At 45.4% G+C, this 72,089-nt stretch overlaps 1 protein-coding gene across 1 annotated transcript; it reads left to right on the top strand.

Moving 5' to 3' along the window:
- The first annotated feature begins 30,457 nt into the window (after nucleotides 1–30,457).
- On the top strand, nucleotides 30,458–41,081 carry GDAP1 (ganglioside induced differentiation associated protein 1). The gene is made up of 6 exons (XM_069959959.1): nucleotides 30,458–30,589; nucleotides 34,317–34,509; nucleotides 35,431–35,604; nucleotides 37,090–37,184; nucleotides 38,512–38,626; nucleotides 40,541–41,081. The coding sequence occupies exons 1-6, from the start codon at nucleotides 30,503–30,505 to the stop codon at nucleotides 40,924–40,926; spliced, it is 1,050 nt and encodes a 349-aa protein (XP_069816060.1). The 5' UTR covers nucleotides 30,458–30,502; the 3' UTR covers nucleotides 40,927–41,081.
- Nucleotides 41,082–72,089: the final 31,008 nt, after the last annotated feature.

Below are 72,089 nucleotides of genomic sequence, written 5' to 3'. Positions count from 1 at the left end.
CCAGGCAGGAGCAGCAGTAGTCAACATGGAGGTAAGGGCAGGAACACCAGTAGTCAACCTGGATGCCAGTTAAGGCCCAGCAGTAGCCAACAAGGAGGCAAGGGCAGGCACAGCAGTAGTCAACATGGATGCCAGTTAAGGCCCAGCAGTAGCCAACATGGAGCCAAGGGCAGGAGCAACAGTAGTCAACATGGAGGCAAGGCAGGAGTACAGTAGCCAAACTGGAGGCCAGGCAGGAGCAGCAGTAGCCAACATGGAGGACAGGCAGAAGCCGCAGTAGCCAACACGGAGGCCAGTACAGGAGCAGCAGTAGTCAACATGGAGGCAAGGGCAGGCACACCTTAGTCAACCTGGATGCCAGTTAGACTTTTATGCTATACACCTGCACCAGGTATTTTTGTCTGTCAGGATAAGACAAATGTAATATACACAAGGGTCCAAGTATAGAAATTGTCTATATGTATAGCACTTTTTAAAGGGAACCAATCCCACTAAAATTGGGCATAAAGGTAAGGAAACGTGCTGGTACATCAGCCAGCACGCTTTTCAACCATCCCCCTGTCCCCCGTCCCATGAACATTCAGCCCGCAAAGTTAGTTTAATTGTGTCCCGCACTCTATGCAAATTACCATACAAGTAGTCGCGGTGGGCGGGACGGCTGTTCGAGTAGTCACGGTGGGCATGGTCTTAATCAAGTAGTCACTGGGTCCTGGGCCAGCTCCTGCGCTGTAATCACGCCCCTCCGGGCGCCTGGTGACGTCACTCGGGGGGGGGGGGGGCGGCATTGCACCGCGCATGCGCAGTGCAGCCTGAGAAGACGCTGCTGTACTGCGCTTGCGCAGTGTAGTAAGGCAGCGGCTTCACCCACTGTACTGCCGAGTGACGTCACCAGGCGCCGCTTTACAACACGCCTGGAGGGGCGTGATTACAGCGCAGGAGCCGGCCCAGGACCCAGTGACTACTTGACGAAGACCCCGCCCACCGTGACTACTCGAACAGCCGTCCCGCCCACCGTGACTACTTGTATGGTAATTTGCATAGAGCACGGGACACGATTAAACTAACTTTGCGGGCTAATTGTTCATGGGACGGGGGGGGGGGGGGGGGGCAGGGGGATGGTTAGGAAGCGTGCTGGCTGATGTACCAGCACGTTTCCTTACCCAATTTTAGTGTGATTGGTTCCCTTTAAAAGACTTTTATGCTATATACCTGCACCAGGTATTTTTGTCTCTCAAGATAAGACGGATGTGATATACACACTATCAGAAGTATAGGACTTGTATATCTGTACAGCACGTTTTTGTTCCATGCACCCTTTGCTGTCCTATGCCTAGTCTATCTATCTATCTTTCGCCCTCTCTATATTTCTCTCTCAATCACTAGATGTTTCTCCTCTCCGCTTTCCTAATCTTTCCTTTCCTTTGCTACAATATCTTCTCAGTAGTCTGTAGTACACAACAGCAGCAGCACCAGCAGCAGCGTTTTGATAATCACGAGCTGTGTGCACTGCAGCCAGTAACAACCTCCTTCCTCTCTCTGTACAGACTGCGTGGTGCGGTCATGTGACTGCTCCTCTTAAATCAATCAGCTAGATCCCTGCTGATTGAATGTGTTCTGGGCATCATGGAAAAGCGCTTTTCCCGCCCGGAACACTTCCTGCTTTCTAGAATGGCGGCTGCCATTTTAGAAAGCAAGAAAAAAAATAAAAATCGGAGCTGATTTCCAAAAATCCGAATCCGATCGGACTCGTTTTTTTGGAAAAATCCAAACCATATCCCATACCGGCCGAACCGGTTCGCTCATCTCTAGTGAACGCACTCTTAAGATAGAAGTCAGGCAAAATTTTATAAAGGGAGGAAGGGGGGGGGGGGGGGCGTGAAAATAATAAACAAAGTGATCTCACCCGTCCTCGTATCCTGTAGTGCTACTCCCAGGTCCTGTTGACGGCCATTGATGCCATTTTTGCATGGAATCCTCTTCCAGCTGCAATGTCACGGCCCCCTCACTCAGCAAGTCAGTAATTGGGTGGTAACCCGTCCTAGCCACTGATTGGCTGAGCAGGCAATCACTCAGCCTGGTACATGATGTTGGAGCTAGAAGAGCTGTAAGACACCGGCAACTGGCAGCAGGACCCGGGAACAGCACTACTGGGCATGAGGAAGAGTGCTTTTAAGTTTTTCTTAATTGGTTTCACAGGCCCCAATCTAAGGCTAAGTTCACACTCTGTCAGAGGCTCCACCTTTTGGTACATTTATACTCCTGTAAAATGATGGACACAAGCAGAAAACTCAAAATAATCAACTGTGTACGTTACCTCTCCCCACTCCCATTGGTTCACTGCACAGTTAGATTGAAAGGTAAGTGGGTAGGGATAGTGGGTTGAGTGTAGGGCAGGGGTTGTTATTAGGTACGTAGGTCCTCCATAATAGGTATGTAGATGCTCCTAGCAGGATCGTAGGTCCTACAAAAGAAAGGTAAGTCCTCGCTATAGAAATGTAGTCCCCCAGTTTAAGGATTGGTCCACACAGTAGGTATATAGGTTTTGACAGTTGATTGATAGGTCCCTCCAGTAGGTAGACAAGTCCCCATTAGGTGGGTAATTTGCCCCACTAGGTAGGTCTCTTTAGTAAGTAGGTGCCTGCAAATGATACTATGTCTAAAAAATCATTGTTCACTAGTATACGATTCCCTCCACATCCTCCACTATGGCAGCAGACAGAGCAGCGGCTACTGGGCCCAACAGCTATGGAAGCCCAACTCCCAAGAGGTAAAGTTAGTGATGTCTATTCCTCTGTGTGCACGATCCCTGAACTGCAACATTATCAAATTATTTATTATTTCTATGTGGTGACATCATAGTGCAATATCCCTGTTAGGCTGGGTTCACACTACGTATATTTCAGTCAGTATTGTGGTCCTCATATTGCAATCAAAACCAGGAGTGGATTAAAAACACAGAAATGATCTGTTCACACAATGTTGAAATTGAGTGGATGGCCGCCATATAACAGTAAATAACTGACATTATTTTAATATAACAGCCGTTGTTTTAAAATACCAGCAAATATTTGCCATTAAATGGCGGCCATCCACTCAATTTCAACATTGTGTGAACAGATCCTTTCTGTGTTTTTAATCCACTCCTGGTTTTGGTTGCAATATGAGGACCACAATACTGACTGAAATATACGTAGTGTGAACCCAGCCTAAGTTATAGTGACATCACTTTGCACATTATTACCCTATTGTCAAACTACTGTGCATTGTTGAGTGGGGCCCCAGTCCCGATTTTGCTATGGGGCCTGATGGTTACGTGTCACCACCCCCTGTGTAAAAAAAAAAAAAATTGCATTTGGCATCTGTGCGTATACTTAAAACCTTCTTGCTACTATGAGATACAACATAATTTACTTGTGTATGTTGCCTGTAAAACTAGCTGGGCATTTCATGGATTCCAGTATTTCAAGGAAAGCACTGAGATCCCTGGCATACGCTGATTTTCTGCCTTCAACACCCTGGTCTCTGGGTGACTGCCGCTCAGTCCTGCCAGCGACTCATTCACTGGGTATTTGGTAATCAGATATAAATAAAGGTGAATGACAGAGGAAAGGGGGTGTAAAAGGAAGGCGAGGCTGGATGTGTCTGCCATGACTCACAAAGTCACTTCTCATTACTCTAGACAACAATTTATCAAGACTAATAGCATAATAAAAACCATTAAATTATAGACTACATCAAGATCATTCATTGGAAGCACCGCCTTTGTTTCACATTGGGTTGTTCTGTGGGACGATATAATTAGGGAGAGACCAAAAATATGTTGTTTTTTTATGCTTTTGTACAATAACATTGTGGTGGGCTGCCGTGTGGTGTTGCAGCTGCGACCGGTCACTTGTTAGATGGTACTGTGTGACTCCACTTCTGTGGTGGTTGGTCAGTCGAGTATAGCTCAACCAGGTGGGAGGTTCTCGTGACGCCAGTGCTAACTTAGCACACAGGTATGAAGGCACATCTGTTTTTAGTTTTTTTGTGGCTGGCTATACTTTTCCCCAATGGTCGTGACCTGCCGGGTTGTGATGGATCCCTTAGGCTATTATCACGGTGGTCCGGACTGGAGTTGTGACCCACCCGGACTGTCGGTACCGTCACCCAGGTGCTGGTGCAATAATTAGAATAAATGGTGATACAGGCTAATAAATGACTGTTGAGATACAGACTTGCGTTCACCCCATCTGTACTGAGAGATACTGAGGTAGAGAGTAAGATAGCAGTCCCGGGAAAATGAAAAACTCTTTCTTTACTGGTAGATCTTCCGTGATACAAGTGAATAGTATAATACAATCTTGACTTTACTAGATCTGCACCGAGAACTGTTGAGGTAGAAAGTAGAATAGCAGTGCTGGCTTGGTAGCGTGCTAAGAGTAGAGAGAGTTCAGAGTAGTGGAGAGAAGTAGGTTGTGAGAGTCCCAATCCAATGTAGTACTGTGCTCTGCCGGAACTTTAGAAGAAGAATACTTGAGAATACTTGAAAGAAGAAGAATACTTGTGCCCATGTTTTGACCTTTGTCGCTATAACCACCTTTTGCTCTGCAGTGTTGAGTTACCTGTCCTTTCAGGGTGACACAAGCCCCAGTCCTAGTTACCTGAGTTGAGCGAAGTGTCCGAGCGTTTCCCCGTGTCATCTGCGTTGGAAGATAAAGTATGTATGCTCTTAGCTGCTTTGCCCTATCTGGATCAGTTTGTCTACTTATAGGATACTGTCCTGCACTGTGTTAAAGATGTTCACAGTGTGGGTTTGGGTGATCTCAGACTTGTCCTCTCTTTAGTTGTTTAGCATTGCATTATAGGTAGAAGTGTTGCTTTAAGAAATAAAGTCTCTGTGTTTTCCATAAGGATAAACTACAGCTGGTCTGTCTAGCCCTGTTGCTGCAGAGGTACTGTGGCAGTTTTTGGGCTGCACCATTTCTCTCCTCCTGCACTTGCTTATCCAAGAGGTTGTTTTATGCTCATTTGGTCCTGCCCAGCCTTCTTGCTACTTGTTTGTGACACCACGGGAACCCCAATGGTGAACCTCATAGGAGCTAATATACAGCCCGCTATAGAGTTGCTTGCACAACCACAAAAAAAGGTGAGCGTGTGTGCACCTGTTGGTTTTTGAGGGTACTGATCCCAAGATACTGCACCAGAAGGCGCCCTTTATTGTTCTCTTACCAGATCCACAGAGTATTGGATATCCATAGGATATCTCGAAAGTAAAGTGGTGATAAAGTCATGTATAAGTTTTGCCACTAGATTGTCAGTATTATGTATATTTATGTATATATGTTGAACATCTGTAGTCATGTAAGGGGTATTGTGTTGTATCTTGTGATTCTGTACACCAATGAGAGAGACTCTTTCCTTCTACCTATCTGTACTCCTTTTTCTTTTCATACTCTCTTCTCCACCACTCACAGGAGCTGTTACATACATCCTGTAGAAAGTAGTCACATAGGGAAAGGAAGTGTAGTGTAGTTTCTCTTTGTTTCTCAGTGGAGCAAGACACACCAATCAGGCATCCCTGCTGAGTTTATCCAGGAACCGGGACAGACCAACTGTAGTGTACAGACACGCATGGAGAACACAGAGACTTTTTTTTTCTAAAGCAACTTTCCCACTAACAATGCAGTGCTTAACACCTAAATAGAGGACAAGTTGGAGAAAACCCCAACCCATGTTGTGAACATCTTAACACAGTGCAGGACAGTATCCTAGACAGAGGAACTGATCCGGATAGAGCAAAGCAGCCAAGAGCCTACGTACTCTAATCTTGCAACACACTTGGACACTTTACTCAACTCAGGTAACCAAGACTGGGGCTTGTGTCACTTTGGCAGAAGGGGTAACTCGAAACTACAGGGCAAAAAGTGGTTATTAGAGATGAGCGAACTGGGTTCGGGTTCGAGTCCATCCGAACCCGAACATTCGGCATTTGATTAGCTGGGGCTGCTGAACTTGGATAAAGCTCTAAGGTTGTGTCAGCAATGACAAACACAACCAGACAGTGGGCCCTGATCTAATCCCACCCACTGTCCCTGCCTAATTGCCTCAGGCGACCCTAGGCGGTCGCGGACAACCACGAAGACGTTCCCTGTACTGAATACGTGGAACACAAAACACGACAGACGGACAAAACACAATAAAGAGTAGTCAACAAGCCAGGTCAAACCACACGGGCAACGCAGTACAGAATCGGCAAGCAAAGAATAGTCACAGGTCAGGCGGAGGGTCAAGAACACGAGAAGACAAGCAGAATGGGATATAGGGCAGGGAACGCTGGGACGGAGCAGGGGAGCTGGGACTAGAAGAACTAATAGCCAGCGATAACCTGCTGGCAATACTGACACTTTATACTGGACCAGGAGCCCGGACCAAAGGCTGATTGGTCCGGCCTCCTGAGTCCAGTTTCACTGCAGCTGGTGCACTGCAGGCTGAGCGGCCGGGCGACCTGTCACTCAGCCTGAGTGCAAGACACCCCAGCTGCGTACCGGCCGGCCGGCTGACGATCACGTGACACCACGGCTTCCCCGGTTGCTAGGGACGCCGTCGGGTCTCCGTGACGTCACTCGGCTCCGGCGGGCGGAGCAGCGGCGCGCTCCTGAGCCGTCAGCCGGAGCCGAGCTGGAAGAAGACGCCGCTGGAGCCGGACAAGGTAAGTTCCTGACACTACCCCCCCTCTTATGAGGGGCCTCAGGACCCTTATCCATTGGACCGGGCTTAGACGGGTTTTGCGTATGGCATCGTCGGATCAGTCGAGGAGCGTGCACGTTCCTAAGTGCCACCCATGTACGCTCCTCTGGTCCATAGCCCCTCCAGTGGACCAAATACTGTAATGATCCCTGTACCCAACGGGAATCTAGAATTTTCTCCACCTCATACTCCAATTCACCCTGAACGACCACGGGGGCAGGAGGAGGTGATGGAAACACCGGCGGCACATATTTTTTTAACAGAGCTTTGTGAAACACAGAATGAATTCTAAGAGATGCAGGTAATTTAAGTCTGAAAGTAACTGGATTAATGATTTCCACTATAGTATACGGCCCAATGTATTTGGGCGCCAGTTTTCCCGATTGTACCATTAATTTAAGATTCCGAGTAGAGAGCCAGACCTTATCACCCACTGCATATAGATGGCCAGATATGCGTCTTTTGTTAGCGAATTTTTGGTAGGACTCTTGGGCTTTAACCAAGCTCTGATGAGCTTGGGCCCAAACTGTGCACAGTTTAGAAAAGATTGTCTCAGCTGAGGGATTGACAGACTCTGCAGAGTGAACGGACGAATACCTGGGATTGAAACCATAATTACAAAAAAAAGGTGACATATTAGTAGAACGTTGTTCATGGTTGTTGATAGCAAATTCAGCTAGAGGAATGAAATCTCACCATTTATCCTGCGTATCAGCTATGAAACATCTCAGGAATTGTTCCAAAGACTGGTTGGTTCTCTCAGTTTGTCCATTCGTCTGAGGATGGAAAGCCGACGAGAAGGACAAAGAGATTCCCAGCTTCCCACAGAACTCCCTCCAGAATTTGGCCACAAACTGGACACCTCTGTCGGAAACAATATTCTCCGGGACACCATGTAACCGCAGAATATGACCGATAAACAACGTGGCCAATAAACGAGCACTAGGGAGTTTACGCAGTGGAACAAGGTGACACATTTTGGAAAATCGATCCACCACTACCCAAATGACAGTCTTACCCCTAGATACTGGTAAGTCGGTAATAAAGTCCATTGATATATGTGTCCAAGGTCTCGTAGGAACCGGCAAGGGATGTAACAATCCCTCCGGTGGCCTACGGGGAACCTTGGACCTAGCACAGACCTCACATGCTTCAACAAATGATTTGACATCTCGGGCCCAAGTTGGCCACCAGAAATGGCGCGAGAGCAAGTATTTAGTGCCTGCTATCCCTGGATGTCCTGCCAAAACGGAACTATGGATTTCCTCCAGGACCCGGAGGCGAAGGTTCGGTGGCACAAATAGGAGGGAGTCAGGAGTGTTATGGGGGGCTAAATCCTGAGATTCAGCAACAAGAGTAACCAAGTCCGGTTGTAGGACAGACACCACAACCCCTGGTTTCAAGATCGTATCGACCTGTTTCTCAGGAATGTTCCCGGAATCAAAACTGCGAGAGAGGGCATCAGCTTTAATATTACGAGAGCCAGGTCGATATGTGATCTCAAAGTCAAACCTAGTAAAGAACAGGGCCCATCGGGCCTGACGTGGAGAGAGTCGTTTGGCGGTATCCAGATAAATGAGATTCTTATGATCCGTCAACACTGTGACTCTATGTTTGGCCCCTTCCAAGAAATGCCTCCACTCATCAAATGCCATCTTAATAGCCAATAATTCTCTATTCCCAATATCGTAGTTGCGTTCCGCTTGGGAGAACTTCCTCGAGAAGTACGCAACTGGCCGAAGATGAGTAAGAGTGTCAGTTCCCTGGGATAAAACTGCTCCCACACCCACCTCGGATGCGTCCACCTCAACAATAAAAGGGCGCTCGAAGTCGGGCTGGGCTAGTACTGGAGCTTCTGAAAAACATTGCCGAAGGGTGTCAAATGCCTGGATTGCCTCTGTGGACCAGTGTACCAGATCCGCCCCTTTCTTAGTAAGATCTGTGAGGGGTTTAGCTATAACTGAGAACCCCTTAATAAATTTCCGGTAATAATTAGCGAAACCTAAAAACCTTTGTAAGGCCTTCAGGTTACTAGGTCGTTCCCATTTTACAATAGCCGCTACTTTAAGGGGGTCCATACCAAAAGAATTGGGGGTGATGCTATAACCCAAAAACGAGACCTCCTGGATACCGAATTGGCACTTTGACACCTTGGCGTAAAGATTATTTTGTCTCAGAAGCTCCATTACCGTGCGGACCTGCTTTACGTGGGAAGACCAATCTGAGGAGAAGATCAAAATGTCATCAAGGTAGACAACAAGAAAACGTCCAAGGTGCTCACGGAAGATATCATTAACAAAGTGTTGGAAGACCGCCGGGGCATTGCATAACCCAAAGGGCATAACGAGATATTCGAAATGGCCCTCTGGGGTATTGAATGCGGTCTTCCACTCGTCACCTTCCCTGATTCTGATTAAATTATAAGCCCCCCCCGTAAATCAACCTTGGAAAACCATTTAGCGCCCACAATTTGATTAAACAAGTCTGGAATCAATGGTAGGGGGTGTTGGTTTTTAACAGTGATCTTGTTTAGTTCCCGGTAATCGATACAAGGCCGGAGACCCCCATCCTTTTTGCCTACAAAAAAGAAGCCAGCACCCATGGGAGAAGAAGAAGGACGTATGTGGCCTTTGCGTAAACTGTCCTTTATGTATTCTCGCATGGCTTCTCTTTCAGGGCAGGACAAATTGAATATTCGACCTCGGGGGTATCTGGAACCGGGAACTAAATCAATGGCGCAATCATACCGTCTATGGGGTGGCAACCCGTCCACTGCTTTTTCATCAAATACATCGGAATAATCCAACAAGAATTCGGGAAACCGCGATACAATGTGATGCACACCCAGGCCCCCACCGCACAAGTTCCCTATTGGACCAATCGAAGACCGGGTTATGAGCATCCAGCCAGGGTAACCCCAGGATAACATCAGACGACAGATTATGCATAACAAGAAAATCCAGATTTTCAACATGGACAGACCCTACTTTAACCTCCATGGAAGGGGTCCTATACCGTACATCCCCCTGGGAAAAGGGAGCAGAGTCTGCTCCAGTGACACCAACTGGACGCTGGAGCAGCAAGGGACATACCTCTAAGCCTGAAAAAAACATGGGGTTAATGAAATTTGCAGAGGATCCAGAATCGATCTGGGCATACCCACTAATACATTTACCTCCCAACACCAAGGAAATGGGCAACAACAGCTTATTTTTGAAGGATACCTGAGCGCCTGAGAGACCCCCTCGATAATCTCTCAGGCGTTGAAGTTTTCCGTCGAAGATCTCGGCTTGTTGGGACACTGCCGAACCTGGTGTCCTGTCTTTCCACAGTAAAAGCACAGCTTATTCTGCAGGCGATGGGCTCGTCGGGCCTTGGCATCGGTGGAGTCTACCTGCATCGGCTCCTCGAAAGGGGGTGAGACAGGAAGGGGAGGTTTGGAGAACGGAACAGGAGAGATAGGGGTTTTGTGATGGTCAGGAGTACCCTTCTCCCTTTGTCGATCCCTTAATCTACGGTCAACTCTGATCGCTAGTGTCATGCTCTCTTCGAGCGAGTCGGGAGTGGGGTATGCTACTAGCATGTCCTTCAGTCGGTCACTAAGACCCTCCCGAAACTGAAACCGGAGGGCTGGGTCGTTCCACGTGGAGAGACAGCTCCACTGCCTGAACTCAGAGCAGTACTCTCCCACTGGACGGCGACCCTGTCTTAATCCAGTTAGCTGACGTTCGGCATTGGCTGCACAGTCCGGGTCATCATACAGCAATCCCAGTGAACAAAAGAACTGGTCGGTGGTCCTTAGGTTAGGAGAGTCAGGGGATAGAGAAAAAGCCCATTCTTGCGGGGGTCCTTGGAGGAGGGACATGATAATACCCACTCTCTGGGTCTCATCTCCTGAGGAGCGTGGCGGTAACCTAAAAAACAATTTGCACCCCTCCCGAAAAGTACGGAATTTACTACGGTCCCCTGAAAACTTGTCAGGGAGCTGGACGGGTGGTTCGGGAGGTAATGGGGAGGTTACAGTGAGCTGTCGTGATGTCGTCTCCTGATCCTGGACTCTCATAGCAAGTTCTTGGACCATGGTGTTAAGTTGCTGCATTTGGTCCACGATATTGGACATGGCGGTCCTGTCGTCCATGGGGCAATGGGCAGTATGGGGCTGGCTATTCTGTCAGCAATGACAAACACAACCAGACAGTGGGCCCTGATCTAATCCCACCCACTGTCCCTGCCTAATTGCCTCAGTCGACCCTAGGCGGTCGCGGACAACCACGAAGACGTTCCCTGTACTGAATACGTGGAACACAAAACACGACAGACGGACAAAACACAATAAAGAGTAGTCAACAAGCCAGGTCAAACCACACGGGCAACGCAGTACAGAATCGGCAAGCAAAGAATAGTCACAGGTCAGGCGGAGGGTCAAGAACACGAGAAGACAAGCAGAATGGGATATAGGGTAGGGAACGCTGGGACGGAGCAGGGGAGCTGGGACTAGAAGAACTAATAGCCAGCGATAACCTGCTGGCAATACTGACACTTTATACTGGACCAGGAGCCCGGACCAAAGGCTGATTGGTCCGGCCTCCTGAGTCCAGTTTCACTGCAGCTGGTGCACTGCAGGCTGAGCGGCCGGGCGACCTGTCACTCAGCCTGAGTGCAAGACACCCCAGCTGCGTACCGGCCGGCCGGCTGACGATCACGTGACACCACGGCGTCCCCGGTTGCTAGGGACGCCGTCGGGTCTCCGTGACGTCACTCGGCTCCGGCGGGCGGAGCAGCGGCGCGCTCCTGAGCCGTCAGCCGGAGCCGAGCTGGAAGAAGACGCCGCTGGAGCCGGACAAGGTAAGTTCCTGACAGGTTGTCTGAAAAACATGGATACAGCCAATGACTATATCCATGTTTTCCACATAGCCTTAGGGCTTTATCCAACTTCAGCAGCCACCACTAATCAAATGCCGAACGTTCGGGTTCGGATGGACTTGAGCATGCTTGAGGTTCGCTCATCTCTAGTGGTTATAGCCACAAAGGTCGAAACACAGGCACAAGTATTCTTCTTCTTCTTTCAAGTATTATTCTCAAGTATTCTTCTTCTTCTAAAGTTCCGACAGAGCACAGTACTACATTGGGTTAGGACTCTCAAGACAAACTCCTCTCCACTCCTCTGAACTCTTTACTCTTCTCAGCACGCAACCAAGTCAGCATTGCTATCTTACTCTCTACCTCAGTATCTCTCAGTACAGATCGGGTGAACACAAATCTGTATCTCGACAGTCATTTATTAGCCTGTATCACCACAGACTTGCTAGTGAAGAAAGTTTCATTTATTCTACTGGGCCTCATTGATCATTGCACCAGCACCTACACACAGGCTACCCCGTCCTTGGGTCCTTTTCCCTTTCTGCGGGTGGTGGTACTGTGGATAAGTGCCCAAGGGACCCATCACAACCCGGCAGGTCACAGACCATTGGGAAGCAATATAGCCAGCCACACACAACAAGCAGGTATACCATCACACCTGTGTGCTGAGTTAGCACTGGCGTCACAACAACATCATAACCGGCTGAGTTATATTCCACCGACCATCCACTATATAGGGGTGTCGCAAAGTACAATTTAGCAAGTGACCGGTTGAGCAACCGCCACAGTTGTTGTGTGTATCCTTATATGTCCCAGTAATAAGGCCTCCAGCTTCTGGGCTGACTAGGTGCCCTTGAAGTGCCAAACCCACAGGAACAGGCTCGCTCAGTCAATCAGTGACAGCATTATCCTGCCTCCATCACTGATTTACTGACTATGTCGGCTGCCATGGTGTTAGGATGTCACTGGAACCGGAAAGCCAACCGGAATACCAAGCTTATAAAAGATTGAAACTTTATTCACCTTGAGAGTATACAACAAGACAAAGCTCCCATCACTATCTCTCTCTCTCTCTCTCTCTTTCTCTCTCTCTCTCTCTCTCTCTCTCTCTCTCTCTCTATATATATATATATATTTCATATAGATAGCATCAAGAAAGATGAATATTTATCAGCACATTCAGTTTTCTCCTAAATATATGGTTATGATCATGATAACTTACAAGTTTTATGACAAGACATCTGCATTCTTACATCATATACAGATGTTGCAAACTTCCAAGGGGTATTCCGGAGATAGATTTGAAGCCAAACCCAGGAACAGACTATAATCAGAGAACAGGTCATAAAGGAAAAACTGGATTTCTCCTCTTTTCAAATCCATTCCTGGGTTTGGCTTCAAATCTTTGACAGATAATCTGTCGTCAGATCTGTTGGTGGAATAGGGCCTTAAGGGTCCTATTCCACAGGCCGATGGGGGCCCAATCAATAATTTAAACGAACGCCGATCTGCTAGATCGGGGCTCGCTTACTGGGCCTATTACACAGCCCGATAATCGTTTAGCGAGTGCTGCAGGGACATCGTTACCGATGTCCTTGCAGCCCTTGCTTAAACACTATACTTTAACTAACCATGTTGCATGGCTTCTCCTGTGCTCCTTCTTCCTCCCGGTCCTGTGGGCAGCAGCAGCTTCGGTGCGGCCTGTCTGAGCTGTTTAGCCAATCACTGGCCACGGCGGTCCTGACCAGTGATTGGCTGAGTGGTCTGTCTGTTAAGACAGGCCGCACCAAAGCTGCTGCTGCGTGCAGGACTGGGAGGAAGAAGGAGCACAGGAGAAGCCTTGCAACATGCTAAGGTAAAGCATGGTGCTTGTGAAATCGTCGGTCGCCCATCGCGCATGACTGCGGTGCCCAATGATTTTAGGTTTGAACCTAAATAAACGATCAGCCGATGACACGATCATCGGCTGATCGTTGTCTCTATTCTACGGAGCGATAATTGCTGAATCAGGCCAATTCGTCCGATTATCGCTCCGTAAAATAGGCCCCTAAGAGGACATTCACACGTCTGCGGCATGGCTGTGTCAATACCAATAGTGTAAACTTTTCAACAGTTTCGGAGCTCCTGACATATGAATTAATTATGATGCTGGGAGCTCCGAGGTCCTGTCCACAGAACACCATCTGGGACAAATTTCTGTGGACGTGTGAATGCCCCCTAAGTGTAAAGAAATAGTGTTGGTTGCATGACTATAGTAGATAGTATAGTAGAGAGCCTATCCTAGTGTAATGCATTAGAATATATAGAATAGCATAGGTGCACTGCATGCACAGTAATGTCAGTGATGTGCCAGGTCCAGGTCATAAGTAGTCCTGCAGTTGCCAACACAGACATTGGTGGCAGAAGCAAGCCCTGTATCGGCTCCTACTGCAGCCACTCAATGTATAAAAGTATGTTACACAAAAAAACAGTACATTACATTACAAGATTATATAACTTTATTAATGAATTATACTTAAACAGGGAATTACAGGGAATTTCTTTTTAAGTCAACTGGTGTAGAAAAATTATACTCCTATTTCTATTTAAAAATCTCCAGCCTTTCAGTACTTATCAGCTGATGTATGTCCTGCAGAAAGTGGTGTATTCTTTCCAGTCTGACACAGTGCTCCTTGCTACCACCTCTGTCCATGACAGGAACTATCCAGAGCAGTAGCAAATCCCCATAGAAAACCTCTCCTGCTCTGGACAGTTCCTGTCATGGACAGAGGTGGCAGCAGAGAGCACTGTGTTAGACTGGAAAGAATACACCAGTTCCTTCACGACATGCAGCAGCTGATATGTACTGGAAGACTGGAGATTTTTTAAATAGAAATAATATATAAATCAGTCATCAGCACAGCAAATGTTGATGACATTGCCTAAGGGTCCTATTACACGGAGCGATTTTTAACGATAAAAGACTAACGATAAACAATCGTAAACAAGAGTGTTTATCGTTAACCTCGTTAAAATCATTCACCATATTACACAGAACGATGGTCGTTAGATACGATCGTTATTACGATCGTTATTGTCATCGTTATTGCGATTGTTTATTGCTTCTGATCTCAGGAAAACAATGGACAATGTGCTATTCCACTGAACGATTATTGAAAAAATGCGGAACTTGAGCAAACGAACGTGGAATTACAGCGAATGATTTACGATAATTTTAGGTTCAGATCTAAATCAACAACATACGAACGATTTTTCGATCGTTGCCTGCAATTACACAGAACGATTATCGTTTAAATTCGAACGATATAACGATTTTTCGCACGATAATCGTCCCGTGTATTAGGGCCCTAAAACGCAGTTGTGGTACAAATAAAACCAATTTACATGATAACCAATGTACATGGTATTTTTCAATGTAAAGTATATGGTATATTTTATTGGTATCGATTGTCAGTTCATACTCAATATGGGAAGCATTGGTACAGAGCTTGTGTGTTCTGCCTGGGCTTCCTGGGTTTTATTCCCGCTTCTCCAATTTCTTGTCATAGCTCCAAACCCTAAGATAGGGGATAATGGATAATGAGCACCATTGGGGATAGAACTGACACAGCACTGTGGAAACAATAATAGTAGGATATAAATAATGGGACAATAATGAATATCCATGTTATACGGCTGTAAGTGATATGATGACATCACCACTGTCAGAGTATAAGTTATGCTCTCATTGTAAGGCTATACATTCCATGATAATGTAATATAATAATGGATAGGATTGATGGCAGTAGTAAGCCAGCAGTAACATTAGCACAATCCGATCCAGTGCAGGGAGACAGCTAAGAAGTGAGGAATCTGAGCAGAGGAGGGGGGCGCGTATATTGTGCTGCAGCGGGAATGCTCTGCGCTGGGCATATCCCAAGAATAGATACTAGTGGATATGGCCATGTCCCTACAGCACAGATCACATTCACTCTGCTCACACACCAGCGCTCACCCACAGACACCCAGAGCTTTCTATTAAATATTTAGACAATCGGTAATCCTGAGTTATTCTGGAGAATATCTGGCAGCGTGGATTACGTGTTTGTTACGCAAAGAGATGCCACACACATACAGGCATACCATGGATGTGCATAGCTATAAATATGTACTGAGAGTAGGATCGCTCTGCTGTACAGGGTGCAAGGAGGATCCAGGAAATATCCAGCACACCTGCAGGCTCCTTCTACTGTCCAAGGTATCTACAGGCCCATTGTAATATCCAGGGAATATGCAGGTTCATTCTTATATCCAGGATACTTACTGTAGGCTCATTCTAACATTCAGGATACTTACAGGTACATTGTAATATCTAGGCTACATGCAGACTTTTTGTTATATCCAAGGTACCTGCATTCCAATAGTTACTGAAATTGAAGGTACATTCCAGTTTTCAGTATACCTATGGGCAGGGCCGGACTGGGACTGAAAATCGGCCCTGGCATTTCCGAGCACACAGGCCCACTCGCTGTGCGGTGATAAGTTATGAGACGATGTTGTGAGCGCAGCATGTCTACATGTTGTATCATCACGGCCATGACTGGAATTACAGATAATAACACAGTAAATGGGGTCAGAAGCTTCTGTCACTGTACTGTGTAGCTGAGCTGTAGTTACAGATCGTCACCACCACACAGTGTACAGAGACAGAAGCTTCCGGCTCCGGTCACCGAGCTGAGTTTAACACAACCACCACATACTGACTAATACCACCGCATGCTGACTAATACAACCGCATACTGACTAATACCACCACATACTGACTAATACTACCACATACTGACTAATACCACCGCTTACTGACTAATCAGTATGTGGTGACATTAGTCAGTATGTGGTAGTATAAGTCAGTATGTGGTGACATTAGTCAGTATACGGTGGTATTAGTCAGTATGTGGTGACATTAGTCAGTATGAGGTGGTATTAGTCAGTATGTGGTGACATTAGTCAGTATGCGGTGGTATTAGTCAGTATGTGGTGACATTAGTCAGTATGCGGTGATACTGACTAATACCACCACATACTGGCTAATGTCACCACATACTGACTAATACCACCGCTGCTACTAAATAACATCCACTGTACAAAGATTACTAGCACCTCATACAGTCATATAGAGGTGGACGCAGCTCTACACAGGTTCTGTACACCATATACATTACACTGCAGTTACATCAGGTGACTCACAGGGGACGTCTTCTCTGATAGGAGTTCTTTTCTTTTCATCTTCATCTTCTTCTGCCCTGGGCCATTAGAACTTCTTCGAGCCACAAATCCACAGAATCTGCCAGAGAAACATATTAGGCTCCTCACTCTGACACCATCCTCATCTCTATACTAACTGCACATCTGTATTGGCCCCTTTACACATGTTTAGTAGGTAGGCTGGCTCTATGTGACCTCCTTATAGTATATGCATCCCTCTATGTAGCCCCCCTCTCTCCCCCCCTCTGTTATAGATGGCCCCCTCTACCCCTATGTTGTCCCCCCCTTATAGATGGTCCCCTCTCTCCCTATCTTGTCCCCCCTTATAGATGGCCCCTTCTCTCCCCCCTTATAGATGGCCCCCTCTCTCCCACCCTCCCTTATAGATGGCCTCCTCTCTCTCCCCCCCTTATACATGGCCCCCTCTCTCTCCACCCCCACTTATAGATGGCCCCCTCTCTCTCCCACCCTTCCTTATAGATGGCCCCCTCTCTCCCACCCTTCCTTATAGATGGCCCCCTCTCTCTCCCACCCTTATACATGGCCCCCTCTCTCCCCACCCTCCCTTATAGGTGGCCCCCTCTCTCCCCCCTCCGTTATAGATGGTCCCCTCTCTCTTCTCTCCACGTGCAAAGCAGATAAAAAAAAACACCTCACCTAACAACCCGCTCCCCCGCCGGTCCGCTCTTCTTCTCCAACCTCCGTCTGTCCCCATCTAATGCACGGCTGCCGAGGGTGTCCCGTCCTATCCCCGGCAGCACGCGCATCATAGAGCTCCCTGCGTGCCGGGGCTGGGCCTTCCGGTACAGAGAGTGTCTCTCTGTACCGAAAGTCACGGTCACAAGGAGCTCTATGATGCGCGCGCTGATAGGGATAGCATGGGACACCCCCGGCAGACGCGCATCAGCCGGGGGTGACTGGAGTGGTGTGGGCCGGCCGATCTCGTCTTCCTCCTGGCCCAGTGACTCCTTTTCCCACGGTAGGGGAAAGGAGTTGCCGGGTCATGAGGAGCACAGGACCAGCCGCCGGAGGCCACCGGCCCTTCTGGCATTTGCCAGAAGTGCACTATGGCCAGTCCGGCCCTGCCTATGGGAATATTTTAATATCCAGGGTACAGATGTAGCCAGTGCCAACTTTTTTGATTGTCTTGCTTTATCTTTTAAAAAGGACACTCCACTCCATACAAGCAAATCTTTAGAAGTTATCTGCCAATGCATAAAGAAACATTAGCTTAGGTCTGAGCAGCAGCACAGGTTCCCTTGGTCGCATGTCCAGGCCAGCTAGTCTACTATCAGTAAGCAGGTGGTGCATAAAGCATTGCCGACTTACTTTCACAGGAGTCTATTCTACAATTATGAAATTTGCATGATGGTTTACATTATTTGTGTATGGCACCAGAGAAACTACAGTTGTACCTTGGTTTAAGAGTAACTTGTATTGAGAGAGGTTTGCAAGAAGAGTCCACAGTTTTTCTAAATTGTAAGTAGGTTTAAGAGCATTGCTTTGGTTTAAGAGCTCCCTGTACTGGGTGGGAGGAAAAGTGGGGGAGGAACATGGTCTGCATAGTGTGGTCTACAGCCCTGTACTCTGACCCAGGAAGTCTCCATCGCCTTCCAAATCATGTCAGATCCACTTCAGGCTGGGGCTTACATGAGGGGACTGTGGAGGTAATCTCTCCATAGCTGTAACCCCTCTATGTGCCCACATATGTCCTGCTCATTCCTTCCTGCTCCCTGCAGTCTTTGTCAGCCCTTGTGTTTCCCATCATCTCCATTGCTGCTATATTGTGCCTGCACTAACACTCAGCCATTAACACTGCTGTATAGAAAAGTTTCTGTTACTGTCCTCCTGCACAGCTCTGTGATTCTTACTTCCTCATTGGTCCACGCTGAACACACACCCCTTCCCTATTGCTGTCATGTGACTACACAGACCTCTGACAGCAGCCCTGCTTCTCTATTCTAGCCTGTTGTACTACACTACTGCATTATGGGGATCTGCTGTTCAATCCTGTATCTACAAATTGCTGCTGTTTTTCAGGTTTACTATACAGTACATTATACACCACATGCTGATTGCTATACTGTACAGTGACTTATAATATGACATATTTAGCTGTTTCTAAATGCTTGTTTAATTAGTTTTACATGTTATTCAGAATAATAAATCATTATTTTTGGGGTGTGGAACCAATTGTCTGCATTTCAGTGATTTCTTATGGGAAAATTTGCTTTGATTTAACAGCGATTTGGTTTACAAGAACAGTCCGGGAACGAATTATGCTCATAATCCAAGGCACCACTGTATTGTGTAAGTGACCAGCAAAGTGTATGTATTGCTGGTCATGTACACAGCTCTATGCAAAGTGCATAGAGGAGTGCGAGGGCTGCAGCACAATGGCATGCTGCATCTCTAAGATATTACTTTTGGTGCTGGTTATATCTGTACCTGCCGCTCAGTCTAATAGCCAGGATACTATACCTACAGGCTATTTCCTTACCCCGGGGTACGTATAGGCTCATTCTAATATCCAGGGCACCTTAAAACCTCTTCTACTTATAGGAGCATCCTGAAGAACAGACATTGTGGCACTCTATTTATAGCAAAACTAATATCTCTCCCGAAGATCTAAAAAAAAAAAAAAAAAAAAAAAAATATATATATATATATATATATATATATATACTGTATATATATATATATATATATATATATATATATACAGTATATATATATATATATATATATATATATATATATATATATATATATATAAATAATAATTATATATATTGGAACTTGGGTTACATTTTCAGAAAAGGTGCTGGTAGTTTCATGGTCTCCATAAAACAAATACAATTCAGCAGAAATACCACATGGTGCACCTGTTTTCCATACAGACTTACTATTTCATACACCACTTGTGCCCAGTCAGTTTATTCTCATAAACATTAGTTCGGCCCATATATTGTCTGTCTTCACTCCACATTTCTAACAGGTGCAGTGTAATACATCCATGAAAAAGACTTCATAAAGCAGAAAAGAATAGAAAACTGTAGAGTACTATGATAATACTAAGATAATAGCACATTTGCTAACTGTACACACATGGACTTCTCAGTATGAGAAATAGGATAGCTATTCATGCTGTTACATTAAGCATTGGATATGTGGTTATCAATCATACTTTTGTGATTGCCATGATATGGTATGGAAACCTTAGATCATGTTGGAATTATTGTTCGGTATAGACATACCCGGTTTAGGGGGCTGGTGATCACTGGATAAAGCTGCCAGCATCTGGACAATTTCTCCGGCAGATGTAGTATTACATGGCGCTCAGTAAAATTCATGTGTGACCATGTAACCATACCATGTGACCCGGTATTACCTCCCAGGCCAAGCTGCCGAAGCACAAGGTTGTTGTGTGGTAGAGGAGTTCTCTTTTCAGCTGTCTTTCTAACAGTATATACTGTAGTATTAGGAAGTGCATGGATTAAAGGGGTACTCTGGAGACAACAATTTTTTTTTTTTTGCTAATACATTTCTTTATATGACTTTGTAATGTAACGTCATTTATATAAATGTTTCTTTTTTTAATCCACCATTCAACTTTCGTTAAATGGCAGCAGTAAAGGCGACACAGGCCTCTCTCCTGCCACCAACGTATGTTTCGGGAACTGTAGGGCTGTCTAAGTGTCCTATTCCCTGCTCTGATCAAGAGGGCTTAGAGAGGGCTTAGTCAGCCCTACAGTTTTCGACATAAATGTTGGTGGCAGCAAAGGAGCCCAGGGCACCCCTTACTGCTGTCACTCAATGGAAGTTGAATTGGAAAAAAAGATACATTTATTTTAAAGTTATATTGCAAACTGGTGGTTTGTGTCTGTAAGGAAGAACGGGACATTGATCACATGACTCTTTTTGGTCATAGATTGTTTTCTATGTATCACACGAAAATCCAAAGCACTCCAGCATAAGGTGAAAAAAGGTAGTGGTTTATTACAAAAATGTGCAGAAATACAGGATGCAACGTTTCAGTTCTCTCACAGAACCATTATCAAGCTTGTTTTCTATGTAGATATGCAAAGATACTGCAGAGATACCATCATGTTTCTCAACCTCAGTGAGCTAACCATACCTTCTACAGAGAAGGAACAACCAAGCCAAGCGAACGAAGCCGAAACAGCTGTCTGTAGATGGATACCTTGCTTGGGTATTAGCAAAGTGGGAACATAGCCTCAGCCATAGCCTAAAGCCATCCATGACAACATTCCAGACAGTACCTGAGGAACTACTACCCTCAGTTGCCCTAGACTACTTTACCCATCTTCTTCATGGAGAAGCTGTGGTAATTGATTAAACATTTATTTCCCTTACATCCTAAGCAGCAGCACGGACTAGATCCCCATTCGTGCTGCTGCTTCAGACTAAAGGAAAGAGAATTTACGGTAAGTAAAAATTACACTTTTCCTTAGGTCAATTAACTGTGTGTTCTGTGCTGTACCATGCCGGAACATTCTCCTGGAACACTTTCCCTTTGAAGTGACACCAGTGTACAGTAATGGCTGAATATTACAGCTTACACTGTGTGTACATGGAGGCAATTCTGGGCAGGAGTAAAACAAGCTGTAATATAAAGATCTGACAGCAGGCGAGCCTGTTCTAGACAGGGGTAAAGTCCAAAAAGCTCTTTACCAGCTGTTTCCCTTTGAAAGCACGGCCACTGATGTGTATTTTTAAGTCCTTCCTTTCGATGAAATAATTTATTAGATCTCTTTTGAATTATGGTAAAAGGACACAAAGTTCAATGCATTACATTTTTTTCTTGTTCTAGAGAGACATGCATGTCATATGGCAATCCTGAGTCATGGTGAGTAGGGACGGGGATTTAGGCCATTAAAGGAATTCAATGGCATTAATATTTAATGTTCAATTTACTGAAAACGAAATGCTCTACACGCCATTCAATGCCTGAGCTGAGATGTATAGTATGGGCAGCTTACTGTAATAATAGATCTTTCCTGTATGTACATGAGCTGTATGTAGCAAGCTGTATAGACCTGAGTATAGAGTACTACATACACAGGCCATACCTGATGCACACTTAGTATTTATTAAAGGGGTTTTCCAAATTAAAAATACTTATCCACAGGTGCTGTAATCTGCTCTCTCTGGCAGCTCCATAGAGAATGAATAAAGCCTCAGGTCATGTGTGACCTACGGCTCAATTCATAACAAAGGAGCCAGGTCACAGAGAGATCCCTTGGGGGCATGGCGGTTGGACCCCCGCAATCTCATACTTTTTTTCTAATCCTTGGATAGGGGACAAGTATTTTCAAATCAGAAAAACCCTTTAAATAAGGTCCATAACATAGCTAGTATAGCAGAGTATAAGAAAAATTATTAATGAATGGTCACCATAGAGGCATGGGAATACGTTAGACCACCCTTACCATACAGACATTTAAAGTGTGAAATACTGCTTGCCAGAGTTGGAGCATCCAGCCAGGAAAAGAAAGAGGTAGGAAGAAAAGTTAGAGAGAGACAGAAGCATTAAATAGATAGCAGAGAGATAACACTGCAGTATTATATCTCTTCCCAGGGCCTATTTCATTGCTTACACTGCACAGTACTACTCTATAATATCCTCCATGCTGTTACTGCTCTGAGTGTGCTGCAGAAATATAGGTGTGCAGTATCACCTCCTAGTGCTAGCAGTATAAGGAAGACTAACGTGGGTGTGTATGGGCGAGTTAGAAGGAACAGTTTGGATAACAGCTGTCAGCACGAGCACCTTAAAACTTTAAAGTAGTGTAAAGATCTTTGAGCCAATACACTTTAGTCTATAACTGGTCATGTAGCTAAACATATTTCATGCTTAAAAACATCCTCTTGTAAACACAACAAAAGAAACATTGTTAGTTATCTTCCTTCTATTCATTGTGGGTTAATCATTCACTGACAAGGTCACTATGCTATTTTACTGATGCTTTATGATTCTAATGGCTGTGGGAATGAAGCAGTTCAATAAAATATAATAGTAGCTTTCTTCCTGTAAGCTGGTTTCCCTTGGAAAGAAAACAATATGGGAAACAGATCACTGATCTCAGGGAGACCAGCCAAGGAAAACACTGCCGGCTGCTGGTTAAAGCGCTCAATGCAGTGAAATCCTAAGTGCATTGCTCCCTGTGTAATACGAATATGCAAAAAAAGTCAGTGGAGCTTCAGTTGCGAGTCTCAAAACACAGGAGTAGCCAGATATCCCTCCAGGGAAGGACTTAGCAAAAGGATGGCTCCTGTACAGAGACCACCAAAATCACCATATTAAAGCCCCTATTACAAGGGACGACAGAGAGGAGCAAGTGATCGATGTCAGCGCTCGCTCACTTGCTCCACTTTCCCCTCTCGCTGCCGATGCTATTACACGCTTTGGCAGCGAGGGGGTGAATACAGGGGGGGGGGAGGCATTTGGGAGTGGGGGTGTGGTCTTGGGGGAGCTGCCCGGGTGATCGCTTGATCTTCTGGGCAGCAAATGGCAGATAGCAGCAGTCTGCTGCTGACGCTCCTATTCCACGGAGCGACCGCAGCAGATTGCTGCTATCTAGGTTGTTTGTCTTTCAACATGTTGGAAGACAATCGACAGCAATGATCAGCCGAATGCCGCCGATAATGATTTTGGGTCAGTCAATATCCAACTCAATTAGGAGTCCAGGAAAATAACAAAGCCAGGTATCCATCCACAGACAGTGGTTTGGGAGGTTTTGCCCTTCATCAGTGTAGAGTAGGATTCTGGCTAGGTGGGAGCAATGCCAGTAGGCTGATGGTTAAAGTGCTCAATACAGTGAAATCCTAGGTGCACTGTCCCCTGAGAAACATCAAGATGCAAAAAAAGTCACAAGCACAGAATAATGTAATTGAGGCGATCATGTTTCCTGCCCTTTTTTAACTGTTAGGAAATCGGTATATCTGGATTTTACTCTGGGGGATCCCACTTTACCTCCTCAGCCTAACCCTTATAGGACTGTCACAAGTGATCCTACTAGTTAGACACCATGACCTAGGTTCCTACCTTCTCAGGCTACTGTACAACTTTATAGGCAATGTAGCTGTCCACTGGTCCAGTAAGACTAGGAACATCCCCCCCCAGCTACCAAAGCCAACCCAGTTACAGCTTTCCCAGGTATGTATCCCCAAGACAATAGAAGCAGTCACTTTATAAGCTAACAGTCTATTCTTCTATACAGAAACACACCAGTTGTCTTCTGCCTAAGCCCAGGCCTACCATGCACACAGGCCAACCGCATCATCACTGCCTCTGTCATAGCTGTCTTCTTTCCCTTTGGTGCAAGGAACTCTGCCTTTGCATCACCTAAATGGGTCCCCCCACTTAGCATGGTGGGGTTAGTTACTAGCACTAACAGGTATGTCAGTACTAGGCCCCCTTTCTGGGACAATTCCACAAATAGGATGCAAAGGTGGGTGCTTTGTTGATGTTCCAAGCAGTGGAATAGCTGAATAGCTATAGGAGGTGCAGGGGACGCATTTGCAGCTGGGCCCAGGAGCCTGATGGGCCCATAAAGTCTCTCGTCCCTATATGAGAAGGCCAATACTATAAACGAAGCCTTATAGTTCAGGGGCCCTGTAACAGAATTTGCACTGGGGCCTATTGGCTTTAAGTTACGCCTCTGGTTCCCATGTGGGCTCAGGTTTGGGTTTAAATGTCCCAATTTTGAAAATGTTAGCAACTGTGTATATTACATTGTCTCAAAGAATATAGGAGTTGTTCATTTACACTCCTTAGAGACATTATTATGTCCTTGTATGAAGGCTCTTTAAACCTACCGGAGGGAAAGGTTTTGGGGCTCCACTCATCACTTGCACAGAACATGTGCACATCCAATTTTTATTGTATTGTGTTCATTGTTATTACTGTACATTCAGGACATAGAATCAAACATTCTATATGTTATTTGTGAATCATAGTTGGATGCAGTCACAAGGCTGCCTGAAAAACATGCTTGCATTCACACAATGTATGACAGTGGCTGCTTTGTGACACGGCCGTGTCACAGAACAGCCACTGTCTGTGAAGTCCAACACGGCTGGTACTGCAGTACCAGGTGGATGAACTTCATTTCTTTTTAATTGGGATGCAGGGACATTCGGGTGTGCCCGCCTTCCAATTAGCCATTGCAGACAATGTAAAGTGTGGCCGGAGCTGCACTTTACATTGACTTGACTATCAGTCTTGTGCTGCCGCTATTCAGTGTCAGTTTTTGGTGCGGTCACAAGGAATCCCGGGCCGGAGTGTATACAAAGGTATACACTCCAGCCAGAATTCCATAGAAAACAGTGCAATGTATTTTTTCAATAAATAGCGGCTGGTGTTGCAATCTGCAACAACGGCCGTTAGTAATTAAAAAACTATGTTGTGTGAACCCGGCCATAGGCTGTATATGTGTTTTCAAGGGCTCCCTAGGGCCGCATCCAACTTCTTCAGCTACCGGTAATCAAATGCAGAGCGTTCAGGTTTGGATGAACACAATTGCGATGAAGGTTCGCTTATCTCTACCTAACAAAATGCAAGATATGGGTGGGTGCAAATCTGCTGTGACCACAATATGAAAGCAAATAAATATAAAGAGTTCTCATTGTCTTGGCAGGTGGGCTTACGTAGTTTTATCAAAATTTGCACAAAGAACCTATTAGTATAGTAAATATAGCAGTAAAGCCATATAGAATTATAAAGGTATTACAGAATTGCACACGGCTTAGTGCTTGCTGAGTGCTGCCGCATCTTTGTGTTTGCGTCTGATATATATTGTCATGTTAACAGATAGCCTTGAAGCTATATATTGATGTCATCATTATCTTGGGAAACAAAGTTTATTGTGAAATACATTATCTATTTTTATCTGCAGCAAAGAAATATAAGGCAGCGTGTTTGGCTTAGTAGCTGAATGTAGGCAGAGAGAGACATCTAGTGGTAAAAGATATAATACTGGATGATTTATACAATGGGGGAATAGTACAGAAGAGTATACAGAATATACCAATCTCACCAACTCAGCCAGAATAAACATAGGCTTCAGAAATGCGGAGGGCCGAGAGGAAGCGTGCACGTCAGCACGCGAAACAGGCTGTAGCCCATTCACTAAGCCGACCGCGTCCGAATCACCTGTTGTATCACGAGATGAAATAAATTATCAAGTATTTATGAAATGGTGAGTGCCTCATCCTTCTATCTTTTGGAAGTACTGTATATTCAGAAACGTGTAATGTGAGCAGGATGATTACTGATCTCATTCACATATATTCTGCATGCTTACGGCTATGTTCACACCTAGTATTTCCATCAGTCTTACGGTGAGAAACTGTACAAATCTTTCCAGTAAAATTTTGCTCTGTCAGTTCCACTCCTGGTTTTAGTGTAAAAAAGACTGATGGAAATACTATGTGAACTTAGCTTAGCGCTGCAAAAACTGTGATATTCCCATTATGTACTAGGCCTAACATCAAGTGTGAACTGAACCTTGATGTGTACATTCTTCATTCAGCTTTATTGACACAGGTGTATAAACCCCAACCCATTAAAGCATTAAAATCAGTACCAAAACTGTGCCCCACCGGGAGTTTCATGGCCAGGGTTTCCTTGGCTGAGCAGCTGCATACAGGCTTTACATCGCCAAGTATTTTCACTCTAACAACAGTGTTATCAGGCAATGGTACATGATGAAACTCCTAGTGGAGTGAAACTAGTGGGGTGATGCTTTAGGCTGGGTTCACACTTAGCTTTTGTAGTCCATTTAACATACCCGTTTTATGGCAAAAAAACAGATGCAAAAACAGATGCAATTGTGTGCATCCGTTTGGACCCAGTGGCAGGGTTGACGTCAGCACCTGGAAAGCAGACAAGTGCCAAGGCCCCTGCTCCTGGGAGGTCTACCGGGTGCTGTGCCTAGCTCTTTATGTAAGTGTTTGTAATGAACACTTACAGATAAATGGGGTGCGTTTGTCTCTCTGCCATGTCAGACTATGGCTGCAGGCAGTATTATGTCTGTGATCTCGAGAGGATGCTCTCGCCCATTTAGCTCTGGTGCTCGAGTGATGCCGCTTGCAGAGTAGGGAAGTAGAGGAGGCACTGGTGGACTGCATGCGAGCCAGGTGAGTATGGATGTTTTTTGTTTTTTTTATAATACAGAGGGGGTATTCCTAATTGGGGGGTATTACCAACATAGAGGGTGCAATTTAATAGTGGGGGGCTTACCTCTATGGCCAAGGGGGTCTATCTACCCAGTGAGACTACCTACATAGGGTTTACCTACATGGGGGATACCTTTCCTAGAGGACCACCTAGAAGGGAATGCCTACAAGGGGAACACAGTAGTAAATAAATCCCGGCACTCACAATTAGGTAATGCTTCTTTTATTAAAGTGGTTCAAGCAGGTACATGAGAGAGGATGCGTTTCGGCCTATAGCGTTTCAGCCTATAGGCTTTAGGCCGAAACGCGTCCTCTCTCATGTACCTGCTTGAATCACTTTAATAAAAGAAACATTATCTAATTGTGAGTGCCGGAATTTATCTACTACATTGCCTGGGTTTTCCTCCTACCACGAGCACCACTCACTGGACAGAGTGCCGTCTTCTACCTAACTATACAAGGGGGATACTACCTACTTGGTGTTAGCAACCGGGCTGTTTTAAAGGATCCTAAGGCTCCGTCACCCCTAGGGCCCGCTGAAAGAATGTAACTTAGCAAACTAGTTCGGTAGTAGTCAATTAGGGCACCATGAAGCCCTAGGCTATACCTAAGTGTACGGATATGTAACAAAAACCTCAGGTGTTAAAAAGTAAGGAACATTTTTTAAATTAACTTGGAAGGGCTTAATAACTATGGATTTAGAATGGGATGGGGTCTATAGATAGGACCCTCATTCCTCTGCTGAATTCTATTATCCTGTAATGTGTCTACCTCTCATCACGTATGGCTCTGTATATATAGAAGTATGTATGTATATAAGTATATATGTATGTATGTATGCATATAAGTATGTATGTATATAAGTATAAACAGTGGGGGAAAAAAGTATTTAGTCAGTCACCAATAGTGCAAGTTCCACCACTTAAAAATATGAGAGAGGTGTCTGTAATTGACACCATATGTAGACCTCAACTATGGGAGACAAAATGAAAAAACAAATCCAGAAAATCATTGTCTGATTTTGTAAGAATTTATTTGCAAATTATGGTGGAAAATAAGTATTTGGTCGGTAACAAAATTTCATCTCAATACTTTGTTATATATCCTTTGTTGGCAATGACAGAGGTCAAACGTTTTCTGTAAGTTTTCACAAGGTTGGCACACACTGTTGTTGGTATGTTGGCCCATTCCTCCATGCAGATCTCCTCTAGAGCAGTGATGTTTTGGGGCTGTCGCTTGGCAACACAGACTTTCAACTCCCTCCAAAGGTTTCCTATAGGGTTGAGATCTGGAGACTGGCTAGGCCACTCCAGGACCTTGAAATGCTTCTTACGAAGCCACTCCTTCGTTGCCCTGGCGGTGTGCTTTGGATCATTGTCATGTTGAAAGACCCAGCCATGTTTCATCTTCAATGCCCTTGCTGATGGAAGGAGGTTTGCACTCAAAATCTCACGATACATGGCCCCATTCATTCTTTCATGTACCCGGATCAGTCGTCCTGGCCCCTTTGCAGAGAAACAGCCCCAAAGCATGATGTTTCCACCCCCATGTTTTACAGTAGGTATGGTGTTTGATGGATGCAACTCAGTATTCTTTTTCCTCCAAACACGACAAGTTGTGTTTCTACCAAACAGTTCCACTTTGGTTTCATCAGACCATAGGACATTCTCCCAATACTCTTCTGGATCATCCAAATGCTCTCTAGCAAACTTCAGATGGACCCCGACATGTACTGGCTTAAGCAGTGGGACACGTCTGGCACTGCAGGATCTGAGCCCCTGGTGGCGTAGTGTGTTACTGATGGTAGGCTTTGTTACATTGGTCCCAGCTCTCTGCAGTTCATTCACTAGGTCCCCCCGCGTGGTTCTGGGATTTTTGCTCACCGTTCTTGTGATCATTTTGACCCCACGGGGTGAGATTTTACGTGGAGCCCCAGATCGAGGGAGATTATCAGTGGTCTTGTATGTCTTCCATTTTCTAATTATTGCTCCCACAGTTGATTTCTTCACTCCAAGCTGGTTGCCTATTGCAGATTCAGTCTTCCCAGCCTAGTGCAGGGCTACAATTTTGTTTCTGGTGTCCTTTGACAGCTCTTTGGTCTTCACCATAGTGGAGTTTGGAGTCTGACTGTTTGAGGGTGTGCACAGAAGTCTTTTTATACTGATAACAAGTTTAAACAGGTGCCATTACTACAGGTAATGAATGGAGGAAAGAGGAGACTCTAAAAGAAGAAGTTACAGGTCTGTGAGAGCCAGAAATCTTGATTGTTTGTAGGTGACCAAATACTTATTTTCCACCATAATTTGCAAATAAATTCTTACAAAATCAGACAATGTGATTTTCAGGCTTTGTTTTCTCATTTTGTCTCCCATAGTTGAGGTCTACCTATGATGTAAATTACAGACGCCTCTCATCTTTTTAAGTGGGAGAACTTGCACTATTGGTGACTGACTAAATACTTTTTTTTCCCCACTGTATGTATGCTCTGTATGTATATAAGTATGTATGCTCTGTATGTATATAAGTATGTATGGCTCTGTATGTATATAAGTATGTATGCTCTGCAGGGCCGGATTAAGGTTGGTGGAGGCCCCGGGGCGACAATCCCCCACCCCCCCAAAAAAAAAAATTAACTATACCGCGATCTGTACAGATGGCTGCTTACTGTAGGTGAATTAGCACAGGTCCCTTCTCGCTCCTGGCTGTATGGGTCAGCATCCTCCTCTGTTATGCACGTGGTCACTAGAGGCTGCAGTACAGGGGAAGATGCCAGGCCCTAGAGACAGGAGCAGAGGGGGGTGGGGGGTGTTCTAAGTATCAGAGTGTATTCCCACATTGTGTTTGTGTTAATAACGCAATGTGAGAACACAGCACTTTCTGCGCGCTATTACATGGCCTGATATCCTGGGTAAGCAGTACCGTTCTGCTAGGGTTCAAGCTGGTGGGGGCCCCTAAGTGGTGGAGGCCCCGGGGCACGTGCCCCTGGTGCCCTCCCTTTAATCCGGCCCTGATGCTCTGTATGTATATAAGTATGTATGGCTCTGTATGTATAAAAGTATGTATGCTCTGTATGTATATATGTATGTATGGCTCTGTATGTATATAAGTATGTATGGCTCTGTATGTATATAAGTATGTATGCTCTGTATGTATATATGTATGTATGCTCTGTATTATGTATATAATTATGTATGGCTCTGTATGTATATATGTATGTATGCTCTGTATGTATATAAGTATGTATGGCTCTGTATGTATATAATTATGTATGGCTCTGTATGTATATATGTATGTATGTATGTATCATATGTATGTATAGATGTATGTTTATAAGTATATATGGCGCTCTCCTCGCTGCCCTGACGTAGTATACAGCACATACAGTACCGAGGTTTTCCCATGATGCTTTGCTCTGCGGCCGCTGCTGATCCATCTCCAGCGCAGGAGGCAGCGTCCCCCGGCAGAGATGAGCGCAGCCCCGGGCCCGCTCCCCGCCGCCCGGCCGGACCAGCTCATCCTCTACCACTGGACTCACTCCTTCACATCGCAGAAGGTGAGGGCGGCCCGGGCTTCAGGACTGGACAGCGCCGGGAGGAGGCCGCATCCTGCGGGTGGGGGAGCGGGCGTGGTGCGGCCCCGGGAGCGGCTGTCGTGTCCTCTATCCTGTCCTATAGCTGCTGTATATACTGTGTCCTATAGCTGCTGTATATACTGTGCTATAGCTGCTATATACACAGTGTCCTATAGCTGCTGTATATACTGTGCTATAGCTGCTATATACACAGTGTCCTATAGCTGCTGTATATACTGTTCTATAGCTGCTATATACACAGTGTCCTATAGCTGCTATATACACAGTGTCCTATAGCTGCTGTATATACTGTTCTATAGCTGCTATATACACAGTGTCCTATAGCTGCTATATACACAGTGTCCTATAGCTGCTATATACACAGTGTCCTATAGCTGCTGTATATACTGTGCTATAGCTGCTATATACACAGTGTCCTATAGCTGCTATATATACTGTGCTATAGCTGCTATATACACAGTGTCCTATAGCTGCTGTATATACTGTGCTATAGCTGCTATATACACAGTGTCCTATAGCTGCTGTATACACAGTGTCCTATAGCTGCTATATACACAGTGTCCTATAGCTGCTGTATATACTGTGCTATAGCTGCTGTATACACAGTGTCCTATAGCTGCTATATACACAGTGTCCTATAGCTGCTATATACACAGTGTCCTATAGCTGCTATATATACTGTGCTATAGATGCTATATACACAGTGTCCTATAGCTGCTGTATATACTGTGCTATAGCTGCTATATACACAGTGTCCTATAGCTGCTGTATATACTGTCCTATAGCTGCTATATACACAGTGTCCTATAGCTGCTGTATATACTGTGCTATAGCTGCTATATACACAGTGTCCTATAGCTGCTGTATATACTGTGCTATAGCTGCTGTATACACAGTGTCCTATAGCTGCTGTATATACTGTGCTATAGCTGCTATATACACAGTGTCCTATAGCTGCTGTATATACTGTGCTATAGCTGCTATATACACAGTGTCCTATACATGCCATACACAGTGTCCTATAGATGCTATATATACTGTGTCCTATAGCTGCTGTATATACTGTGCTATAGCTGCTATATACACAGTGTCCTATACATGCCATACACAGTGTCCTATAGATGCTATATATACTGTGTCCTATAGCTGCTGTATATACTGTGCTATAGCTGCTATATACACAGTGTCCTATACATGCTATACACAGTGTCCTATAGATGCTATATATACTGTGTTCTATAGATGCTATATATACTGTGTTCTATAGATGCTATATATACTGTGTTCTATAGATGCTATATATACTTTGTTCTATAGATGCTATATATACTGTATTCTATAGATGCTATATATACTGTGTTCTATAGATGCTATATATACCGTGTTTTATAGATGCTATATACACAGTGTCCTATAGCTGCTGTATATACTGTCCTATAGCTGCTATATACACAGTGTCCTATAGCTGCTGTATATACTGTGCTATAGCTGCTATATACACAGTGTCCTATAGCTGCTGTATATACTGTGCTATAGCTGCTGTATACACAGTGTCCTATAGCTGCTGTATATACTGTGCTATAGCTGCTATATACACAGTGTCCTATAGCTGCTGTATATACTGTGCTATAGCTGCTATATACACAGTGTCCTATACATGCCATACACAGTGTCCTATAGATGCTATATATACTGTGTCCTATAGCTGCTGTATATACTGTGCTATAGCTGCTATATACACAGTGTCCTATACATGCCATACACAGTGTCCTATAGATGCTATATATACTGTGTCCTATAGCTGCTGTATATACTGTGCTATAGCTGCTATATACACAGTGTCCTATACATGCTATACACAGTGTCCTATAGATGCTATATATACTGTGTTCTATAGATGCTATATATACTGTGTTCTATAGATGCTATATATACTGTGTTCTATAGATGCTATATATACTTTGTTCTATAGATGCTATATATACTGTATTCTATAGATGCTATATATACTGTGTTCTATAGATGCTATATATACCGTGTTTTATAGATGCTATATACACAGTGTTCTATAGATGCTGTATATACTGTGTTCTATAGATGCTATAAATTATGTGTCCTATAGATGCTATATACACTGTGTTCTATAGATGCTATATATACTGTGTTCTATAGATGCTATATATACTGTGTTCTATAGATGCTATACATTATGTGTCCTATAGATGCTATATACAGTGTCCTACAGGTGCTATATACACAGTGTCCTATAGCAGCTATATATTATGTATCCTATAGCTGCTATATATTATGTATCCTATAGATGCTATATACAGTATTCTACAGGCGCTATATATTCAGTGTCCTATAGGTGTTATGCATACTGTCATATAGGTGCTATATACAGTATATATACTGTTCTATAGGCATTATTCTATAGGTGCTCTGTACACTGACCTATGGGTGCTATGCATACTGCTCTATAGGTGCTATATATACTGTTCTATAGATGTGATATATATATATATATATATATATATATATATATATATATATACACACACACACATATATTCATACACTGTCATATAGGTGCTATATATATACTGTCCCATAGGTGCTATATATACTGCCCTATATGTGCTATATATGCTGTCCCATAGATGCCCTATATACTGTGCTATGCATACTGCCCTATGGGTGCTGTATATACTATCATATAGATGCTATGCATGCTGTCCTATAGGTGCTCTGTACACTGTCCCATAGGTGCTCCATACTTTCCTGTGCTCTGTATACTGTCATATAGGTGCTGTATATACTTTCCCATATGTGCTCTGCATTACCTCTGCCTATTATCTGCCCCAGTGACCTGCAAGGACCAGGGGGCTGTGCACATTACATAGGAATAAGGGGGCTCCATCTATGATCAGACCCCACTGATTCCAGGACTGGGGGGCTGTGGCTTTATATGTATTTATGCCCCAGATACCCCTCATTCTGTGGCTAGCAGGACCCTGGCAGATCGCATTGTATTATATGCCCATGTAATCATGGAGACACCTAGCAATACATCAGCAAGGCTTAAAAATTCAGCTTAAAAATACCTTCCATTAGATAAGATCCCATTATTGAGGGTTTATGAACTGGGGAGGAGAGGATACAGGGTGCGCAGTACTCTCCCCATCCTCTAGGTGGTGGTGTGGGACATAGCTGGAGAGTCACTGGCTGGAGAACACTGCAGCAGGTGTATTGGTCTGGATGCAGTGAAGTCCAGCAATGCGGCGGCACAATTGTGTGATAAGACAGTCGGGGGGCTGTGACTTTATTCCTACAGCTCAGTATAACACATTACAAGGAATCCTCGTATATAGCTAATCCCGGATGGGTGCTGACTGGACCTTCATGTCCTTATGGATTCCTATAAAGAAATACAGGATCCAACAGAGAAAGACATAGCGTGCCCTGTGTGTACAGGGGTATAAGAGACATTGCATTACTATTGCCATACATATAATGGAGTCTGATCATCTACACTTGTATGCTTGCTGCCCCGTACTTCTGTATACACATGGACCCCGGCTACTGAGTAGTTGTAAGGTGGAGCGTGGGGTAAGATCAGTAATACAGCCTCCCTACAGTATACTCTACATGTATTACACCTAATGTATCTCTCTGTTGTCCTTACTAGGTAAGGCTTGTCATAGCGGAGAAGTCTCTGAAGTGTGAAGAGCACGATGTCAGCCTGCCGCTGAGCGAGCACAATGAACCCTGGTTTATGCGGCTCAACCCCTCCGGAGAAGTGCCGGTGCTGGTGCACGGAGAGAACATCATCTGTGATGCCACGCAGATTACTGACTACCTGGAGCAGACATTTACAGATGGTAACAAGATTCTTATGGATCATGGTTGTGTACAGACTTATACTAAAGGGCAAAGCAAGCCATAACAAAGTCTTCTGGGCTGTCATAGATCTGTCATAGATACATATACACAAATTCAGTCGACTCCTTCGGCTTCAGTTTTGAGGAGAGAATTAATAAATCATTCCCTCCTGTCCTCCTCTTATATATGAACAGGAACAACATTCCTGTGATTTCTGCCTGAAAGCTCTGGTGGCAGATTATTTTTCCGAGAACAAAGGGGTCGGGCAGTGAAATTCCATTACACCCGACCCTATCTCCACCAACATCTTCTGTCGGTTAAGAAGCAGGAGAACCACATATACTTTTTACTGATGGCTGGAGCTGCCACCAGCAGTATAAAGTGTAAGAGGACCTAAAGGGGTCAGAGAAAAAAAGTTTTTACTTTAGCTGCCTAAAACTCTACAGAAAGTGGTTTAAATCCCCATAGAAAACCTCACTGCTCTGGACAATTCCTGACATGGACAGAGGTGGCAGCAGAGAGCACTGTGAGAGCAGAGCACCATAGAAAATCTCTTCTACTCTGTGTCAGACTGGAAAGAATACTCCACCTCCTGTAGGGCATACAGCAGCTGATAAATGCTGAAAGACTTGAATTTTTTAAAATGTAATTTATAAATCTGTGTAACTTTCTGACACCAGTTGATTTAAACATTTCTTGAGATTTTTTCTTCTTCATCATTAGAAGTGAGTTTTAGTTACTTTTCTATGAGCGTATGATGATCGTGACAATTTTTTAAATTGCGGCCAACTAGACTCCATTTTATTCTGCCAGTACGACTGATAGACTCGGCCCCTGTGTGTGTGATATGTTCTTTTTAAAGTCTCATGGCATTACCAATGTCTCTATATAATCCTAATAATATCCAAATACATTTGCAGAGAAAACACCAAAACTAGTTCCAGATGAAGGAAGCGTCTACTACATCAGGGTGCAGCACTACCGGGAACTGCTGGACTCATTGCCTATGGACGCATATACACACGGCTGTATCCTGCACCCGGAGCTGACGGTGGATTCCATGATACCAGCGTATGCTACATCGAGAATTCGCAGTATGTATAGTATATATAGTCACCTGAGCCTGCTGAGCATTTCACAATGATGATGTCACTACTACTGTGATGGTGGATTACAACCCCTGGCATGTCTTTCCTGAAGAAAAGCCTATGGCTGTATTCATGTTTTCTCAAACTCCCTAGTGCTGCATCCAACTTCTTCAGCCTCTGGTATTCTAATGCCGAACGATCTCTAATGCTGCGCTCATCTCTAATACTGACGTCTAGTAAAGATTCAATGTTAATGATTTAAACAAAGAGCCAGCTCGTCCTGATGGATAATAACCCCATGTTTCAATGAAGTTGATGTACACAGGTCAGGCTTCTGTAACCGACAGGGAACAGCTAATATATAAAGGCGATGTCACAGCTAGTCATATAGCTGCACAACAAAGCTGGGAAATGTCACTCACATGTCATTCAGATAATTGGGTGGCCATGTTAGGCTGTGCGACTTTTTGCAGATGAAACCCTGTGTCCCTAAGGGGGTTGTCCACTTTATAGTTAAATAGTTCAGCATAGAGTTATTAGGCTATGTTTTGCATAAATCACAGTAATTGTTGCAATTTGCAACATCGGCCGTGATTTATACAAAATATACGTTGTGTTGGAATGAATGGAATCCTGGCCGGAGCGTATACACATGGTATACGCTCCGGCCGGGATTCCATCCGGCCGCACGAAAAACTGACATGTTGGTTTTCTGCATCGGCTATTCATTGAATAGTGGGCGCACAAGACATATCAGTTCACACAATGGAGCGTGCGGCTCTGGCTGCATGCTCCATTGTGTGCAGTTGTGAATTTGAATGTGGGCGCACATGGGTGCGCCAGCATCCGAATTCACAAAAAGTGAAGACCATCTGGCCAGTACTGCAGTACCGTCCAGGATGATCTTCAGTAACACCGACTGGTCTCAGTGTTAAACGTAGTGTGAACCCGGCCTAAGTAAGGGTACTCACTGTATATACTGACATCAGCTCCTGTGTACCTCATAGAACTAAAATCAGGCTCCTCTCCTCCAGGCTGTGCTGTCCTGCTCTGTGGCGAGTCTGTCCATAGGATGGCTGACATGGAGGAGCATATGACCATGCCCTTCCCCCTAGTGTCCAACACTGAGTCTGTATTTGTCTATTATGGGGCATGGTCACATGTCACTCCATGTCGGCCATCTTATGGACAGAATCACCACAGAGAAGGACAGCACAGTCTGGAGGAGGGGAGTCTGATTTTAGCTCACAGGGAAGTACACAGGAAGCTGATGTAGGTAAGGGCTGTGAGTATACCTACTAATACTGCACGCTGAACTATTTTATTATAAAGTGGCCAACCCCTTTAATGACACGGCATAAGAACATAAGAATTAGAAAAAACCCAAATATAGTTTTATAGAAACAATTTCAGTTTTTTTTTTAAAAAAGCAACTGGATTGTCCTGAAGTTCCTTATTGTAGAATCTCACCTTAATGTTAATCATTTACAGGTCAGATTGGTAGTACTGAGTCCGAACTCAAGAAACTTGCCCAAGAAAACCCTGACCTTGAAGATGCCTACATTGCAAAACAAAAACGGCTAAAAGTAAGTGTTAGGAAATATATGTTATTTACATGTGTATATGAGGAGTCCAATGTCTCAGGACACCCTTTTATTTCAGAAACAAAAGGGAAAATTACATATTTGAATACCACAGCAAGTAATGGGTGAGGGGGTCTATCTTTTTGGCTATGTCCAGACCATGGCGGCCATCTTGAAAGACGTCATATTGGGTTGCTTCTATCAGATTTGTGCTGGATGCTGGACTTTTGGTTTATAGCAACTTTTTGTTCATTGTTTCCAAATGTGTGGGTGTATCTTAAAGCAAATTCACTACTATAACTACTCAATTAAGATTGCCATATCAGCCGATCGGTGCAGCCGCACACATTGTAACAGTGCTGTCCTTTCCTCCCATCGCCACCTGGTTCCTGAGATCTCCTCCGATTTGTATTTATCCAAATGTCTGGTTTGGTGCACTGGAGGCGGGCCCTGCACCCCCAATGCACCAATATCTCCACCCTCAATAGCACTCCAGTGCACCAAACTGGACATTAGCATAAGCACAAACTGGAAGAGATCTCAGGAACTGGGCGGTGATGAGAGGAACGGAAAGCATAGTTACAGTGTGTGCGGCGCTGAGATTTGGAAATCTCAATGGGGTTGACCACTTTATAGTAAAATAGGTCAGTGTACAGTATTAGTAAGTGTACTCACTGCACTTACTGACAGCAGCTCCCTGTGTACCTCATAGAGCTAATATCAGACTCCCCTCCTTCATGCCGTGCTGTCCTGCTCTGTGGTGAGTCTGTCCATAAAATGGCCGTCATGGAGGAGCCTATGACCATGCCCCGCTCCCAGTGTCCTCCATAGGTATATACAGGGTCAGTGTTGGACACTGGGGGGCGGGGCAAGGTCACATGCTCCTCCATGTCAGCCATCTTATGGACAAAATCACCACAGAGCAGGACAGCACAGCCTGGAGGAGATACATCTGATATTCGCTCTATGGGGTACACAGGGAGCTGCTGTCAGTATATACAGTGAGTACACTTACTAATACTGTACGCTGAACTGTTTTACTATAAAGTGGCCAAATCCTTTAATTGAGTAATTATAGTAGTACACTCGCTCACACGTACCATATCGCAGTGGATCCGCAGCAGATTTGATCTAAATAACTGAACACAGCATCCAGTCAGCACCATCAAATCTGCTGCAGATCTGCTGTGGATCCTCTATGTGTGAACGCACCCTAAGGCCTGCAGATTATGCATTATGTATAACCATATGCATTTAATCAGAATATTTGCAGAAAGAGTTGGGTGAAGTATTGGATTGGTGTAATTCCAGTATGTCGATGTATTTATAGACTAAACTGATGGAGCATGATAATATAAAGTACTTGAAGAAAATACTGGATGAGCTGGAAAAAGTTCTGGATCAGGTTGAAACTGAACTACAAAGACGAAGCGAAGAGACACCAGGTAATAATAACCACTTATAACTACTTATAACGATGCAAACAGCAGGGTACTTTTTGGCAGTGTTATATGGTTGCTGTTGGGGATGCTAATATTTAATACTATGTGAGTGTTTTGTGAATTATTAAAGGGAAACGCTGATGAAAAAAAATGTTCTTAAATTATCTAGTGCCAGAAAGTTATACAGATTAGTAAAACTACACCTGCTCCTCCTTAAAAATCTGAAGTCTTCCAATACTTATCAGCTGATGTATGTCTTGTATTCTTTCCAGTCTGACACAGTGCTCTCTGCTGCCACATCTGTCTGGGACAGGAACTGTCCAGAGTAGGAAAAGTTTTCTATTGAGATTTGCTACTGCTCTGGACAGTTCCTGACATGGACAGAGGTGGCAGTAGAGAGCACTGTGTCAGACTGGAAAGAATACACCACTTCCTGTAGGACATACAGCAGCTAATAATTACTGGAAGGATTGAGATTTTTCAATAAAAGTAGTTTACAAATCTGTATACTTTTCAGTTGATTTGAATTTTTTTTTTTTACCAGAGTACCCCTTTAAATATAAGTAAACTACTCCTTTTAAGAATCTGTTCAGCTTTGAAGACTATTAGGTTGGGTTCACACAGCGTATGACACCGGCCATTCTGTGACCTGGCCATGTCACAGAACGGCCGGTGTCAGTAAAGTCCATCCTGGCCGGTACTGCAGGACTGGCCGGATGATCTTCATTTGTGCTGAATTGGGATCTGTGTGTGCCTGCATCCCAATACACCATAGCACACAATGGGAAGTGCGAACGGAGCCACACTCTCCATTGTGTGAACTGACAGGTCTGTGCAGCCGCTATTCAATGACTAGCAGCCTCACAAAACGGACATGTCAGTTTTTCTTGTGACTGCTAGGGATCCTGACGGGATGTATACTATGTGTATCCATTGATTTTAGAGCAATGCATATTTTGAATTAATCACGCCCTTTGTTGCTAGTCACAACAACGGCCGTGATTAATTCAAAATATACGTTGTGTGAACGTTGCCTTAAAGATTTGTTGTAAATGCAAACTTTAGATTGGAAGCCTACATTTTTACCTGTGTTCCTCTGGGGCCTAGTCATTGACTTTAATGGAAGAGTCAGGATCAACTAGTGAAGGGGTGTTGCAGAATGTGCTGCAGATCTGTAGCAAAATCTCCAGATTCCCTTCAATTGGTGAATGGCAATGAACACAGTATTCTATGTACAAATGTAGTCATGAGTTACATGATCCCTAACCAACAATTGTATCAGGGAAGTATGTTAAAGGAGTATTCCACTCAAACATAACTTTTCATATGTTGTTGTCTGTGGAGAGACTAACAATTCATTCCATACTTGTTATTATCTATTCAGTCCCCTTCCCCCATTTCTTAGCAGCTTCTTTCTGCTGAAGACACAAAAAACTGTATGTGAGCTTTGCTCTCTGTCTACCCCTACTCCCCCTCCCTTCCGAGACAGCTGATTTGAACAAGTCCCTAGCAGCTGCAACTTTGTAACTTCTTTTAATTCTGGAAGGATTAATATGAAATCAAGTTGCTGATGATCTCACTGTAATTAATCCTCCCAGTTGCAAGATAGGGACTTTTTTACATAAGCTGTCTCAGAAGGGAGGCGGGAGGAGGGGGAGACAAAGAGAGAGGCTCACACACATTATTTTGTGTCTTCAGCAGAAAGCAGCAGCTTAGAACTAGAGGAAGGAGACTGAATAGATAATATGCATATGGTTCTATGTGCATCACTATTTATTATATGCATTGCCAATCACATACTGTACAGGAGCTGAGAGTCAGGGGATGAACAGTCCTGGCTCCTATGTGCAGGTAAATAGATAGTTCTAAACACACTGCTCTGTATGTTAATACTAGTTATGTCTCTCTTGTGTACAGAAGAAGGTTCGGGCAGTGAGTCTTGGCTGTGTGGACAGTTCTTCAGCCTGGCAGATGTATCACTAGCCGTCACCCTTCACCGATTAAAGTTTCTTGGGTTTGCCAGAAGAAACTGGGGGAATGGGAAACGTCCTAATTTGGAGGCGTACTATGAGAGGATCCTACAGAGGAAGACGTTCAACCAAGTCCTCGGAAACGTCAATAACATTTTAATCTCCGCCGTGTTGCCGACTGCATTCCGCGTGGCCAAAAAACGAGCCCCTTCTATTCTGGGCGCTACCGTCATGATGGGATTGCTGGCGGGGGCGGGCTACATTGTGTTCCTCTGTGTTAGAAAAAGACTTTTCAATGCATTTTCATCAGTTAGGGCCAAATCCTTTTTTTAGTTCATCTTATTCTGTTAAATATCAATCTAAAAAGACAAGAACATATGACTAGGATAAAGTGCGACAAAGCTATTCTCATAGTATACACATCTCACCCCCATGTGATTTAATCACAATAAAATATATATGTGGCATTCATATTGCTGTATTGTGTGATATACTCTAGATCTGTTTCAGAATGTGAAAGAAGTGGGTGGTAGTAGTGCGATTTATTCCATGGCCTGCAGCTCGGAAGTAAATCGCTCTCCCCACTTATTCTGCTGACCTGAGCAGCGCTGAAACCCCAGCCAGTCACAAATTGTGACATAATCCTGTAACCTGTCAAAAGTTTTTCTAAGTGACAAATAGGTCTTAAAAGGGTATCCCAGGGGGATAAAACAGGTGTCAGAAAGTTGTACAGATTTGTAAATTAATTCTTTTTACAAAACTCAAGTCTTTCAATACTTATCAGCCGCTGTATGTCCTGCAGGAAGTGGTGTGTTCTTTTCATTCTTACACAGTACTCTCTGCTGACACCTCTGTCCTTGTCAGGAACTGTCCAGAGCAGGAGAGGTTTCCTTATGTGGTAGCAGAGAGTCAGAATGGAGAAAATACACCAGGACATGCAGCAGCTGATAAGTAATGGAAGGCTTAAGTTTTATGAAAATAATTAATTTACAAATCTGTATAACTTTCTAAGTTTTGTTATAGAAGTAATTTACAAATCTGTAAAACTTTCTGCTAACAGTTGATTTGAAAATATATTTTTTTCCCTCCAGAGTAATTCCTTTAATTCCTCCTTCGCAGGGCTTAACGTAAGGGCTCGTTCACACTCCGGAATCTGTTCGGAACCCCCGCCCGCGGACTCCGTGCCAAATCCCGCCTGCTATGTCTTTCAATGGGAGGTCTTGCGCACCTCAGCCATCCGCTCAAAGAATCTTTCTTTCAGCAGAAAAGTGCGGAGAGCGGAGGTGCGCAAGACCTCCCATTGAAAGACATAGCAGGCGGGATTCAGCGCGGGATTCAACGCGGGGTTCGCGGGCGGGGTATTCAAGTGAAATCCGAGCAGAATTCTGAAGTGTGAACTGTCCTTATTAGTATTACAATTTTGGTAAATAATGGTTGCCAGGTGCTTAACACAAACCTATATAGTGTTTGTATTACTTTCCTATGGTTTTTATTATTGGTAGCAGTTAGAGATGAGCGAACTGGGTTCGGGTTCGAGTCGATTCGAACCCGAATGTTCAGCATTTGATTAGCTGGGGCTGCTGAACTTGGATAAAGCTCTTGTCTGGAAAACATTGATACAGCCAATGACTATATCCACGTATTCCACATAGCCTTAGGGCTTTATCCAAGTTCAGCAGCCACCGCTTATCAAATGCCGAATGTTCAGGTTCGGATCGACTCGAGCATGCTCCAGGTTCGCTCATCTCTTGTAGCAGTTTTTTAGTGTACTGTTTAATTCCAGTGGATAAAGACTTGTTGAGGTCATGTGATGGACGAGCTGGCATAGGGCTCCGGCTGTTATCAGTCAGCAGTCAGAACCCTTCTCATGTAATGAGCTGTGCACCTGTGTGTCCTTCCCATCATCAAGACAGGCTTTGATAGAAAAATAAAGTGACTGCTAGCAGATATTTAAAACTGATATACAGGGAAACCTTGGATTATGCGCATAATTCATTCTGGGTACAGTATGTGCTTGTAATCTAAATCACTCGTATATCACAGCAAACATTCCTATAATAAGTAACTGAACCGCAGACGGTTCGTTCCACAACCCAAAAAAAGGTAGGTAAGGTGTTCTGGATTAATAAAGAACACTGTAACAGTAAAGAATGGGTTAATCAGTTAACTCTCCTTTCACACACAACTCCCCAGGTGGCTGCAAACCTGCTGGTACTAGTGCCGGGTGCCTATAGCGGCTGTCTGTAAAGGGGTTAAAGGGGTACTGCGACGGTAAACAATTATTCACAGAATAACACACATTACAAAGTTATACAACTTTTTTATGTATGTTATGTCTGTGAATGGCCCCCTTCCCCGTGTCCCACCACCCCCACCCTTGTACCCGGAAGTGTGGTGCGCTATACATACCTGTCACGTGCCGACTCGTCTCCGATCTTCAGTCTGCGATGTCTTCTTCGGACGGCCCGGCCGAATCCCTCCGAGTGTCCTGGGTGCCGGCCGCCCTCTTCAGCGTCATCAGTTATGCTCAGAGGGCGGCCGGCGCAGAGGGCGGCCGGCACTTAGGACGCTCGGAGGGATTCGGCCAAAGACGACATCGCTGACTGAAGATCGGAGACGAGTCGGCACGTGACAGGTATGTATAGCGCACCACACTTCCGGGTACACGGGTGGGGGTGGTGGGACACGGGGAAGGGGGCCATTCACAGACATAACATACATTACAAAGTTGTATAACTTTGTAATGTGTGTTATTCTGTGAATAATTGTTTACCTCCGCACTACCCCTTTAATTCAGGGGTCAGAGGGAAGCAGCGGTCATAGAACATCCAGCAACACGTGCAGATGTCGGACTGGGGTACCTTGGGCCCACCAGGGAATTTAATTCCAGGGGCCCACCCTTCATATACCAGATATAACCAGCGCCAAACCTTCACTTTACTATAGCGAGTTTGCGCGGCATTGTGTATTTGACCATCAATGCTAGTTCACTGCTAGTAACTTGTCAGTCACTCTGGGAACAGGAGAAGTCCCATGAAAGTAACAAATCTCAGGCAGGCAGGGGTGTTTGGGAACATAATAATGAAAGTATACTTACTCGACCCCGTGCCCTTGTAGCGCTTCCTTGACCCCTTAAGGACGGAGACAATTTTTGTGCTTTCATTTTTTTTTACTTCTCATGTTTAAAAGGCCATAGCGCTTGCAATTGTTTTTTATTAAATACATTTTCATGCCGCGTATGTTTGTGTCCTAATCACATTCAGCGGCATACGTGCGTTTTTATTTTACATTTTTGGTTGGTTCCACTTTCATCTTCTGAAGAAGTCCTCTTTTATCTGCCTGGCCCGGGTCGATGTCCCTGCTTGATTTGTAAAACACCAAACACATATCCTGCTACGATTTCACAAAAAAAAACAAAAACAAACATAACAGAAAAATGTCCCAATTGCGTTTTGGCCATTCTCCACTGACTATGAGCTAACATCTGGTCACAGCGTTTTTGACCCGCAAAAATGCCTTATTTCTGAAAAATGCCTAGTATGAATCCGGCCATATAGTACATGAGAACATACCCCTCTCCCAAAGTTATTCACAGGATAAGGGATAACAAGACCCATAGAGAATCATTGAAGCACCGTCCCCATTGTTTATTTGAGGGCAACATGTTCCCCACAGTTTCGTGACCACTGGTAGCCCTACCAATCAGCTTGATGTCGCCTATCCTGTGGATTTTAGGGAGGGGGGGTAGGTACCTAGGCCACACCTGGATGTATGTGTGTGGGGGTGCAATACTTTGCCTTGTCCCTGATAATGCCTACACACACAAGAGCCACGGGGTTGTGTATATATGATGTATATTTATAGTGGTGTCCATGTTGCTATGATATGCTATGATTGCTGTGACCCTGTCACTTGAAAAAAAACTTTTGACAAACCTTGCAGATATAGGTATAAACCTTGCGATGCATGTTTTTTCTTCAAGAGTTCTACTATCCACTGCTCCATCCTACTTGCCCTCATTGTGCAGGTGATAGATCTGTGTAGCAGGCAGATGACCAGCTTTATGACTCTGCAATATGTCATGGATCCCCAACTCCCAAGCATAATAAATTACACCAAAGAACGCAAAATAAAGACACAACACAATGAAATCAGGTGTCAATGGGTCCCAATTTTATTTAAAATTACATGACACCGAAAATGGCAGACCCCCGACTCACAAAGAGTCACCATCCAGCATTCAGGCGAGGAAAAAACCCCTGTGGGGGAAACCTCGAGGGAGCCATGGCTGGAGAGATGCCCCTCCCCTGGGCTTAGAGGGTACTACCATACTATAAATGTAATCTGGATGTGAGAGAAATCTGTCTGCAATGTCACCTTATTGATGGCTAGGCGGCTGTAGCTCTTCTCCCTCACAGATCCAGGTCCACTTCTCAAGAAGGTGGAGACTCGATGAAGGGGTAGTCTAAAGCAGACCACCCCTTTTCCCCTGCTAGAACCTCCAAATTCCATCAAGGGGTAGGGGGCAGTAAAGTATACAAGCTCAAGGTCCTCTGGCACATCCAAGATGGCACTGATCAGGGCGCGGTGCATTGCTTTATGGAACCTTCTTTATGACATAAGCGCTTGTCATCACAGTGCACGGTTACTATGGTAACTGCAGGTAAACACATCTGAAGCATTAACCCATTAATTACTGGCGATGAGCTTTACTGCAGAGGTCACTAAACACACTTGTAACCAAGCAAACAGCTTATGGTTAGGCCACACTGAGAGCACTAAATAATATGGTTTCATATGGCCCATAGCAACCAATCACTGCTCAGCTTTCCTTTCTCAAATTACTTTGGTAAAATAAAAGCTGAACTGGGATTGGTTGCCATGCGCAACTTAGACAGTCTAACCTGCCCATAGCAACCAATCAGAGCTCTGCTTTAATTTAATAAGAGCTTGTTAAGATATGAAAAGTGAGCTGTGATTGGTTGCTATAGGCTAATCTCTGGCAGGTTGATAAACTTTTCAGCAATGGAGCAGCTTTATGATGATGATGACTCAAAACACATGACATCAAACCTACCCATAATGCTTTGCAGTCAGCCCTTCCTCCATACCTCCCAACTTTTTGGAGGGACACTTGTGGTTCACAGACAAATCTATACACTACAATTCCCAGCATTTCCGGTCACTCAGTTTAGAATCCACCAGTATATGGTTATATACAGCAGATTTGTTAACATGAAGGAGACTGCTGACAATCTGATGTAATTCGGGCTGCCGAAGAGTATTATAAATAAAGCTGTTGAGATGAATAGGGAACGAGGGGATCCCTACCTGGAGAGTACAGACAAGCAGTATGGCTGGCATGTAAAACTACATTTCCCAGGCTTTCATAAGAAATCGGTGATCACCCGATTAGTTGATCACTGGAGAAACCACACTGACTGTACAAAAGGGGTTGAGGAGAAGTCCGCTATGTGTGATCGGAGAGCGGCAGCCGGGCGGGGAGTCAGCCATCACATAGTGTAAAGTTTTCCTTAAATATATTTGTCTGTGCTTCTATAGCATAGAAAATGTTTTTATTCTCTGGTACAAAGAGGCAAAGAGGCTTCTCCAACCTAATAGCTAAAATCTGGAAAGTCTCCCCTCTCCTCCCTCCCTGCTTAATTGACACCTGCTGGTTTAGGTTTGGGATGGGGAGTTTTAGGGGTGAGCACAAAACGTGTACATACATATTACATACAAATATGCACAATACATACACACCTCATACACAGATAAAGAAATGCACATTACCTATATGTATACATAGTACGCGCACTATACACACATCTAAACAAATGCACATTACATATATGTATATATAATACACACATGCAGCATGCACACAGACTCACATAACATACATACTTCATGTCCACACACATATTTACCTCTGTTACAGGAAAGCATCAGGTACAGCTCACATGCTGTCAGACTTGCAGCTCCACTGTGCAGGCTGCAGCTCCTCTCCCTCCTCTCCTCCGGTGTCCCAACTGCCAGCAGCAGCATATATAGCAGATGGGGGTAGCCTGAGAGGAGGAGGTGGTGGAGGGTGCCAAGGGAGAGGAGAGGGGCTGCGCTAAATCTGCATGCTACATGCTGCTGTCTGTCACCCTAGTCACTCCCTGCTATTATATAATATTATGAAACCCCAGGCTACTCCATAGAGGCAATGAGTGACTGGGTGAAAGGTATGTGCTGAATATGTCATCCTGGAGCTGCTAGACAGGGAGGCACACCTCCTACTCAGGGGCCCACCAAGGGGCAGGGCCCACCGGGGAATTCCCCTGTTCCCCTGTGGGTCAGTCCGAGCCTGACCAGTGTAGGCAAGATGGTGGTGACACGTGCATGGTAGCAGCGGGAGATATCCAAATGAGACTTTGGGGAGTACTCACCACTTTGCATAATGTCTGTGCACACAGGATCCTGGGCTGCCTGAACATCGGAGTACGAGGGCGCCATAGCCTTACTCACACTCAGTCCTCTGGCAGCAGGGAGAGGAGTTAAAGTGTAACTGTCATTTCAGGGTCATTTTCTGAAAACATTAAAGATCAACAGTTCAAGCGATTTTAAGAAACTCTGTAATAAGTTTTATGTACTAAAAGAGTTTTCTTCTGGACTGAAAAAGCAATCTCCCAGCCTCCCCCCTCCCTTCAGATGAAGCAGGATTTCTGTGTCCATTATGTGGCTATGGAGAGGGGAGGGGCTGTTAGGAGTGATTGAGCACGGAGGATTTCTGCAAAGCACAACACCGTGAAATCTTCTCTCATTAAGTTCATAGATAAGCACTGACCTTTCTGACCCCAGAATCCTGCGGTTTAGGTCCCCAGACAGTCTACAAACAGCTGACCTTCATGTCACCTCTTCCTGCTCCCTCATCTCCCTTGGCCCCTCCCACCTCCATAAGGATAGAATGGAGAGAGCAGAACCCGTCTTCACTGGCTTCTCTGTAATGAAGACGTGTTTGCCTGATAATGCTCAGATAAGAAGTCGGGGGGGAGGCTGGGAGATTGCTTCTTGAGTAAAAAAAGGAGGCTTTTTTGGCTAATAAAACCTATTACAGAGTTTCTTAAAATCGCTTATACTACTGATTTCTGCAATAAAAAAAAACATGACAGTTACGCTTTAAGGCCTAGCTACTCATTTCCACAGGAGGATCTCTGCAGTTCCACAGGACCCTTCACCATCTTCAAACGGATGTTAAGTGTATTAGAAAGTTGTAGAACTTAGTTCCTCTTCACACATCCTGACATTCAGTTTTTACCTTCAGGAAACCATCAGGAATTATGAGGAGAAAAAAAAGTGTTTTCAATATAGTCTAGTATGCCGACATACATCACATGTACCCTACAGGTACACATGTTCCAACATGGCTCCGAAAATGGGACAGGATATAAAAAAAATTTCTGGAAGAGACACCCTTCAGGAAAAAGCCTAAAGGGTGTCCATAACTAACGTAAGCCTATGGGTCCGGAATCCGTCAAGATTTGCTGATAAGAAATCCTAGAAGGAGTTTCCGGGCGTGTGAAGGGGGCCTTACTGTTAATATTACCATCACTTTTTACTATCCTAAAACCATAAAATACCTTAAAGTAGACCATCATGGCTTGTTACCAGCAGGTGTCAGCAGTGTACCATGGCTCTCATGCTGATTGTAGCCCCTGAATGCATCTTATTACTGTGAGTTTCGGTTTTGTTCCAAAATAAATTCTAATCATTTTTATTGGTTTGTAACACAAGTTTTTTGGCAAAGGAAATCAAAATCCAAGAATGTACAGATCTTGGCCTTTACCTGCAGTAATGATAGTGAATTGGTCGAATAGCACTTCGTAGGTGAAAAAACCTTAACGTGTACCTGTCAATACAAAAAACTTCTGACATGTCAGAGACATCAAAAGTTTTGATCAGACTGGGTCTGATTGTTTAGAACCATACTAATCAGAAGAACAAGCCAGGGGAATACTGTGCTAAGCTCGGTCCTCTCCCAGTTCCCTGTTACTGAAGAGTCAGGCTCCTAATGCGAGTCTATGGAGCCCGGCTCTTTTTTCTGATACAGAGGGGTGAGCAGGCCGCACTGCAACACAGGCCTCTCTCTCTCGTTCTCACATTCGGTACAGGTCTGAGCACTCAGATACGGACTCCACGCACGCTCCATTGTGTGAACGGACATGTTTTGTGTGGCCGGATGGACTCCCGGCTGGAGCAAATACTATGGGGGAGATTTATCAAACATGGTGTAAAGTAAAACTGGCTCAGTTGCCCCTAGCAACCAATCAGATTCCACCTTTCATTTTCTAAAGAGTCTGTGAGGAATGAAAAGTGGAATCTGATTAGTTTCTAGGGGCAACTGAGCTAATTTCACTTTACACTATAATTGATAAATCTCCCCCCCATGTGTATAAGCTCCAGACAGGGTTTCCATTCATTCCAATACAACATATGTTTTGTATAAATCACAGCCATTGTTGAAAATTGTAACAACGACCGTGATTAATGCAAAACATACGTTGTGTGAACATAGCCTTACACTGGAAAGAACTACAGGCAACTTGGAAGAAAAAAAAAAAAAATCTGCAGAGTATCTCTTTAAGTGCAAGAACATTGTGTAGTGAGGGAGATTCTATAGATGAGCCAGGAAGCCAGGATTAGTCAGGTTAGAAATACTTTATGCTACATATTTGATGCCCCCCAGACTTGTGAACAGGACTGTCAGCTAGTTGGCGCATATGGTCACTTTTCATTGAGCTGGGTTGGAGATACTGAAACAGCTAAGCTCTTAGATTGGGCATAGATTTGAATGGAAAGGAGAGCGACCACACATACAAGGCCAACTTTCCGCTCTTTGTAGATTTGTGGCGTGTCAAATTGAAATATCATGAATGTTTATTGTGGAAGAAGAAATCATCGCAACCAAGCGCTCCCTGTAATCTGATATCAAGTTTACAAATGACTCCTCACATTGTGGCATACTTTTCTGTGCAGAAACACTGGAATTTAGGCACATTGGTAATTTTGTGTGAATGAGCGGCTCATGTCTGATGATTACAATGTTAGTCTATAGGCCAACAGGAAACATCTTTTTTTCCTCCCAGCCATTCATATGTACAGTAGATTTACTTTCCTTTCTTTCTACAGTGGCATGTTATCTCTGGCCTGGCACCTGGTCCCCTGCTGATATGGGGAGATAGAAACACGTCGAGACCACCTTCTTTTCCAGCATGAAAAGATGATAAGTATCTCTCAATATATAAGTATCTATTGTAACAGCTTGTAAAGTTTTGTGTTATAGATCCTGTTGGACTCATGTTATCTATATGATCCAGGACATAAGCCTGTATCATTTTTGGCTGCACTACTTAGTCTGGATGTGTTTGTTGGTTGCACAAGATAAGAGGTCCTGTACTTTTCTATATCATAGAACATTTCATCTACATGACCACTCGTCCCTTTTAATTGATTTGCAGTGTTGTATATTACTATTTACTATCTATGAGTAATATATGGTATTGTATCCTTTAACACTAAGGCTGGGTTCACACTACATATATTTCAGTCAGTATTGTGGTCCTCATTGCAACCAAAACCAGGAGTGGATTAAAAACACAGAAAGGATCTGTTCACACAATGTTGAAATTGAGTGGATGGCCGCCATTTAATGGCAAATATTTGCTGTTATTTTAAAACAACGGCTGTTATATTGAAATAATGGCAGTTATTTACTGTTATATGGCGGCCATCCACTCAATTTCACCATTGTGTGAACAGATCCTTTCTGTGTTTTTAAGCCACTCCTGGTTTTGGTTGCAATATGAGGACCACAATACTGACTGAAATATACGTAGTGTGAACCCAGCCTCAGGCTGCATTCACATGTTCCGTGAAATTGTCCGTGTACGCGGATCCACCACCACGGACAATTTTAGGGGCCATTAAATCCTATGAGGACTTGTCAAAACTTGGATGTGATCATGGCACAGATTATCCAAAAGAAGTCTACGGGATCGGGGTTTTTCATGGACTCCACAGATCTGTGAAAAATGCAGATCAAATCAAAGCAAACTAGTCAATTTTTTTTTCTAGTAGTTGAACATTTTATGTGGATGTGGACGTGGATACTAGAGATGAGCGAACTTCTCAAAAGTTCGTTCCGACTGGACTTCTGGATTTTTTTTTTAAAGTTCGTTCCGACCGGATTTCTTCGGATTTCATAGTTTAAAGCATCTATATGATACGGGGGTAGTGTATTTGGTTGAACTTAGGGCTCTACATGTCAGTAACATCATTTTTTTTACTATTATACAGACATGCACGAGGTATATATTTGTGTCTCAGGAAACCAGGTATGTCATATACACTCTCGCAAGGGTGCCACTATAGTACTTGGATATCTGTATAACATCATTTTTTTTACTATTATACAGACATGCACTAGAGGTATATTTGACACTAAGGTTGAGAAAACTCTTTTCTAGTTTCTATTTTCTTTCTGGCGTTTTTGTTCTGTGCACCCTTTGCTCTCCTATGCCTAATCTATCTATCTATCTATCTATCTACCTCCCTCTCTATTTTTCTTTCTCAATCACTATATGTTTCTCCTCTCCGCTTTCCTAATAATCGTTTTGGCTTTGCGTTTGTTGAATATCTTCTCAGAACAGCAGCACGACGATTAACAGGGTTTTGTCGATGACGAGCTGTTAGCACTAGTAACAGTCTCCTTCCTATCTCTCAGCACACTGCCTCATGCGGTCATGTGACCGCTCCTCTTAAAGCTGTACCGGCGTCACAGGGGGTGGGCTAGTGCAACATCCCTGCTGATTGGATGTGTTCCGGGCATCATGGGAAAGAGCTTTTCCCGCCCGGAACACTTCCTGCTTTCTAAAATGGCGGTTGCCATTTTAGAAAGCAAGAAAAAAAAAAAAAATCGTAGCAGACTTCCAAAAATCCGAATCCGATCGGACTCTGACTTTTTGGAAGATCCGACCCGGATCCCATACCTGCCGAAATGGTTTGCTCATCTCTAGTGGATACGAATGCATGTAGATATGGATCATGGAATAAAAAAAGCGGACATTTATGTAGATCGGGAAAAACAATGAACGTGTGCATAAGGCCTAACAGACTCCTCATCGTATACAAAATCACAATCCAAAAAAGCAAGGTCAATAAACAGGCAGTATGGTCAGGGGCAGGCAGCTAGCAGGGATGGTCACAAATACAGGCAAAAGGGTCAGAATAAATATAGCAAAAGTAGCAGAAACAGAACCAGGCAGAGACAAGCTCAATATCCGGCAGTGAGAGGCAGGCTGGCAGACACTATATAGGAGACCAGAGGTCCAGTGCAGAAGCTGATTGGACCAGACCCCTAATCTCCTCAGAACACCTGGGGCAAGAGCAACCTGACTGGCAGGGAGAACAGTCTGTCAGACCAGCTAACCAGCATCAGAGTTAACTCCTGAGTGCCAGGAGTATCTCATGCAAAGCGGGTGTGGCTGAACAAAAACAGAGGAAATAGGCCAGTGTTCAGACAAGGTTCAGGACACTGCACAAACATACAAAAACACAGAATATCAGCGCCATCTCAGCCGTGCAGCACGAGCTGAGGGGCGCACAGAGTTCGGCACAGGCACATTCATGACAGTACCCCCCCTTTTACGAGGGGCCTCCGGACCCTCAATTGATAAATCAGGTTTAGGCGGAAAATGACCTTTCACCACACAGGTTTCAATGTCACTATCAATGTCATTATCAGTCTCCCACTCATCAGTGGAGGACTCTGGGTTACAGACAGATGAGTTACAGACCGAGTTATCATCACCACAATTGACATTTACATCAGGCACAGGCAGGGGCGGGCTGGGCCGGGGGGCAGGGGGGCACATGCCCCCCGGGCCGCTCTTCCCCCAGTTGTCAGGGCCGCCTGGCTGCTGACAGCTGGCTGGAGTCCTCAGTGCTTCCCCTGCTTACAGCCCCGGCCCTCTTCAGTCATATTTACCTGTGGCTGTGCTGTGGATCCGGTCTGTGCTGGAAGCGGCCGCTGAAGCCCCGCCCCCATGACGGTAAGCCCCGCCTCCTTTATGGCCATTATGCTTTCTATAAGCCTATGAGGCTTATGGTAAAAAGCAAACTGCTGTACGCAGTATCTTCCTCCGGCCACCAGAGGCCGCTCTCTCCTCCCAGCTGGTTCTCCTGTGTCTGGGCTAGAAGAGCCTGAAGACCGAGAAGATGGTGTCTGCAGGAAGCCAGGTACCTACACAGCAGGACATCTACACAGCAGGACATAGGGCAGGGGGAGGGAACCAAGGCCCTCCAGCTGTTGCAGAACTACTACTCCCATCATACCTGGGCAGCCATAGGCTGTCCATGCATGATGGGAGTTGTAGTTTTGCAACAGCTGAAGAGCCAAGGTTCCCTATCCCTGACATATAGGATACTTACACACAGGAGACCTACACAGGAGGATACATATATACAGGAGACCTACACAGGAGGATACATATATACAGGAGGAGACATACAGAGGAGTATATAGAGGATACATATATACAGGAGGAGACATATATACAGGGGTACATGGAGGATACATATATACAAGAGGAGACATACAGAGGAATTAGGGCTGGGTGAGTAAACAAATTAATTCGCCCAGAAGGTTAGAATCGATTAGATTTTTGTAAAAATCTTACATTAAATTTTCACAAAAAATCATTGCAGGCGGAGCAGCATGGATTGTCGGGTTGGCGGCCGGGCAAGAGGTGCAGGTCAAGCGGGCGGCGCACAGGTGAGGTGCATGGCGGGCTTATGGCGGTGCGTGGAGTGTCGGGCCGGAGGTGAGGTGCAGGGCGGTCGGGCAGTCCGCCTAACAGAGCTGCGACTGACCTGCCTGAGCTATAAATAATCACATCCTGCTCCCCTCCTGGCCACACGTGCAGGTCCCCGGTCTCTGGAGCAGGCCGCAGGGACTGTAGTGGTGATATCACCACTACAGTCCCTGCGGCCTCCTTCAAAGACTGGGGACCTGCCGGGAGGGGAACTTGTGTGCCAGGGTGAGAGGAAGAGGAGGAGGGCTATGTGCACTCCTGCCCCAATCACCTCCAGCTGCCCCAGTCCCCCTAGAGTCACCCCCAGTCTGCCTCAGTGCCCCTCAATCACCCCCAGTCTGCCCCAGTCCCCCCCAGTCCCCCCCAGTCTGCCCCAGTCTGCCCCAGTCCCCCTCAGTCACCCCCAGTCTTTCCCATTTCCCCTCCGTCATCCCCAGTCTGCCCCAGTCCCCCTTCAGTCAACTCCAACTGTCCCCAGTCCCCCTTCAGTCAACCCCAGTTTGCCCCATACACCCCCAGCTCTCCCAGTCACCCTCAGCTCCCCCAGTTTGCCCTGTACACCCCCAGCTCTCCCAGTCACCCCCAGCTCCCCCAGTTTGCCCTGTACACCCCCAGCTCTCCCAGTCACCCCCAGCTCCCCCAGTTTGCCCCATACACCCCCAGCTCTCCCAGTCACCCCCAGCTCCCCCAGTTTGCCCCGTACACCCCCAGCTCCCCCAGTTTGCCCCATACACCCCCAGCTCTCCCAGTCACCCCCAGCTCCCCCAGTTTGCCCCGTACACCCCCAGCTCTCCCAGTCACCCCCAGCTCCCCCAGTTTTCCCCATACACCCCCAGCTCTCCCAGTCACCCCCAGCTCCCCCAGTTTGCCCCGTACACCCCCAGCTCTCCCAGTCACCCCCAGCTGCCCCAGTTTCCCCCAGTGACCCCTCAGCTATACCCGTATTACTACTACACCCCTCATCTTTACCTGTACTACTACAGCCCACATCTGTACCTGTACTACTAATCCCCCTCATCTGTACTACTAATACACCCCTCATTTATACCTGTACTACCATACCCCTCATCTTTACCTGTACTACTACTACTAATGCCCCTCATCTGTATTACTAATACCCCCCATATCTATACCTGTACTACCTCACCCCTCATCTTTACCTGTACTACTACACCCCTTATTCACTATACCTCCACTACTACACCCTACCTAGATGGAGGCACCAGTGGTATGGTGGTATAAGTAACTATGTGGTGAAGGAGTGGTGATAATATTTGTTACTTATATAATGGTAATAGATGATGTGGCTTTGGGGTCATAGAGCGCAGTTATGGGCGTGGCTATGTCCCTCTTTCCCCCCAGCAAAAGTTGGGGGGGTATGCATATATACAGGAGTACATAGAGAAGACATATATACAGAAGTATATAGATGATACATACAGTATATACAGTAGTACATAGAGGAGACTTATATACAGAAGTATATAGATGATACATATATACAGGAGTACATAGAGGATACATCATATATCCTCTATGTACTCCTGTATATATGCATCCTCTATGTACTGCTGTATATATGTCTCCTCTGTACTGCTGTAAATATGTCTCCTCTATGTACTGCTGTATATATGTCTCCTCTATGTATTCCTGTATATATGCATCCTCTATGTACTGCTGTGTAGGTCTCCTCCTGTGTGTGTGTATATATATATATATATATATATATATATATAGTTACACTGATCCAAATTTTCCTGCATTGCATATTCCCTTGTGAATATACACTCACCGGCCACTTTATTAGGTACACCTGTCCAACTGCACGTTACCACTTAATTTCTAATCAGCCAATCACATGGCGGCAACTCAGTGCATTTAGGCATGTAGACATGGTCAAGACAATCTCCTGCAGTTCAAACCGAGCATCAGTATGGGGAAGAAAGGTGATTTGAGGCCTTTGAACGTGGCATGGTTGTTGATGCCAGAAGGGCTGGTCTGAGTATTTCAGAAACTGCTGATCTACTGGGATTTTCACGCACAACCATCTCTAGGGTTTACAGAGAATGGTCCGAAAAAGAAAAAACATCCAGTGAGCGTCAGTTTTGTGGGTGGAAATGCCTTGTTGATGCCAGAGGTCAGAGGAGAATGGGCAGACTGGTTCGAGCTGATAGAAAGGCAACAGTGACTCAAATAGCCAACCGTTACAACCAAGGTAGGCAGAAGAGCATCTCCGAACGCACAGTACCTCCAACTTTGAGGCAGATGGGCTACAGCAGCAGAAGACCACACCGGGTGCCACTCCGCTCAGCTAAGAACAGGAAACTGAGGCTACAATTTGCACAAGCTCATCGAAATTGGACAGTGGAAGATTGGAAAAACGTTGCCTGGTCTGATGAGTCTCGATTTCTGCTGCGACATTCGGATGGTAGGGTCAGAATTTGGCGTCAACAACATGAAAGCATGGATCCATCCTGCCTTGTATCAACGGTTCAGGCTGGTGGTGGTGGTGTCATGGTGTGGGGAATATTTTCTTGGCACTCTTTGGGCCCCTTGGTACCAATTGAGCATCGTTGCAACGCCACAGCCTACCTGAGTATTGTTGCTGACCATGTCTATCCCTTTATGACCACAACGTACCCAACATCTGATAGCTACTTTCAGCAGGATAATGCGCCATGTCATAAAGCTAGAATCATCTCAGACTGGTTTCTTGAACATGACAATGAGTTCACTGTACTCCAATGGCCTCCACAGTCACCAGATCTCAATCCAATAGAGCATCTTTGGGATGTGGTGGAACGGGAGATTCGCATCATGGATGTGCAGCCGACAAATCTGCGGCAACTGTGTGATGCCATCATGTCAATATGGACCAAAATCTCTGAGGAAGCTTCCAGCACCTTGTTGTATCTATGCCACCAAGAATTGAGGCAGTTCTGAAGGCAAAAGGGGGTCCAACCCGTTACTAGCATGGTGTACCTAATAAAGTGGCCGGTGAGTGTATATATATATGTATATACGCACACACAGGAGGAGACCTACACAGCAGTACATAGAGGATACATATATACAGCAGTACATAGAGGATACATATATACAGGAGTAGACCTACACAGCAGTACATAGAGAATACATATATACAGGAGTAGACATACACAGCAGTACATAGAGGGGACATATATACAGGAGGAGACATATACAGGAGTACATAGAGGATACATATATACAGGAGTACATAGAGGATACATATAAGTATGTGTGTTTGTTGTTTTGTTTATTATTATTTTTACTAATGGGGGGTGCACACACGAGGGGGGTGTTCTAAAAAGAGGAATGCCCATACCCACAGGACCACAGCAGTGATATAAACTATTGTAAAAAAAAATACAGAAACCCCAGCTTTCCCAGCATCTTGTATTTGTAGTCAGTATAATGGAGGTCACCCAGCTTTTCCACCATCTTATACTCAGTATGATAGAGGTCACCCAGCTTTCCCAGCATCTTATAGTCAGTAGGATGGAGGTCACCCAGCTTTTCCACCATCTTATACTGCGTATGATGGAGGTCACCCAGCTTTCCCAGCATCTTATAGTCAGTAGGATGGAGGTCACCCAGCTTTCTCACCATCCTATACTCAGTATGATGGAGGTCACCCAGCTTTCCCAGCATCTTATAGTCAGTAGGATGGAGGTCATCCAGCTTTCCAGCATCTTATACTCAGCATGATGGAGATCACCCAGCTTTCACAGCATCTTATACTCAGTTTGATGAAGGTCAACCAGCTTTCCAGCATCATATACTCAGTACGATAGAGGTCACCCAGCATTCCTTGCATCTGTCTATGGGTACGTTCCGTGTCATCGCTGAGCCGCCCCATAGACTTATACAGGAAAGTGACTTCTGATCCCTTCACAGGGCACAGTAGGATATTTGGTCACAAATGACGAAGATGTTATAGGTAAGGGCCAGAGTGGTCCTTAAAGGATGGGCCGCCAGCCTGCTACTTATGGGCCAGTGCTGTGTGCTTGCCCCCCGGGCTAAAATTTGCCAGCCAGCCCCTGGGCACAGGTATGGCAGGTTTATCAGAGGAACAATTGATGCCAATTTAACCAATGGTTACCTATGCGCCCAGATGACCTTCCTGGGAGTCACCTGGACGCTGATGATGATGTTCTGATCGCCGGGGACGTATGGGGCAATGGCTGATGTAGTGACCACTGTTCCCGCAGTAAAAGCACAGGCCATTATGTCTCCGAAACTCTTGTCTTGTCCTGACGTTCAATACTCCCAGCTGCATAGGTTCCTCCTCTGAGACAACAGGGGGGAGGAAAGGTTTTTCAACAGGAGAAGTGGAAGATTGGAAGAGGTCAGAGTTTGCTTTCGCCCTCTTCCTGTCACGGAGTCTGCGGTCAATAGAAATGGCCAAAGCCATGGTCTCTTTAAGGGTTGGTGGATCTGGGTGACCTACCCAGGCATCCTTAATGCCCTCTGCCAATCCTTGCTTAAAGAAAGCCTTTAAAGCCGGTTCACACCAAGTAGTCACCACACAAAATTTTCTAAATTCAGAACAATATTCCTCTGCTGGTCGTTTACCCTGACGCAGAGAGAGTAGATTATTCTCTGCCAATGCCATGTGATCTGGTTGAGCATATATAGTACCCAGGGACAAAAAAAATTTCTCCAAGCTACTCCATTCCTCCGCCTCAGGAGGGATTTTGAGAGCCCAACCCTGAGGATCTCCCTGAAGTAGTGAGACCACAATACCAACCTTCTCCTGCTCAGAAGGGAAGTGATTGATCCGAAAAAACAACATGCAAACACCCCTAAAGGACTCAAACTTCTCCATATCACCAGAAAATCTATCAGGAAGCAACATGACCGGTTTTCTAGGATTTTCCACCACTGGGGGCGCTACCACAACATTATTCTGGTTGGCAGACAAAATTTGGACCTGTTTAGCAAGATCATCAACCAGGCAAGACAACGCCTCCATCTTAGCCACCAGGTTTAAATCCATTAACTGGGTTATCTGGTTGGCCAGTTTGACCACCAGGCCTGACACCCCCTCCACCCGGGTAGCAAGATCTTCCACAGTAGCCATGGCACCAGAGGGGGCAGTATATATTAATAAAGTATATTGGGCCGGATATTCTGTCAGGAGCCGAACAGCAGGACAATACAAGACAGTGAGCCCTGACGCTGAACCCCACCCACTGTCCCTACCTGCTTGCCGCAATCCGCCCTAAGATGGCGACGGGCAACTTGGCGGCGGTCCCTGTACTGGCTTGGTGCGACACAAAGACAAGTCAGACAGACAGACAAAACATAATAAAGAGTAGTCCACAGTCCGGGTCACAACCAACGGGCAGCACAGTACAAAATCACAATCCAAAAAGCAAGGTCAATAAACAGGCAGTATGGTCAGGGGCAGGCAGCTAGCAGGGATGGTCACAAATACAGGCAAAAGGGTCAGAATAAATATAGCAAGCGTAGCAGAAACAGAACCAGGCAGAGACAAGCTCAATATCCGGCAGTGAGAGGCAAGCTGGCAGACACTATATAGGAGACCAGAGGTCCAGTGCAGGAGCTGATTGGACCAGAACCCTAATCTCCTCAGAACACCTGGGGCAAGAGCAACCTGACTGGCAGGGAGAACAGTCTGTCAGACTAGCTAACCAGCATCAGAGTTAACTCCTGAGTGCCAGGAGTATCTCATGCAAAGCGGGTGTGGCTGAACAAAAACAGAGGAAATAAGCCAGTGTTCAGACAAGGTTCAGGACACTGCACAAACATACAAAAACACAGAATATCAGCGCCATCTCGGCGCCATATCAGCGCAGCACGAGCTAAGGGGCGCACAGAGTTCAACACAGGCACATTCATGACACCATTACTAGGAAGCAAAGGGTTTGAGTGAGATAGCTAGTCTCCCTATTAAGGGTCTGTGTAGGCGGAACAGGGATAGGGTCCAGTGTGGGGCTGTCCTTATCAGGATGTAGACTCTGCCTAGGACACAAGAGGTTAGGTTTCCAGGATTAGGGTGCATGTCCACCTTTCCTTAGCCCCTCACCTGCCCACACAAGTCTGCCTGTGGTGTTATCCTCTCCCCTTGCCCCTCCTCACCTAGTGGATAGGAAGGGACGTCCTGTAACAGGTGTCCCTCAAGGCTGCGGCCATGCTTCTGTCCCCGGTCGCACATGGTCTCCACTAGTCGTCCCTGGTGTCTCCTCCTCCCGCATGGTGTATCGTTTGGCAAGATTTTATGTCGGTCATGATATCACAAATGAGATTCAAAAACTTTTCTTGGTTCAGTAAACTAATCAAAGTTCCCTTAATAATGATCGACATATTATCCAGATCCTGAGGCAGCAAAGCGTCCCCGATCCCCCCCCCACCACTAATAACATCTCATGGGACTGTTTCTATTTCTGTAGAATCATCTATTCTATTCTTGACTCATCCATACTCATCATTAGTCATTACTGGTCATCAATAAGTGGTTTCTGCCTTAACACTCTTAAAGGAATCTAATTTTTGAAAAATGTACTTCTTAATGTCATTGCTATTGACCTATTGACTTATCTTAGCCTAGAGAGGCAGTACTAGCACTATTGCATATTTTTCACTTCTAAGATCAATTCTTAATTCAACCTTGGAGTAATTTTAGCATGTAGACCATTCCAGGACACTGCCGAGTGGTCAAAGTCACAGAATGAGGAGGAGCACATGAAACATCATAGAAACTGGTTAAAGGGGTGCTCCGGAGACTAAAAATATGTTTTAAATAAGCTTATATTACTTAATAATACAACTTTATTTTAAAAAGTGTATTTTTATTTATTTTACTAGAAAATGTGTTAGTGTGTTTGTTAGTTTTGTTCCAATGGTGCCCAGGAAGCAAATCTATGACCTAATTTTTTGTTTATGGGGAAATTGCCAGGAGCCCTATATACCCTGACAGTTATGTACTGTGTATGTTTGTGTGTGTGAGATGGATTTGTGAGGTAAAATCTGATCTCCAGAACATTCTACCATTTATTTCTATGGGTTTATTTTAATCCTTACCCTCTCTTCATGAGCTCCCACCAGGCCTGGCTATCATATCTGGGATTGTGGTTCCTTGGATCTGTACACCCATGTCTCTATAGCTCTGGCCGAGGCTTATTCCCTCACCTGTGTATTGCTGGGGAGACACACAGCTCTAATGATGTCACCTGTGTGTACAGTGTGCAGATTCTCCCATTCATTTCTATGGGACAGCCTACCCATCCCCCTCCTCTCCTGTACATATGGCAGTTCCTGATCCCCTTCTCTGTTCTTATAGCCCTATTCCACGGAACGATTATCGTTCATAGGCTCGCTCCAACCACCGCTCGTTAACGATCACTAAACGTTTTTTTTTAGCAAACGATAACACATAACGTGAACGATATATGTAGTGTAACAATTATTTTGCGGTCGTTACATGGTCGTTTAAAACGTTCGCCGGGGTGATCATGACCATACGACACACCTACTTTTTTAAAACCTTTTTACGAACGACTGAAAGATTTCTAATTTTACGAACCGATTAGCGAATTATCTTTCAAAGACCAACAACTTTTTTTTGACATGCTGAAAAACAATTTTGAACGACAGTATAACGATTTCGCCTTTGTCGTTCGCTCGTTTACACCAATTCCACGAAGCGATTATCGTTACGAGCGGTCGTTTATGAACGATAATCGTTCTGTGGAATAGGGCCTTTACGCTGCTGAAAAGCATTATACAAAGAAGAGTCCCATTCCCCCTGTGTACTGTACATTCTTATATACAGTACCCAGGGAGTGTACAGCAGCCTCGGCACATGAATGGTGACTGCTCTCAGAGCTCACTGTACTTCAAGCTAGAAGCAGAGTGAGGGGTGATAGCAATCGCCGTTCACTGTGCAGAGTCTGCTGTATACTCCCTGGGTACCATATAAAAGAGTATTCATTACATGGGGGAATAGGGCCCTGCTCTGTACAGTGCAGTTCATCAGTGCTAGAACAGAGCAGGAAACCAGGAATTTCAGGGCTTAGAGTCCTGAAGTTCCCAAAAACAAACGCTGGTGTTAGTCACAGGAAGTCTATGGGTACGTTCACACCTAACGACTCGCAGCAGAAATCTCGCTGCGAGTTCAGCAGCGAGGTCCGCTACAAGCTGAGGTCCTGGCAGGTCCCAGTAACTACATACTCTTAGCGGTCTGACTGCGAGTATATAATGCAGCTGCCCCCTTAACCCCTTCATCCGCACCCGCCCACCTCCCACTCTCTGTATACATTACCTGTCTCCTGCACGGGGTCCCGGCGTCCTGCTCTGTCGCCCAGCCAATCAGTGGCTGCAGCTGGGCAACACACTGGTTGGCTGGGCGGGAGAGCAGGAAGCCGGGATCCCGTGCAGGAGACAGGTAATGTGTACAGAGAGTGGGAGGCGGGCGGGTGCGGATGTAGGGGTCAAGGGGGCGGCTGCCTTGCATACTCGCAGGGGTCTTTCAGACCGCTAAGAGTATGTAGTTACTGGGACCTGCAAGGACCTCGGCTCGTAGCGGACCTCGCTGCTAAACTCGCAGCGAGATTTCCATCGTTAGGTGTGAACGTAGTAAATAAAGAACAGTACTTTTTTAAAACTTACAATACAAAGTAATATAACTTTATTAAAGAAAAAAAAAACTATGGTCAGTCTCTGGAGTACCCCTTTAAATTGTGTCTGGGCAGAGACATGGTACTCATGCAATCTTCTACCCTGTTTCCCTTATATAAATCTTTGCTCCCAAAGAGGCACTATGTCTTATTTTCAGGGGCTGTCTTATTTCTCTCTCCCACCCCCATGGCCCCTGACCCCCGACCCTCCCGGAATAGTTACCAACGTCCTCATTGTGACCAGCAGCGAGACCAGGAGCGTGTGCAAGGACGTGCATCAGGTGACCTCCGGCATGTGTCTGGAAGTGCGGCAGGGCATGGGGGCCATGGACCAGTATGCCTGCAGCGCCGGCTGTCAAGGTCCACGAGGGGATTAGGTGAGTCCCGGGTGGCGATGGCGGGTGGATGGGCGGTGGACGACCTTACTTTTGGGTGGTGGGGGTGCTTTACTTTAGGCTAACTGGGGTGTCTTATGTTAGGAGGATGTCTTATTTTTGGGGAAACACGGCAGATTTTGATAATTTATGAAATTATGGCTTTAGTGCTGAAAAACCCTTTAAATTGGAAAGTTCACCCTTCTACCTGTCATTAATGCATCTTTTATGGGTGCTAACTTGCAGAACCATGCGTTACAACTTCATTTCTTATTGTGGTTTGTATACAGCAATTTCAGAATAGAATATGGAAACATTTTAACCATTGTAGGTCATGTAAATCACCCTTGGACACCATTTAGACATTGATGAACTGGACCCAAAGACTGATATTCATGTGTTCTAAAACAAGGAATTTTTCAGATGATGAATGCAGATCCTGTGTTATTATCCATCTGTTCTTGTTAAGCATTATTAAGCACATCAATTTGTAGCAAAAATTATTCTCCAGGTCCAAATGTTAAATCTTGAATTGTATAAAACAGCTAAATCACCTTAAAGAGCAGAACATGGTGTCCAGAAGAAATTGGAAGTTTGTTATAGAGTTACTTTTGTATGGAAACATGATAAATGGTAGCACAATGTAGGGATACAGGCATTCAGTGTAATTTGACCCTAACCCCTGAGGTTTTTTTTGGAAATAAGAGCTCTAGCCAGAATTAGAGTAAGAGCCAACAGTAATATTTGAGCCAGATACCAGCTACGACAGAAGGAAGAAGGAAGTTATGAGGATATGTTCTAGAATTGCTTAAAATGAAATAAAAAATTGAGAAAGTGGGTGTAGACATTAGTTTATATAGTGAAAAACAGACATGTGCCCACTTATATGGTGATATATGCTTCATTTTGCCAACTGAAGGGGTTGTCCTACAAAAGACTCTGCTAAAAAAATAAAGCATACTCACTTCCCCTGATCCTCTCCTGTTTTGACGGCCTCTGGTTCACAGTGCTCTTCCAATGACACACTGACCCTGCAGAAAATGACTGCTCAGCTGATTACTGGCTTAGGTGGGTGATTACCTGGCCAGGTGGGCAGTTTTTGCAAGGTTGGCATGTCATTGGAAGCAATAAGAAGCTGAGGGTACTGAGGACTTGTAGACAGTGCAGCAGTAGGGGATCAAGGCAGGTGAGTATGCTTTATATTTGAAACCCAGAGTCCCTTGTAATATCTCTTTCTGTATGCCTACAATTTTCAAGTCTGAACATTGTGTATAATGCTCATTAAAGACCTTTCCATAACACTAGTTAAGGAACAGAGAAGCATAGACGACTGTCATCAGAAACATCAGAATGTAGTCTACCCTTATATTATTCCTTTTTTTTAATTTTTTAATTTTTAGGTTAGCTATATCCATATATATATATATATATATATATATATATATATATATATCTATATCTATATATATATATATATATATATATTATAATATATACTTAATGTAGATTTACCAACCACATTTGCAGGAAGATTGTTTAAACATGTATTACTCTTCTATTTTCTGATTCCTCTTGACAAAGATGTGACTTTTGCAACCAGTTCTGGTGGGGGGCTTGGGAAGCATCATTACAGAAGCAGTGGGGAAATGCTATGGTGAGTATGGCTATTCTTTTTAAAAAACTGAACAAACCCTTTAGGGGAATGTTCACACTGAGTAATATAGGCGGAATTCCCCAGCAGAGAAATCCCGCCTGCCTCAGTGTCAAACAGGGTCTCTATGGGATGGCTTGCGTGCCTCCTCCTCGCTCTCTGCTCAAAGAGTTGACATGTTAAAGAGGATGTACCACCCGGTACATCCTCTTTAACCTGAACCAACGAATCGATCGGCGCCGGCACAGGGAAGTCGGTGCCGCGGTCCGCTTTTCGGACCGCCGGCCAGTTCCCGTGCACGGCGCCGCTCGATCCAGCGGTACCGGCCGGTGCTGAAGCACCGGAGGTCGGTCGGGCCGCCCCCAGTGGGAGGGAATTCCCTCCCCTGTATGACGCGGCTCTCTTAGAATGAATGGAGCAGTGTCATAGAGGGGAGGGAATTCCCTCCCACTGGGGGCGGCCCAGCCGACCTCCGTTGCTTCTGCACCGGCCGGTACCGCTGGATCGAACGTGGGTTCAGGTTAAAGTGGATGTACCGGGTGGTACATCCTCTTTAATTCTTTGAGTGGAAAACAGCGGGAGCGGAGATGTGCGAGCCATCCCATAGAGACACTGAGGCAGGCAGGATTCCGTGTCAGAGCTCTCTGCATAACTAACTTTATGTGCATAATCTTGGTTTTTATGAATAATGGATAGACCATGATCTCTTTTGTCATCCATATTTCCCCAGAGATTGTAAACTTTATTATTTGTTTGAATTCACAATGAGTTTGTTACTCTGTAATTCCTGATATGGCCTGTATATGTATCCTATGACCAGGGGCGTTGCTAGGGTCCTAAAACATCCGGGGCCCGGGCCCTCTGAGTTTCTCTCCCCCATTTCTCTCCCCAATGCTTTTCTCCCCTTTCTCTCCCCCATGCTTTTCTCCCATTTCTCTCCCCCATGCTTTTCTCCCCTGTTTCTCTCCCCCATGCTTTTCTCCCATTTCTCTCCCCCATGCTTTTCTCCCCTGTTTCTCTCCTCCATGCTTATCTCCCCTGTTTCTCTCCCCCATTTTTCTCTCCCCCATGCTTTCTCCCCTGTTTCTCTCCCCCATGCTTTCTCCCCTGTTTCTCTCCCCCATGCTTTTATCCCCTCTTTCTCTCCCCCATGCTTTTCTCCCCTGTTTCTCTCCCCCATGGTTATCTCTCCTGTTTCTCTCCCCCATGCTTTTCTCCCCTGTTTCTCTCCCCCATGGTTATCTCTCCTGTTTCTCTCCCCCATTTCTCTCCTCTGTTACTTTCTCCCCTGTTTCTCTCCCCCATGCTTTTCTCCCCTGTTTCTCTCCCCCATGCTTTCTCCCCTGTTTCTCTCTCCCCTGTTTCTCTCCCCCATGCTTTTCTCCCCTGTTTCTCTCCCTCATGCTTTCTCCCCTTTCTCTCCTCCATGCTTTTCTCCCCTCTTTCTCTCCCCCATGCTTTTCTCCCCTTTCTCTCCCCCATGCTTTTCTCCCCTGTTTCTCTCCCTCATGCTTTCTCCCCTTTCTCTCCTCCATGCTTTTCTCCCCTCTTTCTCTCCCCCATGCTTTTCTCCCCTTTCTCTCCCCCATGCTTTTCTCCCCTTTCTCTCCCCCATGCTTTTCTCCCCTTTCTCTCCTCCATGCTTTTCTCCCCTGTTTCTCTCCCCCATGCTTTTTTCCCCTCTTTCTCTCCCCCATGCTTTTCTCCCCTCTTCCTCTCCCCCATGCTTTTCTCCCCTCTTCCTCTCCCCCATGCTTTTCTCCCCTCTTTCTCTCCTCTGTTTCTCTCCCCATGGTTATCTCTCCTGTTTCTCTCCTCCATTTCTCTCCTCTGTTACTTTCTCCCCTCTTTCTCTCCCCCATGCTTTTCTCCCCTCTTTCTCTCCCCCATGCTTTTCTCCCCTGTTTCTGTCCTCCATGCTTTTCTCCCCTGTTTCTCTCCCCCATGCTTTTCTCCCCTGTTTCTCTCCCCCATGCTTTTCTCCCCTGTTTCTCTCTCCCCTGTTTCTCTCCCCCATGCTTTCTCCCCTGTTTCTCTCTCCCCTGTTTCTCTCCCCCATGCTTTCTCCCCTGTTTCTCTCCCCCATGCTTTCTCCCCTGTTTCTCTCCCCCATGCTTTCTCCCCTGTTTCTCTCCCCCATGCTTTCTCCCCTGTTTCTCTCCCCCATGCTTTCTCCCCTGTTTCTCTCCCCCATGCTTTCTCCCCTGTTTCTCTCCCCCATGCTTTCTCCCCTGTTTCTCTCCCCCATGCTTTCTCCCCTGTTTCTCTCCCCCATGCTTTTTTCCTCTCTTTCTCTCCCCCATGCTTTTCTCCCCTGTTTCTCTCCCCCATGGTTATCTCTCCTGTTTCTCTCCCCCATGGTTATCTCTCCTGTTTCTCTCCCCCATGGTTATCTCTCCTATTTCTCTCCCCCATGCTTTTCTCCCCTGTTTCTCTCCCCCATGGTTATCTCTCCTGTTTCTCTCCCCCATGCTTTTCTCCCCTGTTTCTCTCCCCCATGGTTATCTCTCCTGTTTCTCTCCCCCATTTCTCTCCTCTGTTACTTTCTCCCCTGTTTCTCTCCCCCATGCTTTTCTCCCCTGTTTCTCTCCCCCATGCTTTCTCCCCTGTTTCTCTCTCCCCTGTTTCTCTCCCTCATGCTTTCTCCCCTTTCTCTCCTCCATGCTTTTCTCCCCTCTTTCTCTCCCCCATGCTTTTCTCCCCTTTCTCTCCCCCATGCTTTTCTCCCCTTTCTCTCCCCCATGCTTTTCTCCCCTTTCTCTCCCCCATGCTTTTCTCCCCTTTCTCTCCTCCATGCTTTTCTCCCCTGTTTCTCTCCCCCATGCTTTTTTCCCCTCTTTCTCTCCCCCATGCTTTTCTCCCCTCTTCCTCTCCCCCATGCTTTTCTCCCCTCTTTCTCTCCTCTGTTTCTCTCCCCATGGTTATCTCTCCTGTTTCTCTCCTCCATTTCTCTCCTCTGTTACTTTCTCCCCTCTTTCTCTCCCCCATGCTTTTCTCCCCTCTTTCTCTCCCCCATGCTTTTCTCCCCTGTTTCTCTCCCCCATGCTTTTCTCCCCTGTTTCTCTCCTCCATTTCTCTCCCTCATGCTTTCTCCCCTGTTTCTCTCCCCCATGCTTTCCTCCCCTGTTTCTCTTCCCCATGCTTTCTCCCCTGTTTCTCTCCTCCATGCTTTCTCCCGTTTCTCTCCTCCATGCTTTTCTCCCCTGTTTCTCTCCCCTGTTTCTCTCCCATGTTTCTCTCCCCATGGTTATCTCTCCTGTTACTTTCTCCCCTGTTTCTCTCCCCCATGCTTTTCTCCCCTGTTTCTCTCCCCCATGCTTTTCTCCCCTGTTTCTCTCCCCCATGCTTTCTCCCCTGTTACTCTCCTCTGTTACTTTCTCCCCTCTTTCTCTCCCCCATGCTTTTCTCCCCTCTTTCTCTCCCCCATGCTTTTCTCCCCTGTTTCTCTCCCCCATGCTTATCTCCCCTGTTTCTCTCCCCCATGCTTATCTCCCCTGTTTCTCTCCCCTATTTTTCTCTCCCCCATGCTTTCTCCCCTGTTTCTCTCTCCCCTGTTTCTCTCCCCCATGCTTTCTCCCCTGTTTCTCTCCCCCATGCTTTCTCCCCTGTTTCTCTCCCCCATGCTTTCTCCCCTGTTTCTCTCCCCCATGCTTTTATCCCCTCTTTCTCTCCCCCATGCTTTTCTCCCCTGTTTCTCTCCCCCATGGTTATCTCTCCTGTTTCTCTCCCCCATGGTTATCTCTCCTGTTTCTCTCCTCCATGCTTTTCTCCCCTGTTTCTCTCCCCCATGCTTTTCTCCCCTGTTTCTCTCCCCCATGGTTATCTCTCCTGTTTCTCTCCCCCATGCTTTTCTCCCCTGTTTCTCTCCCCCATGGTTATCTCTCCTGTTTCTCTCCCCCATTTCTCTCCTCTGTTACTTTCTCCCCTGTTTCTCTCCCCCATGCTTTTCTCCCCTCTTTCTCTCCCCCATGCTTTTCTCCCCTCTTTCTCTCCCCCATGCTTTTCTCCTCCATGCTTTTCTCCCCTCTTTCTCTCCCCCATGCTTTTCTCCCCTGTTTCTCTCCCCCATGCTTTTCTCCCCTGTTTCTCTCCCCTGTTTCTCTCCCCCATGCTTTTCTCCCCTGTTTCTCTCCCCCATGCTTTTCTCCCCTGTTTCTCTCCCCCATTTCTCTCCCCCATGCTTTTCTCCCCTGTTTCTCTCCTCCATTTCTCTCCCTCATGCTTTCTCCCCTGTTTCTCTCCCCCATGCTTTCCTCCCCTGTTTCTCTTCCCCATGCTTTCTCCCCTGTTTCTCTCCTCCATGCTTTCTCCTCCATGCTTTTCTCCCCTGTTTCTCTCCCCTGTTTCTCTCCCATGTTTCTCTCCCCATGGTTATCTCTCCTGTTACTTTCTCCCCTGTTTCTCTCCCCCATGCTTTTCTCCCCTGTTTCTCTCCCCCATGCTTTTCTCCCCTGTTTCTCTCCCCCATGCTTTCTCCCCTGTTACTCTCCTCTGTTACTTTCTCCCCTCTTTCTCTCCCCCATGCTTTTCTCCCCTCTTTCTCTCCCCCATGCTTTTCTCCCCTGTTTCTCTCCCCCATGCTTTTCTCCCCTGTTTCTCTCTCCCATGCTTATCTCCCCTGTTTCTCTCCCCTATTTTTCTCTCCCCCATGCTTTCTCCCCTGTTTCTCTCCCCCATGCTTTCTCCCCTGTTTCTCTCTCCCATGCTTATCTCCCCTGTTTCTCTCCCCTATTTTTCTCTCCCCCATGCTTTCTCCCCTGTTTCTCTCTCCCCTGTTTCTCTCCCCCATGCTTTCTCCCCTGTTTCTCTCCCCCATGCTTTCTCCCCTGTTTCTCTCCCCCATGCTTTTATCCCCTCTTTCTCTCCTCCATGCTTTTCTCCCCTGTTTCTCTCCCCCATGCTTATCTCCCCTGTTTCTCTCCCCCATTTTTCTCTCCCCCATGCTTTCTCCCCTGTTTCTCTCTCCCCTGTTTCTCTCCCCCATTCTTTTCTCCCGTTTCTCTCCCCCATGTCTCTCTCCCCCCTTGCTTCTTTCCCCCTGTGCTTCTCGCCTGTTTCTCTCCCCCCGTGCCTGCTCACCTCCTTCTGGATCGCGGCTGCTGCTGTCCGCCTCACCTACCGTAGCGGCCGGAGGTGCTCCTACAACTCAATCAGCTCAGAGCGGGAGCGTGGGGCCGCTGCGGTGGGCCGTGGCGCACGCATTGATTGGATACGTGCACCACGGCCCACCACAGCGGCCCCACACTCCCGGTCTCCGCTGATTGGATGGAGGAGCGTGTCCGGGTGCTGCGGGCGGCCAGTAGGTGAGGAGGAGGAGAGCAGCAGCGGCAATCTGCGAGCCGGATGCGGCCACCAAAAGAGCCGCATCTGGCTCGCAAGAGCGGGGCAGAAGAGATCCGGGGCAGCAGGCATTTTATTCGGGGCATGAGCCCCGAATAAAACTGCCTAGCGACGCCACTGCCTATGACTATAAAGTGTGGAATATTAAGATGATGATGATGATGATGATGATTATATATACAGTGCTGGCCAAAAGTATTGGCACCCCTGCAATTCTGTCAGATAGTACTCAATTTCTTCCAGAAGATAATGGCAATCACAAATGCCTTGGTATTAATCTTTTCATTTAATTTGTCTTCAATGGAAAACCACAAAAGAGAATAAAAACAAAAGTCAAATCATTGATCATTTTACACAAAACTCCAAAAATAGGCAAGACAAAAGTATTGGCACCCTCAGCCTAATACTTGGTAGCACAAAATGTAGACAAAATAATTGCGAACAACCGCTTTCAGTAACCATCAATGAGTTTCTTACATTGCTCTGCTGGAATTTTAGACCATTCTTCTTTGGCAAATTGCTCCAGGTCCCTGAGATTTAAAGGGCGCCTTCTCCAAACCGCCATTATGAGATCTCTCCACAGGTGTTCTATGGGATTCAGGTCTGGACTCCAGTGCTTTCTCTCAAACCATGTGACCCGGATTAAGCGCTCTAGCGCGAAACGTGTTGGGTTTATGATATATTTATGAATTAAAAGTTATGTTTTAACCTCTTCAACCACATGAAAGTGCTGACCGCTTGCAACCTACCAAAAAGTTTAAGCACAAAGCCATAGAACGTAGAACAAAACGCTTTTTAAATTAATCAACCTTTTCTATTTACTTCATATATTTAAATTTTTCTGATATACCTTCTTAGATTTCTTTTTGGCTAATAGTTCTTCATAGAATCTATTCTTCTCCCCCAGTGCCCGCCATTCCTCAAAAGAGGGGGTGGATTCGCTAAACCATTTCCTACAGATCAGCACCTTCACCAATGTGAAAAACCTATTCATCAGAGATCCCTCTTTCCCACATTCAGGAAGGCTCCCAGGATAATCTTGCTCATCAATAATGTCCCCTTTATAAACTGCATCCCCTTTGCCCAAAATGGCTCTTGTTTAAGGCTACGTTCACACTACGTAAGAGATCGGCCGGGTCACAGAACAGCTGGTCTCTGCCCGAATCATCCCGGCCGGTACTTAAGTACCGGCCGGATGAACTTTTGGCCGCAAGGTTCTGATGCGGGCGCACCAGCGCGCGCCCGCATCAGAGCTCCCCATAGGACACAATAAAGCAAGCGGCCGGAGCCGCTCGCTTCAATGCGTGAATTGACAAGGTTTCCTACGGCCGCAATTTGCTGAATTGCGGCCACAGAAAACTGACATGTCAGTTCTTTGTGGCGCCGCATGTGTGTACGCTCCGGCCGGGATCCCATAGAAGATAGGCTATGTTCCCCTCCGCACAAAGTACGGCTGTTGTTGCCGATGGCAACAATGGCCGTACTTTTACGTAGTGTGACCATAGCCTAAGAGTGCATTCACACTGTGGAATCCGGGCGGATAACCCGCCTTGGATTCCACCGCTCACCCAAAGAATTGACATAATATTGTAAAAAAAAGACAAGAGTTTATCAAGTTTATGAATAGTAAAGGCGTGACTGTATGAGGCTCATTTCTCACTACACCTAGCAGAGCACTTTTACCATAAGCACCCAGATCCTGGTGTTTGCAATAAACATACCCATCCTATTAGTCAAAAGGAGCCAAAATTGTGTCAGTAATATATATCTGGGTTTTCTGGGTGGGATTACCCAGTGCTAGTCCACTATGCTGGATCTCATTAAAAAACATAAACTACACAGTATACTTTTTTGACAATGGAACCCTTCATATGACAGAAGTTACTAAGCGGCATTCATCATATGTACACATCGGAGGTTTACATTGGGAGGTACCCCCAAAATATATCTCAAACAAACAATGCAAGTCTCAGAGATATCTGAATGCCGTGTATCATAGATATCAGACAGAGCTACCTGCTGTCATCTATACGATGTGATCTATATCTGAATGCTGTGTATCATAGATATCAGACAGAGCTACCTGCCGTCATCTATAATGTATCAACTTTTCCTCTTGTTCTTACTTTTCCGATTTGGGAGTTAAAATAATCTCCACTAGACTAAATGAATAATCCATCCAGATAAGGCAGCACAATAGGTGCTTACTTTCCTCCAAAAACATACAATAAATATCTCATTGTCAGATTATAGGATTTCCTGTGGATTATTTCATTGATTATTAAACAAATGGGTTATTAGTCATTTCCCAATAGATTTGTGTTGCTGTTAAAACCATTTTCCTGTGTTTTTTATTTCACTTCATCTGCTGTACTCCCATGACTGCAAACTACCTACAGTGCTGGCAACCGCCTTAAGAAAGCGCTTGACAGTGGGAAATGTACGTGAACTGGGAGTGAGTATCTCTGAAATGTTCCTGTCCTGTTTAATGATATAAAGGTGAAGATTAGAGATGAGCGAACCGGGTTGGGGTTCGAGTCCATCCAAACCGGAACGATCGGCATTCGATTAGCTGGGGCTGCTGAACTTGGATAAAGCTCTAAGGTTGTCT

Source organism: Dendropsophus ebraccatus, chromosome 2, assembly GCF_027789765.1.
Source record: "Dendropsophus ebraccatus isolate aDenEbr1 chromosome 2, aDenEbr1.pat, whole genome shotgun sequence".
In the NCBI taxonomy this organism is placed as follows: domain Eukaryota; kingdom Metazoa; phylum Chordata; class Amphibia; order Anura; family Hylidae; genus Dendropsophus; species Dendropsophus ebraccatus.
The sequence above is the reverse complement of the archived record's forward strand: the minus strand, read 5'-3'. Positions and strand labels throughout refer to the sequence as shown.

Bases quoted from the DNA above. Each gene is read 5' to 3' on its own strand.
- GDAP1 (XM_069959959.1), top strand. From the start codon at position 30,503: ATGAGCGCAGCCCCGGGCCCGCTCCCCGCCGCCCGGCCGGACCAGCTC. The intron at 34,510-35,430 runs GTAACAAGATTC...ATACATTTGCAG, and splicing joins GGAGCAGACATTTACAGATG to AGAAAACACCAAAACTAGTT. The intron at 38,627-40,540 runs GTAATAATAACC...TCTTGTGTACAG, and splicing joins ACGAAGCGAAGAGACACCAG to AAGAAGGTTCGGGCAGTGAG.